At 36.1% G+C, this 59,346-nt stretch overlaps 6 protein-coding genes across 6 annotated transcripts; 3 read left to right on the forward strand and 3 right to left on the reverse strand.

Annotated features, from left to right (window-relative positions):
* The first annotated feature begins 2,657 nt into the window (after positions 1 to 2,657).
* On the forward strand, positions 2,658 to 11,385 carry ceacam1 (CEA cell adhesion molecule 1). Its single transcript, XM_053494021.1, has 9 exons — positions 2,658 to 2,784; positions 5,628 to 5,927; positions 6,661 to 6,936; positions 7,082 to 7,345; positions 7,461 to 7,736; positions 8,433 to 8,684; positions 8,849 to 9,118; positions 10,027 to 10,257; positions 10,413 to 11,385. The coding sequence occupies exons 1-9, from the start codon at positions 2,730 to 2,732 to the stop codon at positions 10,505 to 10,507; spliced, it is 2,019 nt and encodes a 672-aa protein (XP_053349996.1). The 5' UTR covers positions 2,658 to 2,729; the 3' UTR covers positions 10,508 to 11,385.
* Positions 11,386 to 17,835: 6,450 nt separating this feature from the next.
* pafah1b3 (platelet-activating factor acetylhydrolase, isoform Ib, gamma subunit) lies at positions 17,836 to 24,673 on the reverse strand. The gene is made up of 6 exons (XM_053493543.1): positions 24,524 to 24,673; positions 22,736 to 22,826; positions 22,476 to 22,565; positions 20,619 to 20,735; positions 20,178 to 20,300; positions 17,836 to 19,194 (listed from the first exon to the last, which is right to left on the reverse strand). The coding sequence occupies exons 2-6, from the start codon at positions 22,814 to 22,816 to the stop codon at positions 18,937 to 18,939; spliced, it is 669 nt and encodes a 222-aa protein (XP_053349518.1). The 5' UTR covers positions 22,817 to 22,826; positions 24,524 to 24,673; the 3' UTR covers positions 17,836 to 18,936.
* Positions 24,674 to 25,682: 1,009 nt separating this feature from the next.
* LOC128520261 (uncharacterized) lies at positions 25,683 to 33,455 on the forward strand. The gene is made up of 5 exons (XM_053494422.1): positions 25,683 to 25,771; positions 25,843 to 25,942; positions 27,534 to 28,969; positions 30,040 to 30,188; positions 32,970 to 33,455. Exons 3-5 carry the CDS (start codon positions 27,544 to 27,546, stop codon positions 33,453 to 33,455), a joined length of 2,061 nt encoding a protein of 686 aa, XP_053350397.1. The 5' UTR covers positions 25,683 to 25,771; positions 25,843 to 25,942; positions 27,534 to 27,543.
* A 926-nt stretch (positions 33,456 to 34,381) lies between these two features.
* tlr21 (toll-like receptor 21) lies at positions 34,382 to 37,393 on the reverse strand. The gene has a single exon (XM_053494421.1). The coding sequence runs from the start codon at positions 37,325 to 37,327 to the stop codon at positions 34,382 to 34,384; it is 2,946 nt and encodes a 981-aa protein (XP_053350396.1). The 5' UTR covers positions 37,328 to 37,393.
* Positions 37,394 to 41,173: 3,780 nt separating this feature from the next.
* Positions 41,174 to 43,432, reverse strand: cnfn (cornifelin). The gene is made up of 4 exons (XM_053495224.1): positions 43,342 to 43,432; positions 42,999 to 43,124; positions 42,022 to 42,158; positions 41,174 to 41,769 (listed from the first exon to the last, which is right to left on the reverse strand). Coding segments are annotated over exons 1-4 (354 nt in total). The 5' UTR covers positions 43,343 to 43,432; the 3' UTR covers positions 41,174 to 41,679.
* A 10,036-nt stretch (positions 43,433 to 53,468) lies between these two features.
* Positions 53,469 to 58,372, forward strand: cxcr3.2 (chemokine (C-X-C motif) receptor 3, tandem duplicate 2). Its single transcript, XM_053493716.1, has 2 exons — positions 53,469 to 53,564; positions 55,918 to 58,372. Exons 1-2 carry the CDS (start codon positions 53,529 to 53,531, stop codon positions 57,013 to 57,015), a joined length of 1,134 nt encoding a protein of 377 aa, XP_053349691.1. The 5' UTR covers positions 53,469 to 53,528; the 3' UTR covers positions 57,016 to 58,372.
* Positions 58,373 to 59,346: the final 974 nt, after the last annotated feature.

Consider the following 59,346-nt stretch of genomic DNA (forward strand, 5'->3'; position numbering starts at 1 on the left):
GCACTGAACGATCTTTAATTAGCGAACTCTTTGGGTGTGTGCTTGTGAAAAATGTGCTATAAACCAACTATTTGAACATAATAGATACTGAGGATAAACCAAATTATGCATGCATGCCAAGCTTGGCAACAAAATAAATAATCATGCTTTTAGTATGAAGTATGTAAAACCAGGCTCTTAGAGCGATTATGCAAGCACTTTTTATGTACAGGTTTAGGTAGCTGTTTACCTCAAAGAAATTGATTAAATGTTGGGCATTGAAAAGGACAATGCCTTTTAAAGGTTTAATGTTGTTAACACACATAGACACACAAACACACAAACACACACACAAAAAAACAACAACATATAACTAAGGTTAATCTCTTGCCTCCCAGCAACAAACAACTACTGTGGCACTACTCAGATTTAGTCTCCAGACATTAAAATTTGGATTTCGATTTCATACAATGCCTTTTAAAGGTTTAATGTTGTTCACACACACACATACACAGACACACACGCGCACACACACACACACTACGGGGAATTTGGGAATGCCACTTAACCTAACCTGCATGCCTTTGAACTGTGGGAGAAAACCGTGCCACACACCCAGACCCGAGGTGGGAATCGCCCACAAAAATTGCCACAAAATCAAGAGTGAAAATTATTTTATTCCAATAACAAAGTAGTCAGCGATGCTCTACGGCTTAGAGACAGTGGCACTGAAGAAAAGACAGGAGGCAGAGTTGGAGGTTGCAGAGCTGAAGATGTTGAGGTTCTCCTTGGGAGTAACAAGGATGGATAGGAACAAGGATGAGTTCATCAGAGGGACAACCCACGTTAGATGTTTTGGAGATAAAGTCAGAGAAGCCAGATTGAGGTGGTTTGGACATGTTCAGAGGAGAGATGGTGAATATATCGGTAGAAGGATGCTGAGGTTGGAACTGCCAGGCAGGAGATCTAGAGGAAGACCAAAGAGGAGATTTATGGATGCAGTGAGAGAGGACATGAAGTTAGTTAGTGTGAGTGAAGAGGATGTAGAGGATAGGGTTAGATGGAGGCAGATGATTCGCTGTGGCGACCCCTGAAAGGGAACAGCCGAAAGACAAAGAAAAAGAAGAACAAAGTACTCAGTGATTAAATCATATCTGAATCAAAGATTAGTAATATAGAAACAGCCAAACCTTTCCACAGGTTTCAGTAAACGCCTACTCCATTGTAAAAGCAGCCTGAAAATTTACTTAGTCATTGCTTTCAGTCAAAAAAATCTTTTTTCTTTCTCATTGTTTAAAATCTTGAAACCCACCTACACATTCAACTTGGTGTAAAACAAGTCACATAAAACACACTGCAAATTTACAGAAGATTAGATTGTACTGCAAAGCAATATAGACAATATAGAGAAGTCTCTCTGTACTACTTCTGCTTGGAATATTTATCATTTGAAAATAACTTGCTGCTGATAAAGATGGCCTTACATGGATGGGACCACACAGAAACTGTAAAGATGGCTGTGGATTTTTTTTTCCCCCTTTGTGGAGTTTTATGACCAAAATTGTTTAGATCAGTCTTACACTCAACTCTCAATTATTAACCAGTTACTAACTTCATTTTAATTTCATGCGTAAACTGGGAACTAAATTCAGATATTACTTTTGTGCATATACTGATAAGTTGTTCATAAGCTCATAATTTCCAGTTTACACAATTACTCTTTTTGAGAACAGGTTCCCTTTAAAGTCTGGTTCTTCTCAAGGTCCTGTCCTTATGTCATCTCATGGATTTTTTCTTCCTTAGTATCCCCTCTGGCTTGCTCATTAGGGAATAAATTTATACATTTAACATTCGTGTTCAGAATATATATTTATGTTCAACTTTATATACTGTACATTTCTTGTAAAGCTGCTTTGTGACAATGCCTATTGTTAAAAAAGTTATATAAATAAAATTTAACTGGATTGAAGTTGATCCTCACAATGGTATTTTGATATCTTTTCCTTTATGCAAAGTTTCAAAATATTTACATTTTGTAAATGATTCTGTCAGTGTTTTACTAAGCATTGTGACTTAGTGGTTAGCACTGTCGCCTTGCACTTCTACGGTCCGGGTTCGATTCCCGCCTCAGGGTCTGTGTGCATGGAGTTTGCGTGTGTCGTGCTCCCCCCTTAACTATGAAACTGTATAAACTGCTCAAGAAATGTTTTTTTTTTTTAAGAGAAACATTCTAAACAATAAAAAATAATCGACAAGTCTGAGGTTTGATTTGTATTTTTTTTTATGCTAGTAGGTGTGTGTGCCGGTGCATCCAAGCCTGAGTGTGTATCCTCCTTGCTTTAGCAGTCCAAGGCTCCTACTTAGATCTAGACTCAGTGGCTATTATAGTTAGATATTACATAGTTAGAACAAAAGCTGGTCAGCAGAAACCAATAACTCATCTTGTGCAAATACACATTATAGCTATATTAGGTCAGTTCTGGTCCCCAACCATGACGACCATGAGCCGTGTGAATTGTGATTGGTGGAGAGTTTGACTAATGATAAGGTTTCTGTTAACAATATAGCCTACACACCTTGCAGTGTGTGTGTGTGCAAGGTATCACATAATTCTTTTGTAACAACTGTACAAACATTTGCTGATGTATTTCACACACAAGCAGCAGCTTTTTTTTTACTTGTCAAAACCCCTGGCACACATCTTACATAGGAACAATAAGGAAGCAAGTAAGTGAGTGAGGAGGTCCGAAATGGAGTCTAAATGTTTCTGTTGCTTTGCCTTTTTCATCACAGTCTACATAACAGGTATTTCTAATATTATCATTGTAATATATGTGTTCATTCTGTTCTAGCTATTATGTATTGTTTTCAAATTGAAGTTGCTTATACTGTATGTATGCAGTATTTATTTTCTCATACCCCTTTCAGACCTAGTATTTTTTTATAGGCATTACAGAAATTACCTTTTTTTTTTTGAAATCCATTTATTTCTATATTTCTTTATGCAGAGTACTTAATTAAATATAATGACCAATATTATCTGATCCTTTAAATATTTCTAAGCGATACATAAAGAAGGTGGTGTGGAGAAAAAAAGATTGAGCAATAATACCATCTTTGTCATTTGAACTTGTTGTATAGTACCATTACTTGGTTATTTTTTGTTAAAACAGTAAATTTTACAAAGTAAAAAATGCTAACAATGCATTTATTAGGGGGTATTAAAAAGGTTCCAGATTTGCGCACCACAGATCCAGTCTCTTTTGCCATACTTTTTCCCCTTAGATGCCTTAAAACCTGGTAGTAGAACTCGCTATTCATGGTCCAGCCCCTGGGGATAAATTCTCGATGCACAATGCCGCAAGTGTTGACAAAGACGAAGAGCATGCACTTGTTCATGTTTGCCTTTTTCGTTCATGAAGATGATGGGCTCTTCCCCTTTGTCTCAGGGTTGTCCCCATACACCCAAGTTTCATCACCAGAAATGAGCCTCAACATTGATGGCAGACTTTGATTTGTTGCTCCTTCTGCTCATGAGTCTGCACTCTGGGGACAAACTTGGCAGCAACATGGTGCATGTTTAAATTACATGTGAGGATTGACTGTTCCGTATGACAAACAACAATGGCAGTAATGTTGTGGATTGTTCTCCAACTATCATGCATGGTTTCGACATTTGCAAGGGTTGAGCTCCTTGAAGGTTTTTCTGATCTCACATCAACTTCCAGGGATGTTCTTCTGCTTTTGAAGCCCATGTGCCACTCAAAACATCTAGAATGACCTACTGCAGAATTGGCGTAAAGAGATTTGCCCAGTTTCATGCAAAATTTCATATTTGTGGTTGTTCTAATTTGTTATCCATTATAAAGTAGCAGACATTGTAATGCACATAGTCAGAATATCACCAGTTGCATGGAGTCTGATGTACACAGGACAATGAATTTTGGCGTGCTGACTTAAAAAATTTGGTGCTCCCTGTGACTGTACAGGTCCTTCGGAGCCTTTTTGATACCACCTCATATATGCTAACAGTAACTTACATGATTAGGAACCTGATATCCACTTCGATGGGTGCTTATTTAAAAATTTGTCATTTGTTTTTACATGATGTATTTTGTATTTTAAGATGTTCTGTGCATTCTGTGTATTTTAAAACAAAGTTAGTATAATGACTATGAATTTACAGATAGGTGTTCTACTCAAATCTGCAACCTTATTTTTTTTAAGTAGGTTCATGTTACAAACTGGCAGAATGGTGGGATAGTGGTTCGCACTGTGGCTTCACACCTCCAGGACTTCATGTTCGATTGTGGTTGGTGGATTTCCTCCCACAATCCAAAATATGCATATTGGGCTAACTGGCCAAATTGCCCTCTCTAATGCTCTGATATATAGAGGAGTTCCTAGTTAAATCATTGACTACAAGGTGTCCATACCCTGTGCTTAAAAAACAAGCTCAAATAATCACCCCTTCTCCACTATGCTGAAATGTTATTTGGTTTTTGTCAAACCTGGTGCTGGACATGAAGGCCAAACAACTCCACTTTAATCTGTCCATAGGATATTATTCCAGAAGCCTTGTGGTTTGTTCAGATGCAGTTTTGCAAACCTCAGTCATGTTTCCATGACTTACCTTTTAGACAGAAGAGGTTTTTCCATTTTAACCCTTTAAAAAAAACATATGTACAGTATTAGTCTTCTTCAAACTAAGCTGTCATGGTCTTTAACTTTTAACATGCACAGTGATGCCTGTAGGGTCTGAGATGTAGCTCTTTTTTGTGTATTTCTCTGAGGACTGCAGGGTCTGACCTTGGGGTGAATATGGGTTATTGGCACGATGAAGAAAACTTATATGTTGTTGTTTAACTGAGGTTTCATTTGCCTAATACTGAGAGCTGCTACAATTAGAAGAGTTTTAGTATGTTTTAACACACAAAATACATATGATTAAAAGAAAGGGGCACTAACTTTTAAATCTGCATAACATTCGTCATATAAATGAGTAATATTGACTTATTGATTGTTACCTTAAGTTGCGAGGGGGAAAAAAAGAAAAAAACATACAGGTACCTATGGATATTATAGTAAACTTCAATATTGATGTTAAATAAAGATGCTGGAAACTAAATGGTGACACTTTTGGGTGTTCTATTCTAATAATGTTTATTGTAGACAGATAGCAATGCTATAGTATATATGATGGTGGAATAATAATTTTAGCAGTATCTCTTTCTCACTCACCCATCATCTATACCGCTTTATCCTATATTCATGGTCGGGTGAGAGACAGGGTACACCCTGGACAGGGTGGTAATCCATCACAGAGCACACACACATATAAACATTCACACACACCATGGGCATTTTAGGAACGCCTATTAGCCTAAGCTGCATATCTTTGGAGTGTGGGAGGAAACCGGAGTACCCGGGGGAAACCCACCAAGCACGGGGAGAGCATGCAAGCTCCATGCACACAGAGACGGGAATCGAGCCTGGCCGGGAATCAAACCCGGACCGTGGAGGTGCAAGGCGACAGTGCTAACCACTAAACCACCCAGTATCTTATTCATACCTGCCAAATACAATTATAAATATTCAATATTAACCTATATTTTTAGGTTTAATATATCTAAAATTTCCTCTTTCAGGAGTCACCTCTGTGAGTCTGATTCCATCTGCGAATCCTCTGGCTGTGGGAGAAAATGTCACTATTACTCTAAATCCTCAGATGAACATCACTGTTGGAAGTTGGTTGTTAGGTGGGAACATCCTGGTGACTTTTTACCCAGGTGGTATTGCAGTGAATGACAGTTACAGAGGGCGAATTTCATTGAACACATCCACAAGTCAGATCTCTCTGTACTCAGTACAAGTGAGTGATTCTGGTCTCCTTGTACTGCAAGCCTTTATCCCGACTGTAAACGCGCAACTTCAATTGTCTGTCCAGGGTAAGTTTTTAAACCCATACAACAAAAAGAATTTAGTAATAGTTTATATAAAACATGCTTTTAAAATTCTAAATGAATAAGGGGAGGAAAAATCAAACTTTCTTCTGGTAAGGAAATATTTTAAGTGTATAGCCAATTTACAAAAAATGTTATAAAATTGTTATTACGTGAGAAATGTGTAAAAGTTTATTAATAAGAATTTAAATTATGTTGGACTTTATTGGCAAAAAGACATGTTAAAAATCTAATAATAATATTATTTTAATTCTTATTTTATACACAGACATACAGCTTATCTTTCACACTTTACAAGAGTTAATCCGTTGAAGGTGGGAATAGTAGAGGGTTAAGGTGGGGTATTGTAGTCATAGCTGGTCTTATGTGCTCTCTTTATAAAATTACAACATTACCATTACTCACTTCCTGTGTACACATGGCGAGCTTCATTTTTTCCAATTCCTTATCCTTATTTATTTAGCAGACATCAAAGCCCTGAACATGTAGCAGAAAGGGTGGAAAAATTCCCCCTTTTGTTATAGTTTAAACTTTTTTTAACCAATTTATCATTGCAATAAAGAAAAGATAATAGACATAGTGAGATATTGTCTAAATACTCTGTATATACATTGTGTTTTAGTATTTTTTAGTGTCCAGTATATAAAATCAGTGTTCAGAATAGGCTGTGAATTGTAGTTTAAAACTAAATGTCTTGTTTTTATATTCTCACCTTTAGAGAAAATCACGAATGTGTCTCTGACAGTAAGTAACACAAACCTGGTGGAGTTTAATGACAGTGTCACATTCACCTGCACTGCCAGTGGCACACCATTAGTGTACACATGGTATAATGGCAGTTCAGAGGTCACAGCTGCCAAGGCTCAACTCATTAATAATGGAGGTGGTCTGGTTATTAACAATGTAACAAGATATGACACTGGGCCTTTCCACTGTTCTGTGGCGAATAACATCAGCAGTGAAGCAAGCAGTTCAATTTATCTCAATGTCAGCTGTGAGTATAGTATTATTCTAATATCCTCAGCTCTGTGATAAACCATTATTTAACAGTGCACATTGATTCTATTCTATGAACTTTATTCTTTCTAAACTCATCTTTTTCACTGTTAAATAGATTTAACTCATTTTATCCCCTTTAGATGGTCCCAGCAACCTGACAATGACAGTTCTGCCAAACAGGGTGCAGTACATTTCAGGATCCAACATCACTTTGTCCTGTTCTTGTGACTCTGTACCTTCCGCATTAATCCAATGGTCATACGATGGCATTTCACTAAATACTATTAGCCCAACCCTTCAGCTTAGCAACATCTCACAGAACCAGACAGGAGATTATGCCTGCATTGCCTATAACAATGTAACTCTCAGATATGACACAGTCACCAGAACTCTCAACATCACTGGTGAGGTTTAAAAAATGGTAAACTTATCAACAGTGCAACAAGTACAACAAAGTACTGCAGGATTAATCAATGCTACTGTATAATTTATACTACTATATCTTATTTTTTTATTTAGACCCATTATCGGCTGTTCCAATTGTGACTCTTGGTGAACCACCAATATACAACAATTCGTTTGCCCTGACCTGTGACATCACAGGACCCGTGGACTCTGTTTACTGGATAAAAGATGGCGTGCACCTGTTTCCTGATCGCACACATTCTCTCTCCAACCAAAATAAGACACTTACATTCAATCAACTGTCTTTGTCTGATGATGGAAAATACCAGTGTGCAGCAAGCAATTCTGTGAGCAATGTGACCAGCATAGCCTACATTCTGATAGTTAACTGTGAGTAGCATATACCACATTTCATTAACCTTTCCAATTACCATTTGATGGCATATGAGAAAATGTCCTTCTAATTTATAACATATTTTTAGTTGGATTAGATCAGTAGTAGACTTTAAATGTATAGCTACTAGACAAAGGTTTACACTCACTGGATATCCTAATAAGGTGTCAAGTGATTGTATTTCTAGGAGTCAATTTTGATTCTCCACACCTGCTCGTTCATGCAATTATCCAAGTAGTCCATCATGTGGGTCAAAATGTTTACAATAAGAATAAAAGAAAACTATGTATATATGTGTATATAACTAAGTATAGCAAGGTATAACTATGACCCATCAGATTGCACTATGCGATAATCAGGCGTGTACTACATTGTCATTGCGTCTGGCAGGTTTGGTCACCTGTCCATCAAGAACGGCAAGTATTGGGCTTAACTGGGCACAGTTTTACACAAACTGGAAGTTTAAAAAACATAAGATGATATATTTTATATATTTTAAACTTGATAGGATATTTTAAACTTTTCAGTCTGAGGTTTTATGTTTGAGCTTGATGCATTATGTTAATTGATACATACTGTAAAGCTGAAAAAAAGCTCTGGTTTGAAATAATTTAAACTTATTCTTCTTCTAAATATATTATTTTTTTTAACCAGTATTTAATTATTACACCTTTTTCTGCTTTCTCATCTAGATGGTCCGTGGTCCCCTGCAATTTCTGGCCCAGCCATAGCTGAAGTAGGTTCTAATGTGACATTAAATTGCTCTGCCTTCTCTCAACCTGCCAGTCAATACAGCTGGTTCTTCCAAGGTTCTCGAGTGGCAGAGGGCGCTGTGTATCAGGCTTACTCTCTTTCACTAAACAGCAGTGGAGAATACGTTTGTCTAGCCCAAAATAACATCACAGGAGGAAACAGCAGTGCTACATGGAACTTAACTGTCATTGGTACATCCTGATTTCATTTGGTCTACCTTGGTATTATAATTCGATTTGTCAATTTCAACAAAAGGAAAACAGACACTATACTACTACATTTCTTTTATGTAAATAGATAAAAAAAAATTAAAGTGACATTTCTATCACAACTGTGCTATATTGTTTTGTTTTAGTGGGAATTTCCTCAGTGGTGGTGACTCCTAGTACTCTTATCCCTGTGGCATCCAAGGATATGCAGCTCTTCTGTAATGTGACTGGCATTTTTAAAAGCATCCATTGGCTAAAAGACAGCCAGCCATTAAATACAACAACCACAATATCCATGAATGACACCACTGTAGATTTCCATCCTCTTCAGATCACTGATGATGGATCATATCAGTGTGTTGCCACAAATATTTTCCGAGCACATCATAGCCAGCCGTTCAGTTTAATAGTTAACTGTAAGTGCCCCTTTCCCTTTATCATTGTGAATTATATATTATTATATTATTTTTTTATATTGAATGTAGTGTAAAGAAAGTGTAATAATGGCATAATGGAAAAAAGGTAAGATGATGCTGTATCTGAATTCTGGCAAACAGCCCAAAAATAATGAAAACTAATGTTTTGCCAAAAATCTGGCAGTAATGTTTTCCAGTTTAAGAAAACATAGCTATTTTGTATTTTACCAAAACTGCGTGGAATGTTTTCACTTAGGCTAATTCATAACATTGCCTTGGCTGTCACTGGGTACAAATCCAGTTTAACAAAGACAGGGAAAAAAAAAGCAGATAGAACATATCAAAATCTAAAAGTGTTGTAGCTGAGTTTTTATTTGATTTTTTTGTTTATTTGTTTTGCTTTTTGTTTGTTTGTTTTTTAAAGTAAATTATACATACTGTAATAGCAAAATGAATATAATTAACTGGTAGCTTAGAATCGGATTAACTGAGATTGTAATCAGAATACAGGAGTGATTAAAGCTTGCATAATAAATCCTGTGCAAGTGATTATATTTCAGATAATAAGTATGATGTGGAGTATGATGTGTATAATACTGACAATCAAAGAAATTACTGTAAATAATTGTTTTCATACTGTTAACACATAATTAATACTTTAGTTCACCAACTACTGTATGTTGTTGGGATACAAATGTAACAGCACAAGGCAATTGTATTGGAATCTTTAAATGCATTTTCAGCAAACATGTTTATCCTAACTTCTGGGTGAGATCATTTATTTCAGTTCTCAAAGGTGTACATGTTTTAGAACTGTATATAGTAGAACCAAGGTTGTTAAATTACATGAAGCTATGGTGCACTTTATTTAACCTCTATTCATGCCCTTTCTTTTCCTGTAAAAACAGATGGGCCAGTGGACGTGACTATAACAGCTAACAACAATATCAACATTGTTTTACTTTGCAATGCGAAGTCTCAGCCACCAAGTGTTTACCAATGGCTCTTCAACAACATTGTCATTAAAGAGGATGCCACATTAGTTTTACCCCTAATGACTCCTGTGGGTAACACATACACCTGTGTGGCCAAAAACCCTCTGACCAATAACACATTGTCTAAATCCTATGTTCTTCCAGGTGAGCATGTTGTTTCCAGAAGTAAAATAGCTGATTATTAGACTTGAAAATAAAATATAATGTTTTACTATAATAATTAATGTTGATTATTTATAGTTTTCTCTAATTTCTCTAGTGATTAATTCAGCAACATTGTTATATTTTCTCCTTTACAGACCGTAGTGCAGCAGCTCCTCTTCAGACTAACGTGTTGCTGACAACCTTGTGTGCTCTTGTTTTGCCTGCATTAATGCTGATGAAGCCCTTTTAAGCTGCTGATTTAGCTCGCTAACAAATCGACAGATATTTAACAAAAACAGATATTTCAATCAATTAAAAATGTTCCTAAAGCGTTATAATATTAAAGATATTTAACTATTAATTTCTAAACAAATCATACATTGTCTGTGGAAATACAGTGATCTTTGTGGTGAGATGGTTGTTTTATTAGAAACATAAATAATGGTAGACAACCATGAACTTAGAGCTGTTTTCCAGAGAAAGTCTTACTGACATCATGCAAAGATCTGGGTGACAACAGGGCAAGCCTCAGCATTTTATTTCTCTATTTTGCTAAATCAATCAACCATCAAATCATTCATAGTACATAGTATTCATAGTTCATTTTGCCAGGACATGCCAGGACATGGGAATAAAGATGTTTTTCAGAATGATCAATGATACATTCTCATTTGTGTTTGCTGATTTCCATGCACAATTTTTTGCTAGCTACTTTATACTTACTATACTTTTTTCTTTTTTTTTTTTGATAGAAAAATAGTAAAACCACTATCATGTTCTTCATCCTTTAAAGATCATCATAAGTTACTGCTTGTACTAACACTTTATTTATTTATTTTTTTAAACAATCATGAACCATGCACGCTTTCATTCAAACTACATTGTATTACGTTTATATTTATGCTTTTGTTACGTAATTGAGCTTATACATCACAGATAATACACTGAATGATACTGCTTTATTATTTTTATTGACAATGAATTACAGTGTAATAAAGTATAACTAAAATTATATGGAAACAATATCACCAGAAAGCACATTCTATTTGAAAATGTTATCTATATTCTGCATACAATCTGTATACTAGTTCTGTGTAATATCGTACATGGAAGAAATTATTAATGGTATCATCTGCACCTGCTTATTCTAGACCTTGTTCTAGTTCTAGTTTGTGCACAGTCCATTAGGGAAATACGATCATAAACATACACCGAATAAATGAATGCTTTTAAGGCAAGGGCCAAGCTATATTTGTATTTAAATGTAAAGTGTTAAGGTGGAGTACATATTACAGTAGCGTATGCCATACACTTGCTGCCCACTTACAGTACGTATCTTATTTACTTTGTATTTAAATCCTTCCTAATCATTTAGGTAGCTCTTTACATATTTGAAGAGCTGTGTGTAAATTCAAAATGGCTATTGTTGCTGTTGTTAAAACAAAAAAGAAATATATATTTTAAAATAAACACACAATTTGACTTAGTATTTAGTTGTTGTACTGATACTTTATTTATTGTTTTTTAACAAACATAAATCATGCATCCTTACTTTTATATTTATGCTTTTTATGTAATTGAGCTTATACATCACAGACAACACACAGAGACTGAATCATACTGCTTTATTATTTTTAATGACAATGTACAGTATTATAGTGTGATTAAGTATAACTAACATTTTTTTAAAAACGAAATCACCAGAAGACATTTTTTATTTAAAAATTGCATCTACATTCTACATACAATCTGTATACTTGGATTTCTGTGTAATATTGTACATGGAATAAATGATTTATAGTATCATCTGCATCTGCTTGTTCTAGTTCTAGTTTGTGCACAGTCTATTAGGGAAATACGATCATAAACATAAACCAAAAGAATTAATGCTTTTAAAGCAAGGGTCTAGCCATATTTATCTTAAGATTTAAAGTGTTAAGTTAGAGTATAAATTACAGTGGCTTCTTTTTCTAAATATTATGTTTTTCAGAATACATCAAAGAACTATATGGAGCAGAAAAAGCTGAATATTGATGTCAGTCTTGCAAGGAAATAAGAATGAGTGTTGTAGGAATAATTAAATTGGTGTACTAATTTCTTTGGGTTTCCCCTTGTTTGTCACAATATTAATATTTGTCAGCATCTTCTTGCATTCTTGGTAATTTCGAATTCCATGCTTTGAGCACTTTGCCTTCTCCTTCTTACTAAGTTTATCTGAAAAAAAGAAGAATGCCAGTAATTATAACAGCAACAAGATGTAGAGGGAAAGTATTAAAAAATTAACACTCTGACATACTGTCACAAAACAGTTTTTGCGTGTGTGTGTGTGTGTGTGTGAGAGAGAGAGAGAGAGAGAGAGACCTACCAGGTATTTTGCATAGACACCCTCTCTGTGCTTTAGCGTTCCCTAAATACAGAATAAAATAGTGCACAATCAACACGTTTGTGCACAATCAGTCCATTAGGGTTATACAATCATCAACATAAACCAAAAAAATGAAATGCTTTTAAGGCAAGGGTGCAGCTTTATTTATATTAAGATGTAAAGTGTAAAGGTGGAGTACATGTTACTAATAATTACACTTTCTGGCCACTTATCACAATTACAGGTTTTTGTTTTTGCTATGTACCTAAATCCTGCCTAATCATGCAGATTGCTCTACACTTATAGTATCTGAACCGTATGTAAAATTCAAAATGGCTATTGTTGCTGTTGTTAAAAACAAAACTTAATAAATATTATACAATTTGACGATAATTGGTGCTATCTAATATTATGCATAGAAGTAATGAATGTAAGCCTATCATTATATACTATTTTACATCATATAATTAATGAGATATTTGTAGAATTAAAAAAGTCATATAAAAATGAGCCTGGACATTTTTAAATATAAATGCTTTTCAAAAAACTAAGACAACTTGATTTTGAATTTAGAACGCTATTACACAAAAAAGTTAGGATTTTTTCAGGGATTGTATCCAACATTTCTACAACACTACTCACCTGCACAGACACAGAATGTACCTCGCTGCTTGGTGGATCTGGTGAGTCTGGTAACATCAAGAAGTTTTGCTGCATGTCCAGAATCAGCTGTCACTGCATTATGTGAAGAGAAAAAAAACTTCAGTAAGTGCCCTGTTTCCTGCTACTATTGAACATTATATATAAACATCAGGTTGAGATAAACCAGAACCACTCTTATTGTTCCTGTTTATTAAGGTTTTTAACCCAACTTACAACTTCTGTCTTTGACTTGGGAGTCAATCATTTCTGTAATGACAAGCAAGCAAGAAGCACAGACTGAGCAGATCAACAAAAATATTTTCTACAGTAATTCATATGAAAGGACCTCTTACTTTTAAAACTTCAAAAATTGATTAGTTATACAATATCTTATAAAAAAGTTTCATTATAAGGTCATGTGAGGGTTATTTAAAGTACATTATATACGTACAGTAATTTATGTTGTATACTGCAGTTATGGTATAGTATAAGAAACATGTACAGTACCTTGGCAAAGAGCATTGAAGCCCACCATGGCAGTAAAGACAATCAGAAGCATAAAAAATTTCATCTTGGCTTAAAAATGTCCACTTTTTTGCGTACCAATGGCCAAGCCTGCAAAGTAGAGTGAGGTAAATTGAAGCATTTCAGCATTTATAAGCACAAGCTCTTGGTGTCTGATTTCATACACCATGCCTGAGCTTGCTGTAAAAGAAGTTGAATCAAAGCTGGCATGTGTACAATAGATACACATCCATATTATATTTACATGAAATTGCCAAGTTATCTTCCCATTTTTTATTTCTTCTTCTTTTTGATTTATACTGGCTTGACATGAAAGTGGTTATGCTTGTGTTTTTGTCTCTTTATCATTCCAAACACTTAAATGGAAACACTGCACCATTCAAGATGCAGTTCACTCTTCCACAGACTGGGAAAAAAAAAACTTTAATAATGTCTATCATTTCCTTTGTTAAACTCAATGAAACAGAACATGATATCTCTGGATTACTATCTTACCATCTTGATTCATTTGACCAACATGAAAGACAAAATGTTGAACATCACTCACCATAACTATTCCTTAATGGTTTGTTGGTCTTAACAAAAAGACCACCTCTGTGAACCTCTTTATCTTCCACAGAACAACCTTAATGATTCCAACTAATCCAAATTCAAAGTGGCACATTCCACAGAGACCGCCCTTATGTTCAGTCTTTGAGAAGCTCCATGCCGCTAGATCAACTAAACTATCATCTGTTCTCATCCTTCTGGACTTGTCAGCTGCATTTGACATAGTGAAACACAAGATTCTATCTATTCTTACAATTGGAATCTGTGGAACAGCGTGGCAATGGTTTGCTTCTTAGAAGATAGGTTGTATGAGGTGACATGGAGGAGATCTACATCTGCCCCACGCAGACTGTCTACTGGTGCCCCACAGGGTTTAGTACTTGGACCTCTTCTGATCTTCCTCTATACCTGGTAAGGTCATATCATCGCATGGCTTTTCATACCATTGTTATGCAGATGACACGCATCCTATTGTCTCCTTTTCTCCCTGCGATAGCTGGTAGGGCAGTGGTAACTCAGAGGGCTAAGGCACTGACTTACTGATTGGAAGATCGGCGTGTCGATCCTCAGCTCCACCAGGTTGCCACTGTAGCAAGGCCCTTAACCCTATCTGCTCCAGGGGCACTGTAGTACGACTGACCCTGCGCTCTGACCCCAGTATATGTGACAAATGAAAGATTAACTTAACTTAGACACTTAGTTCCACCCAAATCTCAGCATGTCATGTCTGGCAGACATTTCATCCTGGATTGCAGCTCATCAGCTGAAAATGAATACAAATGAACTGCTGATTTATCTCTGGACAACAATCGGATCCCTCCTCCAGCCACTGGCCACAATCTAGGGGAAACTGTGGACAATCATCTGTCCTTTTCCCTACACATTGCTAAACTTACTTGCTCTTGTTGATTTCTTCTTTACAACATCAGAAGGATGTGCCTATTTCTTTTTTCACAGTCTACTCAGGTGCTTGTTCAGTCCCTTGTTACTACTGCAACTCACTCCTGGCAGGTCTGCCTCTTTCTACCATTTGCCCTCTGCAGCTGATCCAGAATGCAGCTGCATGACTTGTTTACAACCTCCCCAAATTCTCGCACACCACACCACTTCTCTGCTCCCTGCATTGGCTTCCTGTAGCTGCCTGCATTAAATTCAAAACCCTGATGCTCGCCTACAAAGCTAAAAATTAACCAGCAACCACTTACAATACCTCTCAGCTTTACCACACCACACACTGCACCACGTTCCCCTAATCCTCCAGCACTGCTCGCCTAGTCTCACCATCTCTCAGGGATCGACGAAGACATTCATCCAGACTCTTTTCTGTTCTGTCACCTAGGTGGTGAGGGGGCCAGGGGTAGCTCAGTGGTTAAGGCATTGGACTACGGTTCGGAAGGTCCCAGGTTCAAACCCCACAACCACCAAGTTGCCACTGTTGGGCCCTTGAGCAAGGCCCTTAACCCTCAAATGCTCAGATGTATAATGAGATAGAAATGTAAGTCGCTCTGGATGAGAGCGTCTGCCAAATGCCTAAATGTAAATGTAAATGGTGAAATGAACTCCCTCTAGATGTTTGCACAGCGGAGTCTTTGACAATCTTTAAACAACAACTTAAGACATATCTGTTTTTTTAATACAGTGGAACCTCGGATTACGAGTAACGCCATTTACGAGAGTTCCACAAGACGAGCAAAGATTTTAAATAAATTTTGACTTGAAAAACGAGCATTGTCTTGGTATCATGTTTCACGCATGCGCCTTGTTTTGACGCCGAGCGTCATGTGATCACAACTGAGCCAATGTTTTTTTTTCTCTCTTGCGCTGTGGAATCTTCTCCCCTGCTGGGTCTTAGTGCTCGTCTCTTACTGGTATAATCAACATCTGTGCACGCGTGTATATTGTTTACTATAACACTGTGATCCTGTGTGTGTGTAAAACATATTTTATTTTGTGTTCAGAAGCGCATGTGTACAGCCCGTGTACTGTTTCTTATAACACGTGTGCGCGCTAGTAAAGCAAAAGAAATTCTCAATACAGAGGTTAAAATCTATTTTCTTCCTCATCGCAATGTGTGCGTGTGTGTGCGCACGCGCGAGCGAGCGTAATTTGACACTGTGCCGGCTATGTGTGTGTGTGTGTGTGTGTGAAACCCCCATTCACAAACACACATTGTTCATTTTTTTTATGATTATGGATCATACTGTAGATAATAAAATTCAGTATCTAATAAAATTTGAATATTGTGAAAGGTTTGAAATTGAAGACTCATGGGGTCACACTCTATTGAGCTAATAAACTGAAAACATATTGAAAAGGTTTCCTGAGCCTTTAAATGGTCTGACAAAGCTGGTTTACTACACATCTATGGGAAAGCACATTAATGGAATGTTGAATGGAAGGAAAAATGTGGTTTAAAAATATGCACAAGCAACAGGGATAACCTCAGCCTTGAGAAAATTGTGGAACAAAAAACACAAGAATTTGCGGAGATTCACAGAAAGTGGACTGCAGTTGGAGTCAGAGCTTCAAGAGCCACCACATACAGACACATCCAAGACATGGGCTACAAGTGTTACTGTACATTCCCTGTGTCAAGCCACTCTTAAACCAAAGACAACATTGAGATGTCTTACCTGGACTAAGGACAAAAAGGATTGGACTGTTGTTCAGTGGGCCATTTTCTGATGAAAGTAAATTTTGCATTTCATCTGGCAATCAAGGTTCCAGAGTCTGGAGGAAGAGAGGAGAGGTACAGCATCCAAGTGAGGTGAAGTATAAAGTCTACACAGTCAGTGGTGGTTTGGGGAGCCATGTCATCTGCTGGTGTTTTATCAGGTCTTTTACCACTGTGTTAGTAGCTTAGCTAATATTCCTGTTGTTGTGGGTAGGAAGAAATTAGATATGGACACAGCTAGAAATATTATATTAGCTATGCTACTAACAGTGTTTTATCAGGTCAGTGTAGCCGTATACCAGGAAGATTTTAGTCGCTGAAAAAAATGGCTTTCCCAATCTTGAGTGCTGTACATGTTCACACTTTTCGGTAGCCTAACATTTCTGTTTTAAAAATCTTTCCTTTTTTTTTTTTTGGTTTTAAGTAACATTCTAAGTAATTTAAGTCATTTCTTGAAGCTACTTTTTTTATTGAATTATTGATGATGATACTCAAATTTATTGAGATGCACCCATACTGTATGATTATAATGCACTTTTTTGTTCCATAAAAAATCAGGTCAAAACAATCTGCACATTCTCAGTTGTTCTTATGTTATAACCCTTGGACATAAGTCACACCTTCAAATATAAATAAGGCTTTTAATTTTGTGGTGGAGATAAGGACAAAAATTGAGATTCACCAAACCATGTTTTTTTCCCCCAGTCTTCACCTTTCAGATGAAGATACTGAGAATTACGGTATCCTTATGCTTGTTAGTTTAATGGAAAAGAACAGTCTAGCTCATCTCAATCTTTATACCAATTAATTTCAGATGGCCATGTGGTTGGGTCCTTGGTTTTATTCCAGCATTTTAAAACAATACATTTACATATTGCAGTGTTTAGTCAAAGATTTGGCCCTCAATTATCGATGGAAGCGCTTGAGAGCTTTATCACATGCCAACAGGCTTGAAAAGTAACCGAAGGCCTCTGTATTAACAACACAAGACAGGATGTAGAGAAAAATCTGGATCGCACTACATTCTCATCAAGTGAAATGCAATATTTACAGGTCACAGTATAGTGTTTAACATTTTCATTACTATTATGCATTTGATCTATCTTATGAAATTAATTAGACTTTTCTATAGTTGTGGCAGTTCTGTTGGAGCTAAAAAAAACAACAATAAAATAGAGATAATGCAGTTGTCCTCATAGACAGGAGCTGGAGAACTGTACTGTCTTGTGTCAAGAGAGTATGTATATATGCCAATTTGATGTTTTATTAAGGCAAACTTTGAAGTAAAGAAAAGATTATATTTACAGGGTCATACAGCCAGGACACAGATACTAACTGAAGCTTTCTATGAATTAAAGACATAAACATTATACAAAAAATATAGAACATCATAAGTGCTTTAAGAAAAAAAAAGTTCAATTTATGTGTATTTAAAACCTCTGCCTCGTCAACGCTTCTCCAATCTATTTACCTATTTTCTAAGCTCCTAAACTGAAAAGTTATTTATTCATGAAGCTTTTACTTAAATCTTACTTGGCTAAACCACAAACCACTGCTTCTTGTTAACTCTGCCGTGTTTATAAATTTCCCAAATACCTTAACTAATATTGTTTCCTTAAAAATAATTTTGCTTGGGTAGAACAAAAATAAATTGGCTGCTTTTGTCATGGTAGTTTAAGCGTGACCCTAATAATGAATACAATGATTAGTTGTGTAATGCATTAACTGATAAACCAATTAATGAAATGGCATGGAGTGGTCTGTGTAAAACAGTTTGTACAGGTCTTATTAGTGTACTATATCTAGTGTAATTTGTGACATATTTGTCTGTAACAGTATTATGTTTTTTTTGTTGTTGATGTTGTTTCTGTGTGTAGGATACACGTATACAATAGTGTATGAAGCTTCATTTGTTTTTATGCACTCAGGGTGCATGCATTTCTAGCAGAGCTTTAATCTGTGTGTGTATCGGCTGACACACTTTTTGATAGGCCTGTGCTGTGAGATGGAGATAGTCATATAGGTCTTGGTGTGAGATGGAGTCATCGGTTTGGATGAATCCAGGATCGACGTCCAGAAAGGAACCATAGGAGAGAGATGCCAATTCAGCCTGCACCAGGGCATTCACTTGCGCATTACGTTCCCGCAGTGGGTTTGGGCTCTTCCCTCTCGGCAAAACACCCTAATAGAGAAAGAACAGAAAGAAAAAAAATAAATAAAATACTAACATTATTATGACCTTTGTACCCCACAAACTGTGGCAACAAGTCGCTTTAAGGGGTTGGCAGGGTACCTGGTTCTAGCTCATGTTACTGTGTGTGTGTAATTCTTCCTGTGTCCATATCTAATTTCTTCCCACCCACAACAAAAGGAATATTAGCTATGCTACGCTGCCCTTAGGCATGAATTTATGTGTAAATAAATGTTGTGGATTGTGTCTGTGTAAAATTTATTAATACTTTTTCATTATACAGATGACTGCAGTCATGTATCACATATATGAAATAAATAGCAAATAAAATAAATTAATGAAAAAAAATAAAAAAGTTTTATAAAATAAACATCATCTTAAATGTACAGCTCTCTTAGTGGATCTTGGTATACAGTACCAATCAGCCATAACTTTACATTGCAAATCCAGTATTGTGTAGGTTCCTCTTGTGCAAACAAAGCAGCTCTGAGCGCTCCATCCATGGCTCTACAATACCATTGAGGAGTGTGATGTGGCATTTGGCAGCAGGACATTGGCAGTGGATGCTTTGGCTGCTGTGGGTAGCAGGTTTTGGCCTCCATGAATTGGACTTCTTTGTCCGGTGTATCCCATGGGTTCTAGATTAGATTGAGATGTGGATATTTCAAAGGCTGGTGGGCTCTTTGCCTGCTGAGCCCTGTGTGTGGCTAGCTATGGCGTACTGGGTACATTTGATTTGTGCTGCATTGGCTTTTCTGTGGCATTAGACCAGACTGGCTGGCCTTTGGTCCCCATGGGATGATGAGCCTTGGTTGGCCATGATCCTGCCACCAGTTTTCTGGTGTATAATTGGTGATCATTGTTAATGTTATGGCTGATCTTTGTGTTATTAAAATAATACAACATCAGGTTGCATTAAGAAGCAGAAGGAAGTGTAGCTATAAAAGAGATAAGGAGCAAAAGAATGAACTAACCAGTACAAGAACATGAGTTTGAGGCAATTGCTCATGGACAACGTTAACAATTGCCATGATTCCTCCACAGATCTGCTCGGGGGTGTGGCCATGATTATTAGTTCCCACCCACAACACAACCACCTAGATATAGAAAAGGAAAGACCATATTTTAATCTTAAAAAAAAATACAAAATAAACATATACAACTAGTTACATAATCGGTTATGAGGAATCACAATCACAAACAGTTACGTTTAAGGTCCATGTTATTGTTAAATAAAACTATAAATATGTTTTATATAAACATTAAATAATAATTTCAATATTGATCAAAAACATTACAAAATATTATATATGAAATGATACATTAATACCCATACATCATAAACAACTTCCATAGCAGAAACTGCATACTGAACTTTCTGTAAAAAGAAGAACAAGCCAGCTGGAAGACTGTACCTTGGGGCAGATGTGGTCCAGTTCTCCATTAACAAGCCTCCATAGGACATGCTGTGTTGCATCTCCACCAATCCCAAAATTTAGAGAATGGAGTGGGGAGAACAACTTTCTCCACACCTGTCAACAACATACACATTCATGTTAGTACAAACAAGAAAAATATGATCAAACAATGATAAGCACTACCTATCACAATTACTTAAAAAAAGAGAAAAAAAAGGAAGTAATAAATATCTTTTTTAATTGGAGAAATTAAAAGACAATTAACGGCTATGTACAGTATGTGTTGGTTTTCCAAAGTGTCCTTACAAACACTACCAGTGCTTTAAATTGGTTGCTGATGTTTAGCCTGTAGTTAACCTAAACTATTAAAACACCAGTCTGCTTGTTAAAATTAAAAGCAACTACCCATCCATTATACGTGATTTTCCCTGTCAAGCCTCACACAGAATTTCTGTTTCCATATGAAAGTTCCTGTGTTTTGAGTCATTCTGCTGAATCATACTGTATATGTCAACACTAGTCTGAATGTGCAGATGCAACATCACAAATATGATATATTTTTTGTTCAAGTGGCCATAGCTGCAATCAGGTTAAAAAATGATGTTATTTTTAAACAGACTATTGTGCATTATGTTAAAGACACACAGTTTGCACAAATTTAACTATTTAAAAATACAAAAAAAGACACATTTTCTTCATCGGGAAAGACGAAGTGCATTTAGAATACCATAAAGGATTAAGTAAGCCAAATATATTATTCCATAATTAATACTAGAGGTAAAAATGAAATGCATATTACTGCTTCAGATTTATTTCTTTTGCTACTGCTTTTATTTTAAATGTAGTTGAATTAAACAGTTTGCTTCCTTTATTACTGCACCTCGACTGATGGTTTGTTGGTTCGATTCACTAGATCCCTTTTTCCTACAGGTCTATGCTTGTTGATCCCAAATTGTATTGAATGTCCAAATCTCCACTTGCACCTACTGTTTGCCTCTTTGGCAATCCTTTCTATTCAAATTCTGGTTTTAAGCTGTGTATTTTGCTTGCTAAATAAAATCGTGCTTTGTTGGGACTCCACAGCACCAAGCAACTTCAATCTTTAGTTAAACTTAGATAGGCAGACATTCTGATTCACCTTTCATAAGCTCATACTTGAATTAATGCAATTCTATTTTCCTTGGCATGATAAGTCGAACCCTAAATAAGCTGTCATAGTTGTAACCTTAATCCTTCAACACTTGAAGTACAGTATAAGCACTCACATTTCAACAAACATTCTGGCTTCCTGCCTTGTCCCAAGGAAAGTCCCTAATTACAATTAAGTGTACAGAACAGTCTCAGCTCCGATTACCTACACAGATTCTACACTCCAGCTGTCAAAGCCACGAACTAACATTTCTGTAAAAAAAGGCAATGTATATTCTTAAAAATGCAAGTATCGAGTTATAGAAATTTAACTGCAAAGTAATGTAAAATGGTTTTCAATCTTATGCAGTATGCATGCACTAAAATTTCACCACTGAATAACTGTTGACGGGATATTATTTTTGCATGGCAAATAGGTATTGTTTCCCAAACCACCAAATAAATGAGACCAAGCACAAATTTTCTTGTACATTCTAGTAATGCCTAGTACAAAGATGCAAGACATGATAAACTAAGAAACCGATTCCACATTTGTCAGTATACACATTATAAAAAAAAGAACAAGAATGTTAATTATAAAGTTCCTGTCACTCATACCACTATATCAGCATCACGGCACTATGCAAAAACCATTCATGAATAAGCAAATGATCACATTTGTGGTTACAGATGTCTGTGTAATTGAATCAAAAGAATGAATTATACCTCAAACTCATGCATCAGTTGGATAAGTGAGTCTCCAACAAAGAGCACATCTGGTTCCTTCCCTTTACTGTCTGACACAAATCGATTGTGCTGTACAGAGAAATAAGGGTCCAATAAATTTTTTAAAGCAAGCCATGATTTAAAAAAAAAAAAAAGCATGTATTAAATAAAGCAGATAGTGCTCCAGAATAAAAAGCACATACTATGCCTTTCTCAAAGTATGTTTGCTTATATGTGAAATGTATTTTGAGCAAACTTACCAGTGACATCCATCGTCCATCACCATGTATGTCAGTACAGGGGGTGGGGGTGGCTGCAGGGTTGCTATCTTCGTTACTCATTACTGTTCCTCTAAAAGCCAATACATTACAAAATCATGCACCATGTGAGTGTTATGTTTTATGTTATAGTCTGCTGCAAAACAGTTTTATTTTTGTCCATAAGGTCCACTGTGCATATATAGACTGAACATTCGATAACCTAAAACCTACTATAAAACAAACTCCCGCATAAAACCCAATATATACGGAAAATAAAATATTGTAGTATTGAGTAGACCCCTCTTTTGACACCAAAACAGTAATAAGCTGATACCATTCTGTGAACCAGCACTAACCTTTTCCTCAATTTCTATTGGATACGACGACTACACTTGCCAGCCTTCATTTCCCACATCCATCAATGAGCTATGGCTGCTGATGACTTCGTGATGTCGCCGGTTTTCCTTCCTTGGATCACTTTTGGTATGTCCTGACCACTGAAGCCCAGGAACATCTCACAAAAGCTGTGGTTTTGGAGTTGCCCTGATCCAGTTATCTAGCAACTACAATTTAGCCCTTATCATAGTAGCTACAGTTATAATATCTCATTAAAACGACACCTGGAAGTGGGTGGGACATATTAGGCAGCAAGTGAACATTTTTTTCCTTAAGTTGAAATGTTGGCAGCAAAAAAAAAAAATAATAATAATAATTACTTTGACAATTGTGATGGTCTGCAGTAGTGAGGACCTACCAAAAGTTATCCTAGAAAGGAAAAACGGTGAACTGGCAACAGGTTTAAGGTTCACTGATGCATGTGGGGTGTGTGGATTGGATGGCCTGGGTAGTCCAATCCAAAAGAAGAGGTAATGTAGCTCAATTGAGGATGAGGTTAATGCTGTTTCTCATAGAAAACTGTCAGAAGACACAGTTCATTGTTGTTTTGGTTGCAGAATGAAAGACCTACTTAACATTAGCGGGTGGTCATAATGTTATGGCTGATCAGTGTATATACTTTCAAACCCTCTCAGAAGTTTTCTGATCTTTTCAACTGTGTAACATATGACAATATTTGTGTTGGGGAAAATGCCTGAACATAAAAAACTAAACGTTGTTCTTTAATTTCTGGATATTGAATTTAAAATAGGCAGGTTGGTTAAAAATAATTCCGAGATATATGACAAATTTGATTAATTATGATTATTGTTTTAATTGTATTGATACTTATTTAGCATAATGTTTACAATAGAACAATTCAACTTGTCCTGCAAGTAATATAATAATAAATCTTTGTTTTATTCTAATGTTTATTAGAACATATGTAGTTCCGTTTTTATATAGAATTTCAGGGTTTTTCTGCAAAAGCAATTGATTATTATTATTATTTTATACAAACAGCCCTTGTCTTGGACCATCCTGGGCGTGTGAGCTAAACGTGTTGTGCCTTTTTGCAGCGACTTTTCCCCCCAGTTTTCTGTATCCTATGCGCTCCTAATTCTAATTAATTAGAAGCATAATGTCGCAAATAATAATAACAAGCTAAATAATGAATCTGTAGTTAAAATAAATCATGCATTGTGGGCGTTAATACATGCAAGACGTCTGCAGATTTCCAGATGTTAATGGGAGGCTACAGGCCTTTCATTCAGGAAATGTGACTCCTTATGGTGGACAAATAATCTCACTAAGCATTTAAACCAATGACACGATCGGAACACGTTAAGCCAGTATTTAGCATAAGGGAAATAGAGCAACTAAATAAATAAACAGGATTTTTTTTTTTCTTACCTATCTCTTGCTTCCGCAAACTAGCGACGCGCCAAACGCAGGAAGTGACGTAAGCACCAAGTTTTTAAGGCATGTGCAGCAGAGCCCTGAGTGACCGCACTGGTAATCTGAGCTGTGTGATTTATCTAAGAATTAAAGGTGGATTCTAATTTTTATATTAACAGAGCAAAGAATACTAAAATCATGTTGCAGGATCAGAACCCGATCCCCGATCAGTGGAAATCTCACTCATTAGCGCCTCCACATCAGCATACTGAATACTGCCTTCTTAGGTTTCTACACTTTTACTTACTCACTAAATTAGATAGATAGATAGATAGATAGATAGATAGATAGATAGATAGATAGATAGATAGATAGATAGAAAAACTGTACTGTAAATACTGTAAATAAATAGTGTTGCATTTATTTGTTTTTACTACTGCCTTTTGCAGTAGTAAAAACAAATAAAGTAAAGAAAAAAATCACAGTGCAAAAATATATATTAATAATAATTTATTTTAATAATAATTAAAGTTAATAATAATAATTATGATAATATTATAACCCTAAATATTTTGCTTTAAGCCTCATTGTAATTTTTTTATGTACTGTACACTTTTCCACAAGTGCATTTCCCACACACTTCTGCTGTGACAAAATGTAGCCAATAGATGGCGGTGTTTGGTTAAAAAAAAGCAGGCATGTGATTGTGATATAGTTGCATTAAAATGTGTTATCTACGTATGGTCTGTTAAAAAGTGAAAATATTTTTCAAATTAACTTCTAAACTTAAGTCAGACTACTGTTAAGGACTAAGTGTTAGGCTTGTAAACTCTTATCTTTGTTTGAGATGATCTGTGTCCGCAGAGAACGCTAGATGGTAAAAGAGGATTTTTATGATTCATTTATTTATTTTTAATCGAGGTAATCGAGATAATGTTAAATTAACATTTTTAATAGAGGTAATTAAGGAAATGTTAAATTAACAAAGGCAATAGGAAGTCCTAATGGATAAAAATTACTCGCGTTTCTTTACTAACATTTGTATATTATTGTGTTTTTTTTTTTGTGCATATTATATAAATTTTAAACAATAACTAGTGTTCTATACCTTCCAGGTCATGTGACCCTGTAACCTTAAACGAGTGCTTGCATGATCTACTTGATTGATGATCCCCACAAGTGTCGCTCTTAAATATCTGAATAATGTACTGAAGAGCTAAATAACTTGCGTTAAAATACCCCAGGCTCACTGTTCTCAGACGGGTAGGCCATACACCTCGATAATTATATAAACAATCATCCGTGTGCCACTAACCTTTCTAACCCGTTGCCAGGTAACAAAACGTTCAAGTTAACGGCGAGTAGAAGTTAACACGGGATAGACCGCAGGTCTGCTGTTTGGCTTAACTGGTTAGAGAAGAAACTTCAACAAAGGTAAGAGCACACATACTAGCACATAATGCCTTTAAAAAAAAAAAAAGCCATAATCATATACAAATCGGTTAAACAATTTCGGGCTTTTAGAGCCATAACGTTATGCAGACTGAAAGCTAAGATTAAACCGAATATTAACGGCAGACGGTTTTCCCGGAGCGTTACGTGTCGTTTGGAGAGGTGAGTCAGGTCTGGACTGGTGCTGTGTGAAAGAGGACAACTCTTTTAAGGTAAAAATAAATAAATAAGTGAGTTAAAAATCAATTAATAAAATAGGGAAACTGCAGGATAACAAATAAAGCAGGCAGCAGTGGGACAGGTGGTCTGACGCCATGATCGGTAGTTAAACATGTAGCACAACACTGCAGCTAACACGGCCGATAAGACGTAATAATACATTGATACGTTTTATATTACTGTATGTGCATGTGTTGACATAATGCCGTTGATTACCACTGTGCATATGTAAATGTACGTATATGTGTGTGTGTATGTATGTATGTATGTATATGTAAAGCCACATTTCTGCCTTTATAATAAAAACACACACATACTGATCAGCCATAATAATAAAATCAGCTAATTAATATTGTTTTAGCCCCCATTTGTGTCTATCAAGGCATGGATTCCACAAGATCTCTGAAGGTGTTGGCCCCAACCCTTTAAGTCCTGTAAGCTGCAAGGTCGGCATTCATGGATCAGACCTGTAAGTCCAGCAAATCTCCCAGATGCTCAATCAAATTGAGATCTGGATGCCAAGTCCAAATCCCGAAACCCTTTGACATGTTCCTCAAACGTTCCTAAATGATTCTTTAGTGCTGGAGGCACGTTATCCCACTGAAAGCGGCGACTGGCCAGAGCAACACATTGTCTTTGCCAGCATGCATATTGCCCATAGTGCAGGCTGAAGCCGTTTTGTGTCCAGATAAGTGATGCACATGCACCCAGCCATTTACATGGTGTCAAATAAAATCTGATTTATCAAACCAGGCTACCTTCTTCCATAGTAGCACGCTACAGGGTTTAATTTTGATGTTAACATGCCCGTTGTAGGAGCTCTAAGCAGTGGACAGAGGTCAGCATTTTAGTAGATATATAACCATTGCTTACCAGGAACACCCCAAGGCCAGTCATTTTGGTGATGCTCTAACCTAGCTTTTTTGCATCACAATGTGGCCCTTCTTATAATCTCTCAGACTTTTATGCTCATTTTCCTGCTTCCAGCACATCAACATGTGTGATTGAAGTGATTGTTCACTTGCTGCCTAATATATCCCAACCCCAGACAAAAGTCTATAAAAGAAGATAATGAGTGCTTTTAATGTTATGGCTGATTGGTGTATGCACATGTATTTACATTTATGTAGGAATATGGTAAAATTTAATTAGTTACATAAAAATAGATACAGTAAGTCAAGGATAATGTTCGCATCGGTATTGCATACACAAACACATGGTGAACAGTGGATGATTATGGAATTAATTTTTTTGCAATTTTGTCAGTCATCTACTACCTAGCTAACTGTGTTCTCTGTTGGTCAAATGATCTCTTAGTCCATCTAATTACCTTCATTTGTGTGCATTTACTTAGCAAGCTTATAATGAGGGCTTACAAGAAAAGATCACTGCCTGACAAACAAATTGTCCCAAACATGTCTAACAGCCATATGAAGGTCAAGATGAAATCCTGCAATACAAGTATGTCTGCTTCTTGCCACAGTTCAGTTTGTAGTAACAATAAAACAAAGAAATGTTACAGAGTGCCTCAAAAGACAAAATGTCTGAAAACTATAAAACAAAGAAATCTAATTCGGGGGCAGAGCAGCAACAGATCTAACCAGCACAGTCAACAGTGTGAAAGAGGAAGGAAAGACGAAGAGTCATGCAGCAAGTATCAAGATTGCCAAGGCAGCTGCTCACTAAACCTCTCCAGAAAAGAAAAACCAGTTGCAAAACCATTTCCTTCAAAGAAGCCAAGCATTATTACTGAAGGCCGTCTTACATCTATCAGAGGCCTCTTCAGCCATGAGGTAAGGTCTGTCAACATTGAAAGACTGGTAAAGGAAAAGAAACATCAAAAACAGGAAGGACAGGCCACAGCGAGTCATTCACCTTCCCCTCCCTGTTTAATTCCCCACTCAACACCTCCTGCTGTGGTTTCTGAAACAAGTGAGGAAGGCATTTCTGCATATGCAAGTAAAGACCAGAGGTTACTGCCATTAGAGCAAACAGATTGTGTACAGACTAATTTAGATGGCACAGTGCCTCTAACTATGCCTAGTGGGGATCGGACACATAATTCTGCACAGATTCATGAAGCTTTTTCCAGAAGCCCTTTGGATCAGAAAGACATACCAGAAGTTGTAATTTTGTCTTCATCAGAAAATGAACTTGTTCATAAGTCCTTTCGAACACCTGTCAGCCCATGTGAACATAAGGTCATTCCAAAAAAGAAAATCAGACATGACCAAAAGCGAACAAATAAGGCAGCTGCTGTGGATGTGAAGCATGATTTGGTAATTGCTAAAAGACTAGACACTCCTGTAGGGTCAAAATTCTTCAAATTGGATTCTCCTCAATTTTTGAATGCTCAATTGGATGCTCCTAGTCCTGCCAGCTTCATGTTTTCTTCACCCACACTGGACAGTAAGAGAATGCCAGTGGGAGATGAAAGTCAACATAGAAACCCTGATTTTTCATCCAACGAGGAAGCAGTGAGTAGACTGGCATCTGGTCTGTGTAATAGTCTAGATTCATTTCCACTACAACACTGCCGCCCTCTTCTGACAGAGTGCAGGAAAGTGCTCTTGCACCAACTGCAGGAAAGACATGGCTCTCAGCTCCAGCACAGCCTACGTAGGCTGCACTCTCACATCAGTGCAAAGGATCCACGTTCATCCTCAGACTCTACAGAGCAAGTCTGGCCCAGTTCAGAGCAAAAGTATTTAGGCAACAAGCAAATGTATTCCATCTTTACAAGGAAACATGAATTTAATCAACAGAGTGAGACAGCAGAATATCCGACAGGTATGTTACCTTATCATTAAGTGGTCATGAATCATTTACTGCCAAGTAATCATTTGTAATCATGGTGTAATTATAAAAACATCTACACTGTCTGGCCAATTAAAAAAGTAAAGACAACACCTAAGGAGATTTGATATTAATGGAATGTTAATATAAAACAATATTAAAATTCGTAGGATAGTGCTGAACTGCCAATTCTCAATATCATAAAAAACATGATTACTTAAACATAAAAATATCCTGAATAGAAATCACTTAACCACGTAGTAAAGATGCATTGTGAAAAAAGAAATTGACAATAGAGAGTAGAAATTATTACAGTAAACCTGGGATTGCTTAACACTTATCTGTTGGGATTTATTTTTACTTTTTTTAAAAGGATAGTGCAGGTTAATTAGTTTTAATTTTACTTTATATTTTGTGTTAATTATTTTCATGTATTTATTTTTTGGGACTGTGGAACAAATAATTTGAGTTTCCATTATTTCTTATGGGAAAATTCAATTTGGTTTAAGAGTGTTTTGAAATATGACCCTGCTTCGTCCGGAACGAATTATGCTCATAATCCAAGGTTCCACTGTAGTAGTAGGAATCAGTTATGTTTAATAGTGGAAATAGAGTCACAGAAAACAAAGACTTGAGTTTAGTGAGCATAGCATTGGACTTTAGAGCAATGAGGAAAGGTAAGAAGGGACAGTGCATGGAGCGATACTGCTATTCTGTGTAGTGCCCACTGTAAAATCTTTTGGACATAGTATTTTGATAAGTAAGTTGACTTACCTGAATGTACTAAATGATATCAAATCAATGGACTTTTGCTGTGTTTCTGGAAGCATAAGGAATCATTTACACACATGAACTGGTGAGCACATTGTACATCATAATCAAAGCTGTGCATGTGGGCTTTTTTTTAGCTTTTTTATAATAATAATAATAATAATAATAATAATTTTTTTGACCAGGCAGTGTAACAACTGGATTTTGCTTTGATTAACATACTGTAGGTGTGAATATTGATATTTGCCGTTTTCTGATTTTAAACAATATAGATTTATTGTTGTCTGTGCTAGATAATGGCTCACAAAACCATTGTCTACAAGAAGCCTTTTGTGAGAATGTGGAAGTAGGATCAACTTCTAAGAGGCAGAGGAAAAAAACTTGGGAGATGCACTCACCTCAGGATTTTTTTAGAAAACTCAGGCGACCCTGCCAAGATACGGTATGCCTTTGATGTAACAGATATGCATTATGTTTACAAATTTGACAAAAATGTGCTTTTTTTGCCCCTAGCACACAGAAATGACAAAAGTTGCTATCCAAAGAATATTCGTAACAGAAGAAGTAATCTTTGGACAGCAATCGTGTTTTAGGGTGGAGGAAAGATTAATGTTTTGTCCAAGCCTTTCCTTCAGGATACGTAGGGCTAAAAGCTTGAAAATGAAGCCATTATTTTTGAGGTTTGATAGCATAATAAAATTGTCAGTCAAAGAATTAGATACACACATTGAAAGGCAGCTGCTTTCATGTTTTCTAAGTGTTTCAATTTACTGATTAAATAGTGAGTTCATGCTGTGTTTACTTAAAACATGTTAAAGCGTTTTCAAATATGATCTTCCATGCAGTGTGTCATGTAGCTGTATGTGAACATAAACTATCTGCAAAGTTGTGACGCCGACAGTGCACAATAAACGAAGTTTTTGTCTATAAAAAAAAAAAAAAAGAGTCAGCTCACAGTCGCCTAAACAAGTCGTTAGCAATTCGAATCTTTTTCTGTTACGGATCCACGGATAGGGAATAGGGTAAAATCGAGGCCATCTTTTCTATGTATTGACAGGTCTCTCATTCAGTTATGATCATAATAATAATAATAATAATTTTTATTTATATAGCGCCTTTCCAGAGCTCAAGGACACTTTACAATGAGTAGAAAACAGTCAACAAACAGACAAAAAAAAAACATGCAGAGGACAGGTGGATTCAGGTGTAACATTCGGAAAACAAGTGAATTTTGAGTAAAGATTTAAATATGGAGATGTTGTTAACAGAACGGAGAGTGTGTGGTAGAGAGTTCCAAAGTTTGGGAGCAATAACACTGAATGATCTCCCGCCTATTAAAGAAAGTTGGTACCGAGGGACAAAAAAAAAAAAACAGAATTGGATGAAACGTAGTGAACGAGTCGGAATGTAGGGGGCAAGCAGATTAAAAAGATTAGGGCATTACAGAAATCAATGCGTGATGAGACGAATGCATGGATAAGAGTTTCAGCATCTTTGGTACTGATAAAGGGACACAGTTTTGCAATGCGGCGTAAATGAAAGTATGCAGATTTAGTGACAGATTTAATGTGAGGCTGAAAGGAGAGTGTGGAGTCAAAGATTACTCCTAAATTTTTGACAGAAGTAGATGTTTTGATGTGAGGGCCAGCAATCTTACAGGTGAAATTGGTGGAAATGTTGCTGGTGAGTGCTGGGGTTCCGATGAAAATTATTTCAGTTTTTTTAATTTATTTATTTATTTTTATTCAGCCAATCTCTGATGTTCTCCACGCAAGCAGAGATTTTGTCAATTTGGGCAGGTGGAGTAGGTATACAGATAGAGTAAAGTTGAATGTCGTCGGCATAAAAATGATAGTTAAGACCATGACGTTGAAGGATCAGACCGAGTGGGATTATGTAAATTGTGAATGGGTGAATGGTAATGGGTGTTTTGTTTGTATCAACTCTGTCACCTGTCCTTTTGTATTATTTTTTTAAGATTTATTGATTGAACAAAAGTATTCATACCCCTTGAATGTTTTCACATTTGTTCACGTTACAACCACATAAGTAAATGCATTTTATTGGGATTTTTTTGTGATACACCAACACAAAGAGGCACATAATTGTGAAGTGGAAGGAAAATAAAAGTAAGCAAACGCGTGGAAGGTGCTCATGGTCAGATGAGACCAAAATGTAACTTTTTGGCCCAAATGCAACACGCTATGTTTTGGTGGTGGAAGCATCATGTTGTGTGGGGATGCTTTTCTTCGGCAGGGACAGGGAAGCTGATCAGAGTCGATGGGAAGATGGATGAAGACAGTACATGACTATCTTAGAAGAAAACCTGTAAGAGTCTGCAAAAGACTTGAGATTGGGGTGGAGGTTCACCTACCAGCAGGATAACCCTAAACATACAACCAGAGCTACAATGGAATGGTTTAGATCAAAGCATATTAATGTATTAAAATGACCCAGTCAAAGTTTAGACTTAAATCCATTTAAGAACCTGTTTAACCTGTAAATTCTGCTCACATACACTCTCCATCCAATCTGACTGAGCTTGAACTATTTTGCAAAGATGATTTTACTCTACCAGCTTTGCACATTAATAGAGACTTACCCCAAAAGACTTGCAGCTGTAATAGCAGCAAAAGGTGGTTATACAAAGTATTGACTCTGGGTGGGCCTGAATACAAATGCATGCCACACTTTTCAGGTATTTATTTGTAAAAAAAAAATAATAATAATAATAATTGAAAACCATTTATAAGTTTGTGTTGGTCTGTCACATAAAATCCCAATAAAATGCATTTACGTTTGTGATTGTAACATGACAAAATGTGGAAAAGTTCAAGGGGTATAAATATTTCTGCAAGGTCGTATGAAGTTCATTCTCTTAAAGGGCAATTTGGGAAAAGAAATGATGGCATAAAATAAAACACATTACATTCCCTACTGTAAAAATCACATTTACCTTCTCATTAGTTGCCTTTAGATGCATCTTTCAAAATTAATGAACAATAGCAACTTAAGGGGAAACAAATTTTCTGTAACAAAAACAAGCTGTGTGAATTTTAACCATTCTAGCACATTTATACAAGCCTCTACCATTTTAGCTCTACAAATATAAACATTTTAAGTGGTCTAAAATAAATCGTTTAAGCAATTATTTTCTTATTGCAAATGAATTCAATAATATATGGATGTAGTTGTTCATTAGCTTTGTTGCCTCTGTCTGTAGATGAGCCAGTGGAGTATAACAGCACAGTCTCAAGATACTCTTAGTGCAAAGCAACTCTCCAACTCTCAGATGTTCTCCCTGCACCAGGCTTTTACTGCGCCTCAAACTTCAACACCAGTGTCTTATCACTGTACAAATAGGACTTTGGACCCATTTTTCCTGGAGCCACAGAAGCAAGTAAAAGTAGGTAGTGGTGAAAGCGGGAGAAGACATGGCACTGCACTGCCACTGCTAGAACAGTGGAGAAATGACCCTGATTTAAATTTTCTGTTTCAAGATGAGAACTTGGAGAAATCCCATTCAGCATTAGGTTCTCTGACAGAATTAAGGAGTTGTTCCCCTCACCATGAGACTGAGAGTGTCAGTGTTAAACCGCACTTTGGTGCTTTCTCGTCTGTTTCAGCATTCTTTCCTCCTGAAGGGTTTTGTTATGAGCCTTACTATCAGTTTCCACATCCATCTAACTCTTTTAAAAATTTGCCATGACCCGTTACACTCTGCCAAATGGTAAAAAAAGAATGGACTTTCACGTAACTATTTCTTATTTCTAGTATTGGTTAGAAGATACCTGCTATATATAACGTTTTATCTAGGCTACAAGTTTTATTGTGAAGGTTTAACAGGTTTAAGCGTCATCACTACATTTTTCTAAAAACATAAAGTTTAAATAGATAAAAATAAAAATGTGTGATAGTGAAAATAATCCATTCTGTTTTCAAGTGTGAACTTCTGCTCTGTAATGTCAGCTTTAAGCCAGACCAGAAAAGCTCATTATAATTTAATTATATATTTTTTTAACTCTTCTTAAATAGCAGACTGTGATTTCCCGTTACTGAAGTGCACTGCAAATTGAATTTGTTTACATGCATATTTATGTCAGATAATACTTCTTAAGTAAAAATATTTACTTTTGACTGACATGTCACAATTATGTATTATTGTGGTTTGGACAACATAACAGTACTGATGAACATGTCCAGTAACAGTTGTGATATAGAGAATCAAAGGAAACCTGTGGGTTCTCCTGTCAGTGAATCAGCTTTATGTGTAAGCTTTTTTGGTACTTAAGACCAAACTTCATGTGTAGTAATAAAACATATGTGCTTCAGTATTGAAGTTTAAGTGACATTTAAACAAGAATTCAGATTTATAATAAAACATTATTTCATTTACATCTTTATTTCTTACACTTTTTTTGGCTTTTGTCTTATTTTGAGTCTGATTTCTTTTTTATAACAGGATTAGGCTGTTTTTGTTTATTCCTAATATGTTTCCAGCTAGCATAAGTAATCCTAAAGGAAAATGTAATTAATAAAGAAATTGGTAGCTATCTATTGCGTTCAAATATAAACATATTTCCCTTCACTTTTCTTCAGTATTAAGAAGGCTAGAAACAAAATGTGAATCTGTTCTTAGGGCATTAGGTAATATGGCTCGTCATTGATTTGGGCCTGGTCATCTTGCTGCTGCTTGTTCTGATCATTCTCCTCCACCTGTTCTTCGTCTTGGCTTCTACTGTTGCTGCTCCTTAAAGCTCTCTTAAGCTGCCTCCAGAACAGTTCACGGGCCTTGTTGGGATCTGTGCAGTCCACCCCTGGCCACTGTATATAAGTCTTTTTCAACATAACCTTTCTCATACGGTGATAGGCAGACAATTGGCGCTCATGGATGTACTCCAAAAAAACAAGTAAGAGCACATCCTGCATCTCATCAAAAAGACGGTAGCTGGCCAGTTGGATCTCCAGAGAGCACCATTCACTGCGGAGAAAGTTTTGGCTGACCACACACACTGTCTTGCGGCTGTTGTATACGGCTGCCACAATGTTGTCCACTATGTTGCGGCCTGGTTCAAAGTCCCGGTGGTGGAGGCAAAGTCGGAACCCACTCCCTTCAAGATTTGGGAGAAGCTGCTCCATCACCCATTCCTCATCTGCTGAGTTGTAGGAGATGAAAGCATCATATGTGCATTTCTCTTCCTCTTCCCGAAGACGACGCCACTGCCCGCCAAACCAAGAGCGAAAAACGTAGTAGCCATATTTAAATTTCCAATAGAGCTTGACATAAAGTAGTGGAAGTAATGTTAGGACCAATGTTACAACATAGGTGGAGGCAAACCAATACACTCCAAAGTCTGAACATACATGGGTGTCAAAGTTGTAAAAGTATGATCCTTTGACATCTGGACAGGTCAGGTTATAAAGATATACAATCTGTACTCTTTGGTTTTTCGTCCAATTTTGGAGCTCGCTATTAGGACATTTGCAACTGAGAGGTGTCCCTCTAACATCTAGATACTGTAGATGAGTCAAATTTTCCAGCAAGTCTACATCCAATGTCTGCATTGTATTTTTGTTAAGATTCAATTTTTCCAATCCTGTAAGATTACCAAACACGTCTCTTGAGAAAGACCCAATGCCCATGTTTTCAGCTGTTAAAATCTCCAGCTTGTGAAGATTTTTAAAAATTCCTGGCTTAAGTTGGGCAACGCCAACACATGAATCATCTAAGGTTAAAAATGTTAAGTTTTTTAGGTCGTCAAATGTGTCACTGCTGAGAGAAGAGATACGATTGTTGGTAAGGTAAAGTCTTTTTAGTGAAGTGAGACCACGAAAAAATGCGTGAGGTAATAAAGTTATACCATATGGCCTTTGTCCATCTAACTTAAGGTCAGTCAGTTTTGTAAGATTTACAAATGGGGAGTGTGCATAATCGGTCTGGTAGCGGATGAAATTGCCTTGTAAATCTAACACTTGCAATGTGCGATGCAGGCTTCCAATCAACTGACCATCAATTTTTCCCAGACGATTGCGGTCCAAGTAAAGATTTTTTAAGCTGTCTAGCCCTTCAAAGGCCAGTGGCATTAAATGTGCTATCTTGTTCCCACCTAGATCTAAAATGCTCAGATTTCTGAGGGAGTAAAAAGTGTTGTTGAAGATGACCGAAATTTGGTTATTACGTAAATTGAGTGTCTGAAGACTATGAAGGTCCTCAAAGCTGTCGTTGTAGAGATCAGTCAGAAGGTTGTTATCCAGTCGAAGTTCAATAAGGTTTTCAAGTCCATTCAGTGCTTTGTGATCCAAGTAGGCAATTATGTTTATATTCAGTTTAAGAATTGTTAGTTTTGGTGCATGATTGAAGGCAAAAGAACTTACTTGAAGAATGCGATTGTAGCGGTAGCTTAGTTCTTTCAAGTGGGAAAATTCTGTGTGATTTTTACAATTTATTAGACTGGTAAAGTGGTTATGTTCAACTATAAGTTTTTTAAGATTTTTTTGTCCTTCAAGGAATTGCAAACAGTTTGTGTTCTTCAGCTCATTAAATGAAAGGTCCAAAACATCAGTGATATAAGGGCAGTCAGATAATGTCTTATTATTCAGACCTTGTAGCTTATTTTTCTGAAGGTGCATTTTTTTAATATATTTATTTGGATAGTATGACAGTTGTTTGCACAATGAAACTACCATTTGGGGTTCTGTTAGTCCCAAACCTGAGAAGTCTATATACCATGTCATCATCCCTTTAGTTTGATTAAGAAGTGTTACTATTGAAATGTTGGTGAAACGCAGACTGAGTAATGTCAAATTGCTCAGATTCAGACCAATGAAAGCCTGGTTTAACAACCCTGTATTATAAGAGAGATCCAACACTTTGACACTACTTAAAGAGTCATTCCTGCATTCCAGTGTGGTCAGCTTGTTATTACCAAGATAAAGACGGGAAAGTGACTGTGGCAGTCTGTCTGAGTGATACAAAGTGATAAGATTGTTGGAGGAAATATCCAGGCTCTCCAAATTTTTCAGGTTTGATATAGATTGAACCACAGCTGAGAAGTTCATTAACTCGTTCTTACGCAAATCCAGAAACCGTAATTTTGACAAACTAGAAAAAGCGTCAGAAGATATATTTTTTAGTTTGTTCTCTGCCAGAATTAAAGTGCTCAGGTTCTGAAGGTCATGGAAAATTGAAGAGTTGAGATAAACCATGTGATTTCTTGACAAATTCAGTGTGAGAAGATATCCTAGTTTAGCAAAGGCACCTTCGTGGATGTAACTCATGCGATTGTTGGTTAGTTCCAAGCTCCTGAGATTTGTCAGGTTAATGAAGCTTTGAGGAGGAATGTTTACAAGTGTGCAGTCAGAGATTGTGAGCGTAGTTGCAGATGCTGGTATGTCTCCCACAATCGCATTAACTGTCTGCTCAGGGCGATTGATGCAGGTGAAGTTTCTATGGGAAGAGCGATAACGTTCTATGCAATTCCTGAAACTGTAGCTCACGCTGAACTGAAATATGGAAGCGATTATTGTCACTGATATCAGTATTTTCTTCCTGAATGATTCCATATTGTGTAGAGCTATCATTGTCCTTGTAGGAACTAATCTTGAGGTCACAATCTGGATTCTCTGGGTTTTTCTGGTGAGCCACAGTTGTCTAAAAAGAAAGCAGGAAAAACTGTTAATCGGGTTTTACTTTTAAATATTTTGCTATTTATACTATTTTTACTTCTACTATTTTTTCATGGGCAAACTTAAAAAAAAAAAAAAAACATACAAAGGCAGATACTGTATACCACAAATAATTATCACATGCGTACATGGTTTATGACCAAGGGACCAGTTGAGCTTGTCAGCTGTAATCATCGCTAATACTGTGTTTTCATCAATCACAGCTACTATTGAAAGTATTATAGGTATTTTGCATATAGGTATTTGTCATTATAGTTTATATTGGCTCAATGTGATCTCGATATAGAGCTGGGGGATATGTTCTATAAATTTATTCTCAAATTTTTTAAACTGAATAAAACACTAGATAGGATAGATGTCTTTTTATTTTTTTATTTAAGCAAATACAATATAATCAAACATATTAAATACTTTTTTTGAACTAAAAGTGCAAAAAAAGAAAGACAAAAAGCAGTACAACAACATACTGTACAAACCTCTTTTGGGAATTAATAAAGTGCAAACTTTTACCAGTTTTTAAAAGTTCTGGTTATTCTAGAGAAATAAAGTGATTTAATAAAATATTAGGGATTTGTAAAGTGAAAGCTGCAGACTTACATTACTTTTTATAAAATAAATTGTTAAATAAATTGTAAAAATAGAATAGAAATAGATAAAAAAGATTTTAAAATTGTTCAACATGCAACTTGCATGCTAAATAAAATCAAACTGGTGCCTGACAGCATTTTACATGTGGCAAGGAACACAGGCCTGTCCACAGCATCAGCCCCCACTCCACCATATAAAGACCCTCTTCTAGGCCAGATTACTAAGGCTTGGAACGTTTGGCTTATGTTGCATTTCATGTTTCTGAAAAATACTTTAAGCTTGGAAGCTCATAAGGGGTGTCGATTATTTTGAGCATATAAATAAAAAGGGGAATAAATTCAACTGTGATATATGGGCACAATTTAGCGACGCATCACGCAAAAACATCAGTACAATAATATCTTTCCATCAAGGCCCCTCCTTATCATATGGGATACAGTGGGGGAAAATGAGGCTGTTTTTTAGCAGGTGTTTTGGTGCTGCTGCTGTCTCGTTTAGCTCACAGCACCACACACGTCCTTTTTATACATGTTGTTCTGTTTGAGGTGTTGGAATAAATTAGTCGTTTTGCTTCCCAAACCATTTCCATATAACTAAATAAACTGTGCATCTCTTGGAAACAAGCTGTTTGGTTTCCTCAGAACACTCTCCCATGGTGTATTTCGTTTTTTTCCCACATCTGAATCACAGGGAGGGGGAGAGCATTGCAGAACTACGAAAGCTCTCATCAGAGTGAAACTGTCAAACCGATTTTCATTTTTTAACATCGACATAAACATAAATTTAAAAAAGTTTAAATTTATAATAATAATAATAATAATATTGATTAAGCATGCAGCTATATCTTATCTGTCAGTGTTCTTTTGGCTGCTTTTCATAGGTGTTGCCACAGTGGACCATCCTATCCACATACATAGCATTGTCACCAATCATAGCATTACAGGAACATGGAAGCTATGTCGTACAGCTTACTAGATGGCCTAGATTAGTCCTCTTGCAAGCAAATAATTTATTATTTATAGTACATTATTATGATAGTGTTTTTTTTTTTAGACAGAGAGAGAGAGAGAGAGAGTGCGCACTCCTCTCTTATTACCAAGGGTAAGAGAGCAATATGACCTGAAAGCATTTTTACAGTATCAAGGTAATTTTATTTCTTAGACCCTCTAGTACAGAACATTCATGGCATGCTGTAGATTGTGGCTGCTGCTGATTTAACAGGTTCCTGTTTTTGACTGACAGAAGTGAAAGCTGATGTCTTCTGATTTTGTTGTTCTTTCTACACAGTTTGACATAATCCGCATTGAGAGAAGCTTTGCTGTATCACATACTGTAGATGTAACAATAGTTATTGCAGCTATCCCGTCATTTAAAATCGAACCCCTCTTGTGCCCTCTCTCATTAACAAGACATTTCTCCCCACAGGACTGATGCTTGCTTGGGGGGAAGGTTTAAGCCATGGATAATGATGTGAATTTACACCATGTGGTTACCCTGATAGGGTCACCTGTATGAAATTTAATATAATTGACATCATGCATCCAATATAACTTGCCTTGAAACCAGCTGGTTGAAAATAATTGACAAAATGGGTCTGGATCTGTTCGTGACTTCTGATGGGCAAAAACTAAAACTTACTTCCTCCACCGTAGTACAAAAATTGACTTTTGAATGGAAAGCTGACAAAGTACAGGCACACCCTGAAAGACACCTGCAGCAGCATCTGCCATGTTTTCTAAATTGGTGTCAGTGAGCTTTTGGTCATTGATTGCATTGTGAGCACAGAATTATACAGCAGGATCCAATGGAGTAGAAATGATGGATTGTCAGCAGTTTTTGCTGATAGAATGGGATGCAGCCGGGAACAGACACCTGGGGCTACAGTGGGCACAGGCTCAGCAAAATTGGATAGTTAATGACTGGAAAAATATAGCCCAGTTCAATTAATCTTAAATAGGATCAGATGATAGGGCCAGAACTTGTCACCATCATGTGTCTATGCACCCACTCTGTCTTGTGTCAACAGTGAAGGGCTTTGGAGGAAGTGTAATAATGTTTAAAAAGTTTTCTTGGGACAGTTTAAACCCATTTACACCAATCAATCATTACTTGCATGCCACAGTATGTTTGAGTATTGTGCACTTATTTATTGCTACAATTGACCCATCTTCTGTCAATCAGTCTGTGTGTTGCATAACAACATGCAAACACTATCCACCTGTGGCTTCTTTGAGAAATACTCTTATTGATGGAGCAAAAGTAAGCAAAGTATTAACGATTTTGTGTCCAAAATTTGTTATTCAACATCATTTTTTCAATATCTCTATTGTTTTTCAGAAACATGCCAAATACAGTTGTCTTACCAGTCACCAGTTCTGAATAGACCAAATTTGAATTTATAGCTGAATTTAAGAACCTGTACCTAAATATGTGAATGCATGAACAATAATAAATATGTTGCAGACATATGAATAAATATGATGCAGACATGAAAGTGAACATGCACCTGAAAAATCTGCAGTAGATTGCTTAATGCCATCATGTCAACACGGACCAGTATTATAAAGGAATGTGTTCAGCATCTTTTGGAATCCATGGCATGACCATTTGAGAACAAAATTAAGAGACAACTATTAATATACTGTTCCTATTAAAGTGCTCAGTGATTGTTTCTATATAATGTATACTGTATGCATATTCATTGATTTAACTGCTTAGTTTTTCTTTTTTAATAACATATGTATGCCTCTAAAAGTTAGTTTTGCAATATATTCTCACACAAAGTATGAGGTACTTGAGAAGTTTACTGAAAAGATTATGCCAACATGAAATATACAGTAAAGCATTTAAATGTCTCTTACTGCTTGAATACATTTATTGGCTAATTAAGTAAAAATAAATGCTTATTATGATTGTACACCTTACCTTTGTCAGATGCTGCTGTGCAAATCTTTGAGAAGTGAATGTCCTTCTGTATGTGCGTTTTTTACTCACCAAAAGACATTGGAGACATTCATTTTAGAAGAACAGAAAGAGGAAGTAAAATGTGGAAACTGTGATTGAATGACACCCAAAGCATGGACAAAAACACGCAAAACCAAATGTTTTATTGAAGGGTCTAATCATGTAATTTCATGTCTAATAATGATAATAATAATAATAATAATAATAATAAATTGCTTAAAATAAGAACGCAAGGCAGTCTATAATAAAATAGTTCTCTGAATAGGTATTATTTTTTCAGGAAATTAAAGATGTATTTAGCTTATTTAATTCCTTGTCCCTCTAATTTTTGTTTCAAATTGTGTATGACCTGTGCCATTGCATAAACCCAGTGATTCATTTATGCAAATTAATGTGGGATGCAAAGTAAAAATAAAAAATTGAGAGCCATCTTTTAAACTCTGCTTTGATTAAAAATTGTTCGTGCCACTTTACCTTTTTTTTTTTTCGCAGAATACATTAGTGCATACTTGTGTCTTTTTCCTTTCAAATCTGTCTGTCATGTTTTTTTAACAAATATTATAAGTGATGAAATAATTATAGGTTTGTCATTCTTTGAGGTAAAATATAAGCTGAATACATCTTTAATATGTGAAAGAGGAAGTTTTGCCATCAAAAAGCCACTAGGCCCTCTATTTCTGCCATTTTGATTCTATTTAGCCCCTCATCTTCTGTTCCCGAGCCATCTGGCAGAGACCACATAACGGGCAGCAGGCCATAACCAACCAGTCATCACAGATAGAGCCCTGCATAAACATATACAGCCATTTACATACTGGATATACCATTCAAACTTCATTGTATCAAAGCAACTGCAAAATACTATCGCTGTAAAAAAAATTGTCATTTAATGTACATGGGATTTCAATGTACAAATATGCACTATGCACTATAAATAATTCTGTATCATAATTTTAATGCAAACTAAAGGTTGTATGTTAGTATGTCTTGTTTAACATTATTAAAAAGCCAGCATGTCCTGTTGTATATCAACTTACATTAATCTGGAATTTGTCACGAATGCTGGTCCTCAGAGCAATCATGGCTCCAGGCAGAAAGGGTAGGCAGCAAGTTTCCCCATGATTCTGTGCCACATTACAACCCAGGATGCAGGGAATAAAAGTGCCACAGAGGCCTAGGGAGAGCCAGACACATAAAGCAACCACTATTTTTAGGAAAGGGCTACTTAAATTATACTCTCCTTACATTTCTGATAATATACAGTATTATACTAATAAAAGGCAATACACTATAAAATTTTTTATTTATGATTTTTTTATTGTATTATAATAATAAGGGCACTTTACAAGGAATGTAACAAAAATAAATAATACGAACAGACATTAAAGGAGAACAGTAATCATACTACTGTAGATTCTGATCCTGCCTCTGTCTTTTCTTAAACCTGAATTGGTCATTTGTTTCATTTAGATAAGCAGAAGGCTGCTGTTCTACAAGTCAAATCTTCCAAAAAAAAAAGCAAAGCTTCTTGGTTAAATTTTTTCTAACATTTAAAAGCAAGAAAAACATTAATTTCCAATCCCTCATTCACCATCAGTCAAAAGACATTTTCCAGAGTATTATATCATTCAGTCATGCTCACCTCAGTATTGGTCAATACTACTCTTAGTAAAAGAATCACTGAATATTAAAAACAATTTATCTTCAGTTTTTTATCCCAACCCTTTCCCAACAACACTGGGTGTGAGGTGGGAATACACCCTGAATACGATGCCAGGCTGACGCAGAGCACTGTGCGCATACACATTAACTCCTAGGGACAATTTAAAGTATAGCCAATTTTGGAATGTAAAACTCTGTGCATACACTTGCATTTGTATAACAGGATGAATGTCAGGTTGCAATGCTACCCACTGCACACCATACTTCCCACTTAATATACTAATGCAATTTTAAATAAAAACAAGTGGATGGCAAAAATAAAAATACACAGACAGGTAGTTACAGTACTTACAGATGCCACAGTCATCACAGCAGTCACAGACACTGGAGCTCCAGTCAGAGGAACCAGTGGAGACAGTATAATTAGTGATTGTCACCTGAGGCTGTGTGTTGATCACTTCAGTCTGATATGTCATCACTGCCACAAACACATGTAAAATGTAAAAATGATCATGTCTAAAAAAGATACACTAAACTGTGTGCACGCAACACTTAAACCAAGTATCTGTTAAATTTTAAAATCTTTACCCAACATACTTCAGATAAATAATATAAATGAAGACACTCCCCTGATGTACTTCAATCTTTCAATATATCCAATGCTATAAAAATATTTGTTATATTAGAAAACTTACTCTTGACAGCGTCAGGTTGTAGAACTAACTGAATGAGCGAGATCACAGCCAGCAGCGCAAATAGGAGGAGAAAACAGGTCTATAATATTTATACTTATAATGATGTCACAGCCTTTTCCGTAGTACTAAGGCAACCTTTTGCCCTGATAAGAAGGCCTGGGTGGGTGGCTTACCTGCCATGTTACAAAACAAAATGGTGTTTGATTTTGGGGCGAGTTAGGTTTCTGTGTGTGTGTGTGTGTGTGTGTGTTTTTTTTTTTTTTTTTTTTTTTTTTAATTAAACAATCTTACCTACCCCTGATGAATGTAGAACATTTTTTTTGGCATTGTTGTATGCATATGGAGGTGGTCTTACAATAAAAGAGTAGAGGAACTTACGTCTTGTCACACTTTTTCAAGGAATATTTGTAAAAAATGTTTTAATACATTCTCCAGTTCTCTATTTGAAATGAACCCTAATTAACCTAATGAATCTGACATAATAAATATATTAATAAAGACAAATGTTATACACTATACATACAGTAAACCTAATTTATCAACTTCTATACCTTTAGCTCATTGTGTATGCGTCTATCATAACAAAATACAGCATTTATAGTTCCTTAGTTTATTTTATTTTTTTACAATTTGTCATTTTTATTTAATTGTATTTCTTGGTTGAAACTGGCATCATTCTAAGCTTATGCTTCAACTTGCTAAGGCCTTTTTTTTCTTTTTTTTCATTTAAGATTCTGCATGTTCTACTCTTGCAAGTTTTAACCTGTTTAACAGAATACACAAGATTTGTGTACCATTATTGCACCACATTGCCTCATTTTCCTGATAAAGTTACTAACATTACTTTTGTCTTTTCACCCTGTTGAGTTTAGTGCGAAAAAAGAGGAGCAAAAAAGAGCACATGGACAAAATGTGAAAGAGACCAGGGTTTGCATATACAGTAAGAGAACTAAGAAAGACTTATCGGTGAACTGAATCTGTGTTTGTGTTTGACTTTACTATTTACTCACTAAGGCATGTCACTGAGTGTTCACCTAGGATATCAGACAGTAATGGGTTTGTTTTTTTCCCTTACTCTGAATGCAGTAATAGTCCTGAAAAGAAAAGGTCTGTTGCATATCTCCTCATTTGTTAACCATGAAAATCATTTGTTCTCATACAAGGACTTAAGAGTTCAAACAGTGCACTGAGAGGTAGGAAGTATTGCCTACATCACCCCAAAAATGTATGCTGTGAATGCTACAGTATGCGGAGTTTAAAGACAAAAAATAGCAGTGCGTTTTATGCATAATAATAATAATATTAATAATAATACCAGTTTCCGAAAAAATCAGCCCGAGGACGTCTGCTTTCACATCCCATATTACCAGATTCTCATTTCCTAACTGGAAAATTATTTCAGTTGTGTTATAAAAGAGGTATTTTACTTGTTATTTCAGCTCCTTCCTAATGTTATACATGTTATTCTGACCATTTAAGGTTTTCCATCCAGACTGAAGCCCAGTAAGTCCACCATCTTTTAATTTACACCAACTAAGATGTAAGCCATTTGCGAATGACCAATATCATGATTTTTGTGAAGGTAGTTAAACTGTTAACTAGTTTCTTTTTGTCTGCAATAAATTATATGGTAAATACTTTCATTAAGCTGTGACTCATAGTGTAATTATCAACTATACTATAGTAAATACTCTTACAATATGTCATTTGTGTAAAGATTATGTGTATGAGGTAATTATTCTGTTATATTCTACACTGATCAGACATAATTCAAATACAAAACATTAGGCTTAATATTGTGTAGTTTCCCCTTGTGCCACCAAAACAGCTCAGAGCCCTTGAGGCACAACTTCTGTACGCATGACATCTGAGGGTGGGCTGTGGTGTCTGGCACAAAAACATTAACAGCAGATCCTTCAAGTGCTATATTTTGCAAGGTCGGGTCTCCATGGATTCGACTTGTTTTCCTGCACTTCCCATGGATTCTTGGATTTTGATTGATAATTTTTTTTTTTTTAACCATATACCATTTTCCTTCAATTTTACAATTATATGCCACTTTGTGTTGGTCTATCACATAAAATCCCAATAAAATACATTTACATTTGTGGTTAGAACATGACAAAATGTATTATACTTTTTAAGGCACTGTAATTGTACTTAATTGTGGTATATAATTGTAATTGTAAATATATTCAATGTTATTTTACCATTGTTTTGACAGTGGTGTTGGTGAGGGTTTTTTTATGATTTTTTTTTTTTATATGAGGATAGTGGAGTTTTATGAGGCTAAAGAAAGCCTTTAGCTCTACCATTTTAACATTGGTTCCACAAAGTCTCATAATACTCGAGGCATTTCCTTATTTTCTGGTAGTCAAGCTGAAATGTTTGAAATTTTTTGCAGTAATTATTTCACCCATAACTCCAAGCTATGAATGACATTGTTGATTTCATAGCACTGATCTCTTATATGCCTGAGAACAGGTGCGGACTGGGACCAAAAAGTGGCCCTGGACTTCCTGGTCCACAGCAGCCCACATCATTATACATTGGCTCATTAATGTAGAGATAACTTTTTAACACCAGCTATTAGTATAAAAATATACCACAATAGAGAAATCAATGCTATTTAAACATATTATTTAAAGTATCACTGAACATATATTGGATCATATTAGTAAAAGAAAAAAACAAAGGAAAGAACATCAGGACAAACAAGATATAAAACTATAAAGACAATATTTCAAAAAGAATGGCAATAAAACTGAACAGGTAAGCTGAAATAAAATCAGTAGCAGCATTAGCTCACGCTAGTAAACTAGTTATTTATTTAAATTATTATGGTAGTCAATATTAATTTGAAATAATCCTAAGAAACTTTATTTTAAATTAATATTGACTACCATAATAATTATTAGCACGAGTTAATGCTGCTATTGATTTTATTCCAGTTTACCTGTTCAGTTTGATTGCCATTTTTTTCACTCAGCTCTGGTAGATCAGGGGAGAGGTGTTGGTCATCATCAGCAGGCACTGGTTCATCATCACTGACCTGCTGCACTTACAGCTTACACTGATGAGTGGTTTATCTTACGCTGCATCACGATGATCCCCTCTGCGAAATGTTCATGATATCTCACAAACAAAAAGGCCAATTTTTCTTTTCCTCATAAATAGTGTTTAGATAAAATTCCACCCACACAAGTGTGACAAATATGCAAAGAGAAAAAATCTGAAAGGGGCAAATACTTTTTCATGGCACTGCAAATGTAGTCAGATTGTTTCACTGGGATGAAACAGTGGCAGGTGGAGTTACAGTATAGCACTTTCAAAATCATACTAACTTTACACTGATCTGAATGACTGTGAATGATGAATGCTTTTTAACACCCTTGTGACTTAATAAGAGACAATGCAAGGAATATTTTCTAACAGCCTGTAAATGATACATTTTGGCAGTATTGTCCTGTATCTTTCGAAATAAATAAAAACATCACAATACTGCCAAAATGTCTCATTTTGCTGTCAAACTGTTTATAAGCCTCCTGGGTGAGACTGGTGCTACTGGTCACTGAAAATACTGTCTTCATACAGTATGTAGGTTTAAATGTTGTTTGTCTTATTGTTCTTTCCTTTGTTTCTTTGTTTTACAAACATGACCCAATATATGTTCAGTGATACTTTTTTACGTTTTTGTATTGTGGTGTATTTTTGTACTAGTATGTGGCTTTAAAAATTCATCTCCACTTTAATGAGCCAATGTATTATGATGCGGGATGTGGTGGGCTGCTGGATCCAACCTTGCTGTCCCTGACCGTAATATTAGAGCCATCAGAGTTTGCGGAACTGTAACTTTCCTTCACGCCAAAGGCATAATCTGTTCATTTGAAGCATTTCACAGCATTTACCTCTAAAGTTTTTTTCTTTTTTCCGCATAACTTTCAGCTCCACCTTTTCTTTCATGGAAATTACTAGAGAAATTCGCTGTATCAAAAAAAGGATCAATATCTCTCCCTCTGTAAATTAAAATTGAAGGGGTCGGGAGGGCGTGTTTCAGACTACGGATGCAATCGACCAAACTTATTAATAATGAGGGAGGGCATTACATCCGCATATGCGGTAACATAAACACGCAATCGACGCACTCATCCATATGTGTAGAAAAGAGGTGCAATATTATTGTTTTCGTCATTTTTTTTTATATATTTGCGTATTGACTGGGCCGGCCCACATTGGCCAGAGGGAAAACTCCCAGTGCTCCAGACGGCCAGTCCACCACTGCCTGAGAATGCCATGTATACGTTTTTATCTGCTGATAAAATTCTGTCAAATGCTTCAATAAATGTGCCGTGTATGTGAACATGTTATGGATGTGATTGTGCTACAGTGCACTACAATACGTGTCTCTTACAGTACATATACTGTAATGCTTGTCTCCCATTGTATTTGTTTAAATTACATTTACAATTTACATATAAATATCTGTTGATTTTATGGTACAAATCTGCCAAACCATGAAAGTAAAAGTGGTTTTATTGTTACAAAAACTGAAAACAGTTTTATGTAAATTTATATACATTTATAACAATTTATATAAAAATATTAATATATCAGCCAAAAACACTAATCTTTGCTGTATAATGCTGTATAAACAGTCCATCAAAAAAAAACAATGAATGACTGTTTCATTACTACTATTGAATGATTTGTTTAATTTCATACTATTCATCTGAAGTGAAAATGGTGCATGCTGTTAATACTGTGGACAGATAACCTACATTTATAGGTCCATAAATATTAGGACATCGGTCTAGTCATTTAGCCTGCATGTCACGGTATGTTGGAATTGGAAAAGGAAAATTATTATTTTTATTATTATTATTATATTTTTTAATTAGAGACAGTGGCACTGAAGAATAGACAGGAGGCAGAGTTGGAGGTAGCAGAGCTGAAGATGTTGAGGTTCTCTTTGGGAGTAACAAGGATGGATAGGATTAAGAATGAGTTTATCAGAGGGACAACCCACGATAGATGTTTTGGAGATAAAGTCAGAGAGGCCAGATTGAGGTGGTTTGGACATGTTCAGAGGAGAGATTGTGAATATATCGGTAGAAGGATGCTGAGGTTGGAACTGCCAGGCAGGAGGTCTAGAGGAAGACCAAAGAGGAGATTTATGGATGCAGTGAGAGAGGACATGAAGTTAGTTGGTGTGAGAGAAAAGGATGCAGAAGATAGGGTTAGATGGAGGCAAATGATTCGCTGTGGCGACCCCTGAAAGGGAACAGCCGAAAGACAAAGAAGAAGAAGGAGATTATATTTTTTAATGTGCAGATTATCAAGGGTGTTTACACATACTGTAAGGTAAGTGGTGATGGAATTGCATTGTTTTTCTATTCTAAATGGACAGTTAGCTGTTTTTTATTTTTAGGATGTATTACTTATTAAGCATATGCAAAAAAATCAAATGACCCTTTTTTTTGCCAACATTATAAAGTAGTTATAGGTAATAATAAATCCTCAGTCCACACCCATGGTGTTGGGAATCTAGGAAATATAAGTAGAATTTCTAATGATGATCCATAATGTATATTCTCATGTGACTGAAGCTATAAACTATGCTGAGACTCATGTTATCATATACTTGTGCCGGATGTTATTGTTGTGCTATATTAAGATGTCTGTCTTCGATTTTTTCGAATGCACCCACACACCTTGCCAACTCTAATCTTCTTCCTTATATGGTAAAAGAAGACTCTGTACAGGTTGTGACAGGACAATAATAGATTAGTTGCGTGAATATCTGCAAATATCGTGTCTGCGTTTTTATTCTGTTTCTTTTTCTGTTAACTCTGTATACATAATTACATTATCTGCCCAGAAACAGTGTGATGCACATACATGTTTGTACTGCTCTATATATACCCCTGTCTGTGCATAAAAAATGTTTGGATATCCCTCTGAACACTGCCTTGTGTGCTGTTTTGTGAGATTTTTCCGAATCCGAGAGCAAGACGATCAGCTCCAGAGCAAGCCTGATAGATACCCGGTGCGTGAAGGTTGTGGTAAATCCCATAATCCTAAAAATCTGGGGGCTTGTCCGGGATTTCCTGGATCAGGTGAGTGATATTTTTTTTTATACTTGCTGGTATTTTGTTGTCACTCCCTGGTTCTTGAAATCTTGTTTTCAGTGTGAAACCACATGCTGGGTCGTATTCTGATTGCAGAGTAAAAATGTCAAACTATATAAATAGCTCTAGGTTATAGACCTATAACTAGTGCTGGCACCGAGAACATACAGGCCTAAAAGGAACTTTTTTTGAAAGCTAATTTAAAAAGTAATGAAGTAATGAAATGCTTTTGTTCAACTGGAATTTAGGAAATGTGATTCGATGTACAATAAACAGGAGCTGCATGTAAACGGTACTGAACGAAACAGTTTTAATAGCAGTGAATTTATGCTAAGTTGTCTGCTAAATTGTTTATGGTTTAAAAATGTATTTTTAAAAGTTACAACCCGATTTTCAAAAGCAGATTCTTTAACTGGAGCAAAAGTTTTAAACTGTAAAATTTATAGGATGTTTTATAAAGTTGTTTACATTTCTACAGTATTTTTACTGAATTATTCGGGCAACCACATCTGTTTTTTTTGTTTTTTTTACACCAGTAAAACAACAGTGTTGCATTATATATTGCTATTTTGCATAGGTTACTGCTATTGAATTGTAATTAATCAGGGTATCTAAAAGATTTAGTTTATTATTAAACCACCAGCGAAATAATGTTATGCCATAATAGTTAAGATCAACAAAATTGAAAAGTATTACTACATTTTTCTAAAACAAGTCTTATATACATCTGTAGTACATATATTTTCTGTTTTATTCTAGTTAAATAGAAAAATTTTAAGCAACAGTACCACCCTGTGCTAAATAAGTTAACTACAGAAAAAAATCCTTGAGATTAATAACCTGCAGGCAAATTTTACTACATTTAAGAAATAAATTGTAAATGACTTTAAAGCACTTAAAATTTACATGACATAAACTGTAGTTTGTGAAAGATTGGGAAAGACATGCATACCTTATATGAAAAAAAAAACAGACATTTGCAATCTGCAAAGGAAACAGAAAATGTCAGCGAATACTAAAAGCACAGCCGAGCCTGTGGTCAGACAGTTGTTGTAAACGTTGCCGCTAGAGTTAAGCAAGTCATTAAACCATACCTTTGCTGTCTGCATCTTCAGCTTTTTCACTTCCTCTCCCATAGTTGTTCCTTGTAATTTTGATGGCAATAGTCCTTAAAAATTGCTCTTACAACCTCTTTTTTCAGTTTTACTTATTTTCAATTATTCGCTTTTATTTGATTGAATGACTTTTCCAGATCTCTTTTAGACATCCTTTAATCATTTGGCTGACATTCTTACAGATACAGTGGTGTGAAAAACTATTTGCCCCCTTCCTGATTTCTTATTCTTTTGCATGTTTGTCACACAAAATGTTTCTGATCATCAAACACATTTAACTATTAGTCAAAGATAACACAAGTAAACACAAAATGCAGTTTTTAAATGATGGTTTTTATTATTTAGGGAGAAAAAAAAATTCAAACCTACATGGCCCTGTGTGAAAAAGTAATTGCCCCCTGAACCAAATAACTGGTTGGGCCACCCTTAGCAGCAATAACTGCAATCAAGCGTTTGCGATAACTTGCAATGAGTCTTTTACAGCGCTCTGGAGCAATTTTGGCCCATTCATCTTTGCAGAACTGTTGTAATTCAGCTTTATTTGAGGGTTTTTTAGCATAAGCCGCCTTTTTAAGGTCATGCCACAACATCTCAATAGGATTCAGGTCAGGACTTTGACTAGGCCACTCCAAAGTCTTTATTTTGTTTTTCTTCAGCCATTCAGAGGTGGATTTGCTGGTGTGTTTTGGGTCATTGTCCTGCTGCAGCACCCAAGATCGCTTCAGCTTGAGTTGACGAACAGATGGCCAGACATTCTCCTTCAGGATTTTTTGGTAGACAGTAGAATTCATGGTTCCATCTATCACAGCAAGCCTTCCAGGTCCTGAAGCAGCAAAACAACCCCAGACCATCACACTACCACCACCATATTTTACTGTTGGTATGATGTTCTTTTTCTGAAATGCTGTGTTACTTTTACACCAGATGTAACGGGACACGCACCTTCCAAAAAGTTCAACTTTTGTCTCGTCGGTCCACAAGGTATTTTCCCAAAAGTCTTGGCAATCATTGAGATGTTTTTTAGCAAAATTGAGACGAGCCTTAATGTTCTTTTTGCTTAAAAATGGTTTGCTCCTTGGAAATCTGCCATGCAGGCCGTTTTTGCCCAGTCTCTTTCTTATGGTGGAGTCGTGAACACTGACCTTAATTGAGGCAAGTGAGGCCTGCAGTTCTTTAGATGTTGTCCTGGGGTCTTTTGTGGCCTCTCGGATGAGTTGTCTCTGCGCTCTTGGGGTAATTTTGGTCGACCGGCCACTCCTGGGAAGGTTCACCACTGTTCCATGTTTTTGCCATTTGTGGATAATGGCTCTCACTGTGGTTCGCTAGAGTCCCAAAGCTTTAGAAATGGCTTATAACCTTTACCAGACTGATAGATCTCAATTACTTTTGTTCTCATTTGTTCCTGAATTTCTTTGGATCTTGGCATGATGTCTAGCTTTTGAGGTGCTTTTGGTCTACTTCTCTGTGTCAGGTAGCTCCTATTTAAGTGATTTCTTGATTGAAACAGGTGTGGCAGTAATCAGGCCTGGGGGTGACTACAGAAATTGAACTTAGGTGTGATAAACCACAGTTAAGTTATTTTTTAACAAGGGGGGCAATCACTTTTTCACACAGGGCCATGTAGATTTTGAGTTTCTTTCTCCCTTAATAACGTAAACCTTCATTTAAAAACTGCATTTTGTGTTCAATTATGTTATCTTTGACTAATAGTTAAATGTGTTTGATGATCAAAAACATTTTGTGTGACAAACATGCAAAAGAATAAGAAATCAGGAAGGGGCAAATAGTTTTTCACACCACTGTAGATAAAAATCTATCTGTCTGTCTGTCCGTCCGTCCGTCCGTCCGTCCGTATGTCCGTCCGTCCGTCGACCCACCTATTTTATTTTTACTTTACACCATTTTCCCCCTATTTAGGCTATTGCGAGCTTACAAGGAAAAGTGAAGGCTACCAGGAAAAGTTGCTTCGTCTGAGGCACATTATGCTACAGCCTCATTTTCAACATGCTGTACATGGTGCATTACAAAGCAGCTAAGCACTAGCTGTCTCTTTCTCCATACGTGAACTGACAAATGCCCATAACTGCATATAGTTTACTTTGATTGTTAAAAGAGAGAATGTTATCCCTCCTACGCAAAGCTCAAAGCTAATATTGCTAATATTATATCACTGATCAGCCATAACAATAAAATCCAAATCATTAAGCCCAATATTGTGTAGTTCCCCCTTGTGCCACAAAAAAAGCTCTGAAACCTCGGGCCATTACTCCACAAGACCTCTGAAGGTGTGCTGTGGTTTCTGGCACCAGGATGTTACAGTTGCTTTACGCACTGCAAGATGCTAGGTGGGGTTTCCATGGCCCAGACTTTTTTGTCCAGCATGTACCATGCAGCCTTAATCAGAGCGACAGAATTTAAAAGCTGGAGCAACAACCTTAAACTCTTTGCCTGCTTAAGCAAGCTGTGATGCAATGGATATTCTGAAACTTTTCTATTAAAGCCAGCATTAACGTTTTTTTTCAGCAATTTGTGCTACATTGACTTTTCAGGAGGATCAGACCAGACAGGCTGGCCCTTGCTTCCCACAGGCATAGGTGCCCATAATCTTGTCCCCAGTTTACTGGAATATATACAGTATATATACTTGCAGTGGTGTTTCTGTTCTGGTTGAATGGGGTATTTTATATCTATCTACCTTGGTTGTTTATTGTTGTTGTTTTGTTCGATTTCTCTTTCTTGAATGCATTTTTCACTACTGTGTAAAAAACCTTGTACCACTTCTCTTTGTGATGTTTATGCTTTTCGTAAGAATTCTTCTCTTGTAATCCTCACTTCCCTTTTCTCTTCCCATCACTCTTTAGCTCTGTGCAATATGTGCTGAAAAGGCAGAAGAGACAGTGAAACCACTTTTGGCACATTTGAATGTCGAGTCCTCTCGGTAACAATGGAAACTACAGATTTGGTGACAACAGTATCACTTGTAAGTTCATTGGAAAAACTGTTCATTTCTTTTATTAGATTACAAAGATTGTTTTGTGTGATGCATGGTGATATTGGCTGTTCCTTGGTACTTGGATAGTCAATGAATAGAAAAATATAGGTAGAAAATGGGGGAAAAATTTTTGGGGGGCAAAGTCACCTGGCATATTTGTCTTCATACATTAAGTTTTACAAAAATTCTGCATATAAGTTATGATGTCATTAACTGGAGTATGGTGGAGCTATGAGTGAGAGTCTGACTGGATTTCCACCATTAAAATTTCATCTTAATCTACCCCTGAGTTATTAGTTATTTTCTATATAATATTGCAGACTAAATAAGATTTTACCTCTGTCCCCAATAACCTGATTACTAATGAAACTCATTTGGTTGCAAACAGGTTTTTATATACATCTTTAAATATAACGGGCTGCTGAACAGACTTAGTTCTGGTATTGTGCCAAAGGCTTGGTGGTTCCAAGCCTTTGTTTTTTAGCCATCTCGATTAGTGTTTTTGCTATAGCCTGCTTACTGTTTTGTTACTTTGCCTTGTCTTATGTTTGCCTCTTGGTGGTTAAATCTGTGTCATTTCATAACCACTATAACCAGTGTAAGTTGTTAGGTTTCAAGTGCCGCATTATTTAACTAAAAACTCTACAAGCTACTAAGAAGGATAACTACTGAAGTACTTTGATGAACTGTGGGAAAAACTCTAAGAGGATGCCATAACAAAAAGATTTAGCTTTTCTAGAATAAAGAAGCTGTTAATCTTGCAAATTCATTGCGTACAATATTTGCAATCATTGCTCTATATTTATATTTAAGAATTTTGTTAAAAAGGTTTAAATTAAAAAGTTCTCTATGATTATTATTATTATTATTATTATTATTATTATTATTATTATCATCATTATTATTATTATAAGTAGTGGTAATAGTAGTAGAAGTAGCAGTATTAATATTCATGTACTGTATATAAATCACACTGACACACACGCACCAAAAACAGCTGTCAGTTACAAACCTCAAAGCAACTAATATTATCATTTTAATAACTAATGAAACATGCTAGTTTAATGACAGTACAAATCCACTTTATATTTAAAATATGATTTTCTTGCAAGCTAAAAATAATAATGATTGCGCAAACACAGAGCTGTTTGAAATAATATGAGCTGCATAGAGGGCTTATAAACACAGAACACAGATAAAGAGAAAGTACATCTATACATACAGTACAGACATACATTCAATAATGACCAAAAGTATTGAGACAACACATGTCATGCATTACAGTTCTCACTGTGCAAAAAACAAGTGACTTTTACTTTCTGAAGTGGGGATGTCCATCTCTGCACAAAAATGGTTAACACCAGGGAAGTGAATTGTGAACTTATGTGGCAAATTCCTGTACATGGTTTTTAGGAAGCAATCAAGCAGGCATGGATTAAGTAAGTGACACTAGAGTACTGCAGAAGTCTTTTTGACTCTATGCCCAGTCACATCGAGCAGGTTTTGAAAAACAGAGGATGTTAAATACTGATTGTTGTTTAACATTTCCAGTCCATAAAATAACAAAGTTTCTTATTATCTTGATTGTTATCACAAATGTGTAGGTCATTAAAACAATAAATTTCAATTTTATCTCATTACTTTTTGCCACCAAAAATATTGAAATTGAACAAATGATATTGTGCAACAAGATGCCATTTCACTGGTCTAAAATATGACAAAAATATTATCCTCTTTATAATGCTGGAACTCCCTTTATATGCCTTTAGGATTCCTGTTCTTCTTGTATAGCGTTTAAATGTCTATTAGTAATATTTATTTAGCAAAAAAATATCTATTGCTTTTAGCAATGTTCAAGAAATTCCATCAAAAACACTACAAAAATAGACTCTGTCTATTTGCATCACATCATTTTCAGAATGGGTTGTGGTAAAGAACTGGGGTTTAGTGCAGTTTAGTTTATGTTAAGCAGGTTAGGATACCTGCAAAGGACTTTGGGGGAAACCCCTTCTGCCATGATAAACTAAGCATAATCCTGGCCAGTCAGCATTATCATCATCATCATCATTATAATTCTTAAATTTGATTTGAATTTACAATTTGATGTTTTTATTACTGTTTGTAATAAACATATCGACCTTAAGGCAAATCAATGTTTCATTGTTTTTTTTACTGAAATCACTGTCCTAACTGTGTTTGAATACTTTATTAAGCTATTTAATTCCCATAAAATATTAATGATTTATATTACCTGATAATTTCCCTTAAATAGCAAAGAAAAAAACACTTGTTCATGATCTTGCCCGAAGACAACCCTAACCATGGTGTGTTTGTGTCATAGAGTTATCCATCTTTTCCTGATTATTCGGAAGATGACGAGGATTATGGGGATTCCTCACCCTGTGACCTGACAGAGACATGGCGCTTTACTCGTCTGTTTGCCCCAACAGCCTACATCATAGTCTTCATCCTAGCTGTTCTGGGAAATGTGCTAGTGCTGTTTGTGATCCGCCGCTATCGTCGGTCTCACAGTCCCTGCTCCTTCTCTCTGACCGACACATTCCTGCTTCACCTCGCCATCTCAGACCTTCTTCTAGCTTTGACGCTGCCCTTCTTTGCAGGCCAGTGGATTAATGGGTGGGTGTTCGGCATAGGAATATGTAAAGTGGCAGGTGCACTCTTTTCCCTGAATGTCTACTGCGGTGTGCTCTTCCTTGCCTGCATCAGCTTCGATCGCTACTTGGCCATTGTCCATGCTGTCCACACCAGCTGGAGGCACAATACATGCCTGGCTCAGTTAGCCTGTACAGTGATCTGGATCTGCTGCATAGGTCTTGCTGTCATTGACATACACTTCCGAAATGTGGTGTCGCTACCTGGCTATGAGAAGGATGTATGCCTTTTAGATTTCAACAGTAAAGATTCTGAAAAATGGCATCTTAGCCTGCAGCTCGTCAGCCTGGTGTTAGGGTTTGGCCTCCCACTACTGGTAATGCTCTACTGCTACTTGCACATTTTTCACTCACTGTGCCGCACAAGCTCACGCAGGCAGAAGCGACGCTCTCTCAGGCTCATCATCTCCCTAGTGGCTGTGTTTGTGATTTGCTGGGCACCATACAATATCTTCAAGATGGTTGACAGCCTAAGCCGACTGAACATAGTGACCCCCAGCTGCACGCTGAACTACGTGCTTGATATCAGCATCCTAGTGACAGAGACCTTGGGACTTTCTCACAGTGCCTTCAACCCACTACTATATGGATTTGTGGGTGTCAAATTCCGTCGTGAACTTTTCAAGATGTTTAAGACAGTTCTGAGATCTGTTAGGTGCCTTGGGATGACCGAAAGGGTCCACAGTCAAGGAATAAGTCGCAGGCCAACAGGCTCTTTCAGCTCTGCAGAGAGTGATAACACCTCATACTTCTCAGTTGTGGCATAAGTGATGTGATTGCTGAGTTGGTGTTTTTTGGTTTGCTTGTTTGTTTGTGGTACATGATCTTTGTAAAAACTAAATTTATTTTTATGATTGTTTTTTCAATATTATACTGCATTTTGTTTGTTACATAAGCTCCGCATTTTACACCTTTTAAACTGTTTAATTAACTTTTTCTCTTTTCTTCCTATATTAAAAAAAAGAAAGAATATATTTTATATTTTACTGATTAAATGTGTTGGTTATGCGTAAATACCACTGCTAAAAAATGTGCTCTTAAGCAGGAAGTGAAACTATTGTAAGACTCTCATATTTAGTTTCTCTCATCTCCCTTCTTCTATTGTTTTCCCCCCAAGAAAATTTCCAAGCAAATTATCAAGAAGTTTTATCATCAGTTCCGTTAAGGTTTTTTTTATTTTTTATTTGTTTGTTTGTTTTTGTTATTTTGTTTAGGATTTTTTGTTTGTTTCTTTCTTTCTTTTTTTATGAAAAGGTGCTTTTACATTTTACTGGTGCAGCCAAACAAATGGCTTTTCAAAAAATTACATTAGCAATTTATTCGGGGAAAAACATTATTATATTAACTGCATTAATGCACAGTTTGAAATGGGTTTGAAATATGGGTTCTGGTGGCATTTTACTTTTATAAAAAAAATTCATCATTAGATCGTAGTATACATCATATCCTTGAATGGTTATGTTTCTGTTGTTTCACTGTTTTCTTCACTCCCTACCTGCTTTGATGCTAAATATGTATTTTATATCTGTTTTCAGCAATCTTTTGATTTTAATTGGTTATTAGAGAAACAGAAAAAAAGGAAATTTGATTGTAAGAGGTGTAGTGGACTGACAAATGCTGAGCTTGGTGTGGAAGTTCTGTGCCTGTTCTCATATCTCCTTGGGTGTCTTTGGGTAATTACTGCAACATGTCAGTAGGTGGCTCAGCTATCCCTTAAGTGCTGCCTCACATTCAGTGCTCCCTGCATAGTCTCTGGATCTACTGCAACCTTGACCAGAATAAAGCAGAACAACAATCTAAAGCATATTTCTAAGCTATGCAAAAACATTTTTAAACAACCTGTTACTCCAATAAGTACTCTAATATTGTTCTTGATGGACTGGTTGGCATAACTTCCAGATCTTAGTCCTATTGAGCCTTTGTGGAATAAGCTTAACTATAAAGGCAGAAATAAACTGCTCTATAAACCAGTCATAATCTTTGAAAGATCAATAAAAGGTGTATGTTGAACTTTTTAGAATGTCTAATATTTGACAAGCCTTAATTGTAGCAAATGGAGTATTTTTTGATGAATGTAAAGTATGATTTGAACAGTTACATTAAATAAACAGAATTTGGCATAACTTCCTGTTCTCAGTGTTTACAGTGTTGTTCCATTCATTTGATCTATACCTGCGAGTTGGAATTGACTACAGACTTTTAGTAGTAGCGGTATGACAGTATAATGCAATATGAATAATACAATTACTAGAATTCTGTCATGTGCATCATGAGATCCAGAGCAAGCATTGGTGACCGTAAAGATAAACAATCTGCTGCTGTTTTCTCAATTATACATTTACACTCTGTAAATATTATCTCAATTCTGTGCAAATAAATGTGAGTCACATGTACTAAACACCAGTGTTTTGTGTACTGTACTTTGTAACGCGTTAGAGCACTTGGATTACTTTTTTGATGTAACGAGTAATCTAAAGTGTTAGGTTCGGCATTTAAGTACTCAGTTATTTAGTTACTTTTTCAAAAATATAATACGATATTCAGACAGTTTTTTAGGCAATCTGTGAGCCAGACAGGCATTTCCAATCCGTTTGTGTGTGTGTGTGTGTGTGTGTGTGTGTGTGTGTGCATGCGTGCGTGTGCGTGTGTGTGTGTGTGAAAGTCGTCCTACAAGCCTCGTCCCCCTCTGTTATTCCTGCCGTTATACACCTATCTCACCTTTGGAGTAAGTTGACAAAAATGTGGGGACTTTGACTCTATTAAAAAAAAAATTAGATGCATGCACATTTTTTATAACATCAAAGCATCTACTGTATAATTCCTCTTAGTGCATAAGGATTTAAAAGACGAATGCGCATAACTGGGGGTTTCTGATCTACAGTACATTTGTCTCATAATATTTACCTTCAACAAATGTTAAACATGCAGGTTTTTTAGACTTTAGAATTTATGTTTACAATGTGGAATGTATTTTTGGTTTCCTTATAATTCCATGATAATTAATACCGAATATAACAAATCATTAAATATGGTCCATGTTAGTTACATTTTTTTTGTGTGTCATGTTTTATGCTTCTAAGATGTTCATCTCCTTGATG

This window comes from Clarias gariepinus, chromosome 4, assembly GCF_024256425.1.
Source record: "Clarias gariepinus isolate MV-2021 ecotype Netherlands chromosome 4, CGAR_prim_01v2, whole genome shotgun sequence".
In the NCBI taxonomy this organism is placed as follows: domain Eukaryota; kingdom Metazoa; phylum Chordata; class Actinopteri; order Siluriformes; family Clariidae; genus Clarias; species Clarias gariepinus.

Excerpts from the sequence above, each read along its gene's own strand:
- ceacam1 (XM_053494021.1), top strand. The coding sequence starts at position 2,730 with ATGGAGTCTAAATGTTTCTGTTGCTTTGCCTTTTTCATCACAGTCTAC. Across the intron at positions 7,346-7,460 it reads CAGAACTCTCAACATCACTG|ACCCATTATCGGCTGTTCCA; the intron begins GTGAGGTTTAAA and ends TTTTTTATTTAG. Across the intron at positions 8,685-8,848 it reads ATGGAACTTAACTGTCATTG|TGGGAATTTCCTCAGTGGTG; the intron begins GTACATCCTGAT and ends GTTTTGTTTTAG.
- pafah1b3 (XM_053493543.1), bottom strand. The coding sequence starts at position 22,816 with ATGAGTAACGAAGATAGCAACCCTGCAGCCACCCCCACCCCCTGTACT. Across the intron at positions 22,566-22,735 it reads ATGGACGATGGATGTCACTG|CACAATCGATTTGTGTCAGA; the intron begins GTAAGTTTGCTC and ends TTCTCTGTACAG. Across the intron at positions 20,301-20,618 it reads TGGACCACATCTGCCCCAAG|GTGGTTGTGTTGTGGGTGGG; the intron begins GTACAGTCTTCC and ends TTCTATATCTAG.
- LOC128520261 (XM_053494422.1), top strand. The coding sequence starts at position 27,544 with ATGAGGGCTTACAAGAAAAGATCACTGCCTGACAAACAAATTGTCCCA. Across the intron at positions 28,970-30,039 it reads GACAGCAGAATATCCGACAG|ATAATGGCTCACAAAACCAT; the intron begins GTATGTTACCTT and ends TGTCTGTGCTAG. Across the intron at positions 30,189-32,969 it reads GGCGACCCTGCCAAGATACG|ATGAGCCAGTGGAGTATAAC; the intron begins GTATGCCTTTGA and ends CTCTGTCTGTAG.
- tlr21 (XM_053494421.1), bottom strand. The coding sequence starts at position 37,327 with ATGATAGCTCTACACAATATGGAATCATTCAGGAAGAAAATACTGATA.
- cnfn (XM_053495224.1), bottom strand. Across the intron at positions 42,159-42,998 it reads CTGTGATGACTGTGGCATCT|GCCTCTGTGGCACTTTTATT; the intron begins GTAAGTACTGTA and ends GGCTCTCCCTAG. Across the intron at positions 41,770-42,021 it reads GTGACAAATTCCAGATTAAT|GGCTCTATCTGTGATGACTG; the intron begins GTAAGTTGATAT and ends ATGTTTATGCAG.
- cxcr3.2 (XM_053493716.1), top strand. The coding sequence starts at position 53,529 with ATGGAAACTACAGATTTGGTGACAACAGTATCACTT. Across the intron at positions 53,565-55,917 it reads TGGTGACAACAGTATCACTT|AGTTATCCATCTTTTCCTGA; the intron begins GTAAGTTCATTG and ends TTTGTGTCATAG.